The sequence below is a fragment of the Lygodium microphyllum genome, chromosome 10, assembly GCF_053477565.2.
Source record: "Lygodium microphyllum isolate KBCC chromosome 10, Lygodium_microphyllum_v1.1.10, whole genome shotgun sequence".
Classification (NCBI taxonomy): Eukaryota; Viridiplantae; Streptophyta; class Polypodiopsida; order Schizaeales; family Lygodiaceae; genus Lygodium; species Lygodium microphyllum.
The window spans coordinates 133,501,044-133,573,132 of record NC_141144.1 but is presented as its reverse complement, the minus strand read 5'-3'; positions in this window follow the sequence as shown (position 1 = coordinate 133,573,132).

Below are 72,089 nucleotides of genomic sequence, written 5' to 3'. Positions count from 1 at the left end.
GTGCACTACCTGGGGGTGTATCTACCTTAGCGTGTGGTGCATTGTGCTTGTGCTAGTGGAATTGGTAGATGGGTTGAAGCCTAGGTATTGTCCCACACTTGAGGACCCAGCTCATGGATAAGGGAGGTGTGGTGGGTGCAGGTTAGGGAGACAGGTCTAACCATAGGTGAGGGTGACCTCCCTAGATATGTCATGCCCTTGATGTGCCCTAAGTGTGAAGTGGAGAAGAAAAGGGCTAGGGGATTAGGGGCAAAGCTAGCCAACTGAGGCCACTAGGCACACCTTTCTTGAGGACCCCTAGGTGAAGTGATTATGGCCTATCTGTAGTGAGGTGATTCACTTGCTTTCTCTTATTATTTTCTTCTCTTATTCTCTTATGCTTTTCTTCTCTTTTTCTCATTTATTTTTTTCTTTGTATTTTCTTTTCTCTTATTTTTTTGGATTATAACAAAAAACTAATCTTTATCATCATGGTCGTGCAAGCGAGAAGTTGGAGCTTAATGGATTTGCTAAGAAAGTGTCTACTTTTGATGTATGCTTTTAGGCCTATTCGAGCGTTAAAAGGAGTGGTGGATAGGAAGGGGTGGTTACATTGAGTGAAGCGGCTGTCATTCATGTCCTCTAAGAGGGCCATGCAAAAGGATGGTAACAGAGCATCTCACACCATCAATCTAGACATGGTACAGCTATCTATGCCAGCTTTAAGATAAAAAAAGAGTGGCAGGAGGCGGTACTCTTGCAGGGTAGGATCTTGCTTTAGTAGTTTCCCAAGGAGTCTAAGATAATTACAAGTAGTGAGGAAGGCAAGGTTTGGGCAAGAAGAGAATTCACTAAGAAAATGATCAATAGAAGCATCTAAGTCATTCTTGCTAAAGGTCATGTTGTCCTTTGGCTTGGTGGCATTCACCTTGTATATCTTTGGAAAATCATATCTACCATGGATGTCTAGATTGTAGTCCACCTCGACCCTTCTAGGATATGGCATGTAGGTAGGGTTATTTCTTTCGAAGGGTAGGGTGTTGCAAAATGATATCCAAGAATCCATGTTGCCATCCCAGATCCTCCACCTCCATCGTGGTTAGCACTCATAGAATTTTACTATTCTAGGCACTTCCAAGACCTTGTTCTCCCTGTAGTCAGAAGCCTCTGTTCCCCATAGGGTAGGATTCTTTTCTCTTTTTCAGAGATCCATTTGACTCCCAACCTCCTTTCGACATCAATCACTTCTTCCACCACCTTGATTGATAACACTTTGCTCAATGTGGTGGGGAATCAAAAATAAAAGTCAAATGGTTCATGGCCATTCTCTTGCTACTCCCAAACTATGAGTTTTGCATTCTAGTTCATTGGGAAGCAGTCTTCTCTTGGTGAGATTAGAACTGTCGGAACCATTGTCGGTTGAGCTTGCAGCCTTTTTTGTGCTTATTCTAGCATTCTCATTCTCTTCTTTTTGAGCTTTGCTTTCCTCTCAATAGAAGTGTCCACCTCTTGTTGCACTACAGGTTGTGGAGAGGGGCAATGGAACTAGCTCATCATCTTGTTGTCCTATCTCATAGCTCAATCCCGCTCCTTCCTCTTCTTTATGCTCCTGCGGAGCTCCCTTAGTGAATCCTAGGGCATCCAATTCTTGTATAGTCATGCCTGCCCTTAGCAAATAGCTCCTTTGATCTTGTACGTGTAGGTTGACTCCTGATCTGCGTGTGGTGGCATATGCAGCCCTTATCTCAAAGCCCTCTAGGTGACTCCTAGCTTTCTTTTAATGACTCAATGGCATCCTCCTCCTCTGGTTCATGATAGGTGAGGAAGGTGATGTCAAGATTGTGGGAGAGAAGGAAGGAGTCTCACTTGTAGCTTTCTTGCTTGCACAATGGGGGAATACACACAAAGGTGGAGGTTGAAAACAGTTTTTCTCTTCTTAGTTATGTAAGCCAAAAGAACTCAAGTACATAGAAATAGAAGAACCCTATATATGGGTCTCAAACCAAACTCAACTAACTAAGGTGGCATATTAACTGAGCCACAAACTAGAGTGGATAAGGATAGCTGTCATCTAGCTATTATTCATGAGCGGTGTACCAACCGCATCTGCAACAACTGACAAGTCGGTGACATAAAGGCACAACGGTCACCCTGGCATATCACGAGTGGAGCTCGATATCTCAACACTCCCCCTCGAGCTCAATCCCAATTCCTGCACACCAAGTAGGTCTCTGAACTTGCGCAGCTTCTCTGCGCCCAATGTCTTCGTAAATATGTCAGCTACCTAATCCTCTATGTTAACATAAACAAGATCAATAAGACCTAGTAAAACCCTCTCCCACACATAGTGATAATGCACCTCAATGTGCTTTGTTCTAGCATGATACACTGGGTTATTTGCCAAGTGTATACTACTCATGTTGTCACAATAAATGACAACTGGCCCATCTGTAGGCTGATGCATATCATAAAGTAGCTTATGCAACCAAGCTACCTCACATGCAGCCATTGTTGCACCCCTATACTCAGCCTCTGTGCTCGACAAGGCAACTGTAGGCTGTTTCTTGCTGCTCCAAGTGACTACAGCACTCCCAAAAGAGAACACATATCCACTGGTAGATCATCTATCAGAAATACTACCAGCCCAATCAGCATCAGTGTATCCATGCAACTGTATCTGAACCCCAGTCTCATAAAGTAGACCATACTGCAATGTGGACTTCACATACCTGAGTATGCGTCTAGCCGCAGTGAGAAATCTGCCTTGGAAATCTGAAAGCCAATAGTGACAAGATACAGTCCTATCTTGTCAGACCATGCTCTAGGTGCTTGCTTCAAGCCATACAAGGCTTTCTTCAACCTGCAAACAAACTCAGGATGAACAACATGCACATAACCGAGTGACTGCTCCATATAGACCTCTTCTTGCAAATCACCATGCAAGAATGATGGAACCTAGAACGGGCCGGCACTGGCTCGTGCACTAGCCGGACCTCTATCTCATGCGCTCAACAACCCCATGGCCTCGCGGCCAGGAGCGTTGATGACACATACATTGCCTTCCTAAATGTCTTGCGTTTGTATTATGCCGTTTGTAGTCCACTCTTCTCTCACCCACTACTCCTCAGAGGGAGTCCCTTACACATTGCCTAATGGCACGAAGCACAGACATAGGGGGTCCTCCAACGGCTGAGTGCCGCCACCCCTCTGCGACTCTCCTACACCTTGGGGGTTGGCCCCTCGGTGCGTCGCTCAACATATAAACATTTTGCACAAAATCCGCTCAAGGTACCATTTAATCATATACAGAAATGTACCATTGTCCTTACTTCTCTTTTCCCCAGACCCCACGACTAGCCTATGGCTTAGGGTGTCCTGTCTCTCACTCAACGTGGGTCAAGGTCCTAATGAAAGCAATTGTTGTGCATCCAAGATTTCTGATACCTTTAAATATTTCCATGATTTATGCATATTGTGGATGCCAAGTGCTTAAGCAATTATGAAATCAACATTGTGCACATGTGGAAAACATCCTTTCAATGATTGTCAACTACCGTTCTTATGCGGTGTTGCACAAACCTAGCACAAAGGAACCCTCGTGCTACTAGGCTCTCATTCTATAATTATTTACCGCCCTATACGGCATGCAAACAAAAACCAGCAATCTTTTCATCATTTTACTCCACATTTAGACACATTTTAACCACTCTTCCCTCCCATCGATCAAATGTTGCATTGTTGTATAGATTTATAAGGCATTTTGCCATCATTTTATGTGTAAAAAGCAGAAAAAACGCACTAGAACAAGGAGGTGGGGTTAAAATGAGGCAAATCCTCATGCTTCGGTCCCCACAAGCATTCATGAACATTTTTCTTAATTTTCATTAATTTTCCACACCCAAAATGTATTTTTTCTCTATTTTTTGTGATTTTTCTCTATTTTCCTTGTATTTTCCTTATTTTTTGCATTATTTAATTACTACAAATTCAAGATAGGTTATGGGCTGTGGCCCTTAGTTCCTTTTGGCAACAAAAATAAAAATTTAGTTGGTGTTCCTATTTATTCTTCCATTTTTATGCCCAAAAACATCATTTTCCCTTGATTTTTTATATTTTACGTGTTTTAGTGCATTATTTTGAGTCACAAGATGCATGTTTTTCTAATTTTCTGATTATGATCAACAAGTACTCATGGAAAACAGCAACACAAATAATTTTTAGCCCACATGAACAACATTTTATCAATCAAAAGCCATGAAATCTCAAATTTCCTTTGAAAAAATTGAATTACCGCTTATTTGCGTGTTTCGGGTTTCATGTCCATGGCTGTAAATCTGAAAATCAGCAGCACTTCATGCTCATGATGATCACAAGTCACCATTTCCAGCCCGTGGAGCAATCCGATCGATGCTGGACAAGCCTCCATCATTCTTTTTTCTTCCCTTCTCTTCCCACATGAACTCCCCCTTAGAGGAGAGAGAGGGAGGAGAGAGAAAGACTGATTTTCTATCTCCCTCTACAGGCTGCCATTTCTCGCGTGGACCGGAGCGATACGGAGCGTAGGATGAATGTAATGGCCTGCAGTAGTTGGTTTCATGGCTTACTTTCAAGCCACCATGTCGATTTGTGGGGGGGGAGCCGTTTTTTTCATGGCGGCTCTGATCAGCCACCGCCCCCCTCCTAATACGTTTTTTTTGGAAGGGGGGGTGCCCCTTCACAAAGGCACCCCTTCCCTTCTCCTTTTTTGGGCACCTCCCAATTTTTGACTGGCCACTTGGCCCTTTTCCCGTCTCTCTCACATACGGTGTCCAAATCGCGATCTGAAAATTTCTGTGAGCTCGTCTCGGCGTCCCGCACTGACTGACAGCTCCAATGACCTGCGCAGGCGCATGGAAAAATTACTAAAAATCCATAAAAGTTACCCGGGCGTCCTTAGAGCACTTTGACGCTTAAAATTGTCCTAGGTCGAGCCGCCGCCTTTGACATTGGATATTTTTCCCTTGATATTCATAATTTTTAGCTATTTTTAAGCAATTCCTGGCACCAAAATTCCGCTCTCATTGGCGACCACGGGATAGGGCGAGTCAGCCAGTCGAAAGGGGGAACATATCTGCACATAAACAACCAAAGAAGCATCAAACTGATACAAAACAAATATATAATAAAACTCGGCACAATGCTCCCCCTACCCCTGGATAGAACCAAGGCATGACATCCACAAGGAGTAGGCCGAGCATCATCTAATAGAAGATCCGAAGCGAGTCACTGACCAACTGCTCCAACACAGCCAAACTAAAAAACCTATCAAAGAGGTTTCCCTAAGTGGTAGTCTGAACTACTTACCAACTAAAGACAACACAACTAGGAGCTCCTACAAGGCGAGGACTCCTATAGCCTGATTAAGGAGTATTTTCGTTCAGGACATTTCTTCTTTTAGGGTATTTATTTTATCAACATACTTGGGCATGTAAAAAGGAGGGAGTTGAGCGTAGTGACCCAAGGAGAACAGAGCATCGGCCTCAGGACCTGTCTTGGCACCCAAGAACCTACCAAGCCCTTGCAAGGCGACACTTAATCCTTTTCTATCGCTCACTTTTATTTTCGCTCCAACCTTCCTTGTTTTGTCATTTGTTTTTTCCAGCAAGAAGCCACCCCTAGGAAGACAAGGTATCGGCCCCGGGTCTGACTCGTCCCCAGGAACCTACCAGGCCTTCACAAGGCGATGATTAACTGCTTATACATTTCCATTTCTTTTCTTTTCTTTGATAGGGGTTAGAACCCCTTTTTACACACCTTCGTATTTATATTCATCTTGTCGGATGTACATGGTTTCTTGGCATCATCATTATTATCTTCTGGCAGGCTTCTCTAACTGCCTCACTACTAACAAGAACTCCTAGAACGGCTGCCTAGCAGGCTAGCAGAACAGGGCCACTAAGACTTCCTTCTAAAACAGGTCTTTCGATGCCTGAGAATGTCTTTATAGGAGGCAATGACTACTCCGACCTTCCTCAAACATACTTAGCCTAAACCTGGGACTTCATGCCTTGATTGCCGGTCCCCAACAAAAATATATCCCCTCGACAAGTACAGATAGACATATAACAAGAAAGAAAGGTACTCATAAAGGAGAGATATCACCCGGATTGGCCACAAGAAGCTTCCATCACAGCAAAGGCTCCTCCGGGCTCCACCAAATTCCACGAATCACAAAACCTGTCCAGCACAACACTTAAAACAAAAACTCGATTTAAACGCACCCGCACTAGACAAGGGAATGGCCCTCTTGGCCTAATGAAATCAAACATGACTTTGCCTAACATCCTCCTGGAAACAACTATGATGGACATCAAAGCATACCATTCCCAGGGGACCAGAGGCTCGTAGCCCTAAACTAGGTGCATTAAATTATGACCCATCCCTCCTGCGTATATCGCAAGAGGTGTTCGCATCACGTGTCGTCTAATCAGTCTGTGGGTCCAAGATAATAAAGGCAGATGAGTCTCGCCCACCCTCTGCATCACCCAGATCAGCCATCGTCTGCCAAAGAGGGCATGTTCAGAAAGCATACCCCACAAACGACCAGGTCCTGTCTCATCATCAATACATATATCAGGACAAGGACCACAATTAAAGAAGAGGTCTTCTTCATACGAAAAATTAGCCAATGAATCGGCAAACTGATTCCAATTTTGTAGAATCAGCTGAAAAGACACTCTATCAAATTCGTCTAGCAGGGCTATGGCAGTATGATGGTACATGCAAAGGATGGGGTTTTGTACCATGTATGTCCCATTGAGTTGATTTAAAACCAACTGAGAGTCCCCTTTCACCAACAATTGGCGGATACCACCCTTCTTTGCAATATTCAAACCCATAATCAGGGCTTTGTATTCTGCCATATTATTGGTAAAATTCACCCCAAGATAAGCAGCTAACTTCATGACAATGCGTCGTCGGGGGTCTCGGATGACGACTCCTACACTTCCTTTTTTGCATGCACCCCTGGACGCCCCATCAAAGTACAAGGTGTACGTCCATAAAGGGTTTACATATCCTGCCATCCTGAACTCTACTCGTAATTATGGTAATCGAAATTCAGCATACTCAACGGGTGGACTGTAGACTCCATCCCTCCATCCTCATTGAATTCAATAGGGATGCTTGTCAAAATTTGTAGGCAGTGATGGCAGAAGACCTTGATCTCCCATAATAGGGGTGAGTGGTCATTTCCTATTCTCTCGACTATCATGTCGTTGACAAATATCTCATCTTTTAACATACGCAAACGCATCCTAGAAGATGGCAGGCCACCAATAACCTGCTCTTAAAGCCTTTTGTGTTGTAAGCCATCCAGCAAAATGGCCGCCGCAAGCAAAATCATGGCACTCTTCCAAAATGAATGGCACCTCGTTAGGCATCACACATCGGCGATAGATGTCATCAACCCCTTGCCGATATAATGTACCTGCAACCAAGGCAAGCTTTAACGCTTGCTGCTTAATTTTCCTTCTCTCAGCTTTAGATAATTCGGATCCCGCCTCTCCCGTTGATAAATAATGCGTTATTGCAGCATACCAGGAGGGAATAGATGCCGTATCTATTTTAAATAACAACTCCATGTCACTACCTTCAGCCAGAGATTCTTTCGGCTCCCCAAAGTCCACAAGACATTCCACGATGCCTTGCAACCTTGGTTGCTTACTCCTGATTTCATAATCAAATTCCTACAAAGTGATCAACCACTTTGCTAGACGATCAGGCGGTTGTAGCTTATTCATCAATAATCGAAGTTCCTCCGCCTTCGTATAAAGCACGACTTTCTCATAGAGAATATAATGCCTGAATTTCTTGGTCCCGAAGACCATCGCTAGACACAACTTCTCCATGTAGGTATAATTGATTTTGGATGCCCCCAGCTTTCAGCTAGCAAAAGCAATCGGGTAGTACCACTTCTCTTCCCAAATTTGGGCTAAATAGCAGCTGATACTATACATGGTGGCTGCCAAAAATATATAGAACACCTCACCTCTTTTAGGTGCTTTTAAAATGGGCGCTCTTGCTAGCTCTTGTTTCACATCCTCGAATGCTACCTTACAAGGGTCACCCCATTCAAACAAACAGCTAAAGGACAATAAATTTGTAAGTGGCAACGTTCTTTCTGCCAAGGCGTTTATGAATCTACGATAATAACCAACCAAAGACAGAAAGCTATGAACTTCCTTCGGAGTGCGTGGTGGACCCATGGCAACTATAACTTTGACCTTCTTGGGGTCTGTCGCAATTCCTACCGAACTGACCACATGACCCAGCAATAGCCCATAAGGTACTCCAAAAACACACTTCCGTGGGTTTAGGGCGATGCAAAATTGTCTACAGCGCTCAAAGCATTTTCTTAAAATGATCAACTGCCTTCCTCTCACGGTGGTAGCCCCTAAGTCATCAATAAACACCTTTAACTCTTCAGGGGATATGTCACCGAATGTCTTATCTGCTGTTCGTTGCCACGAACCAGGCGCATTGTATAAACCAAAGGCCATCACATGGTACGCAAAAGTACCAAATACAGTAATAAAAGTTGTTTTCAACTTGTCCTCTTTTGTAATTGCCATCTGGTTATATCCTGCAAAGCAATCCATAAATGAATATATTTCCCTACCTGCTAATTGATCCAAAATCTGGTCAATAAATGGCAACAGGTAGTAGTCCTTAACTATCTGCTTATTCAGCTCTCTAAAGTCTACACATAATCGGATTTGATTACTCTTCTTCTTTCTGATCACAACTGGCGAACACCATTCTGTGTGTTGCACAGGAAAAATCAAACCTACTTTCCGAAGCTTCTATAACTCTTCAAACAGCCCGTCCCTCAGTTCAAAAGGCATACGCCTTACTTTCTGTCATACAGGACGACTGCCCTCTTTCAACGGAATTGTATGAATAGCAAGACTAGGAGGAATGCCTCTTAACTCATCATAACTCCAGGAAAAGATATCACGGAATTCCTGAATCAAGGCCACATAGTCCTCCCTTTCTGCTGTGCTGAGCATAGAACCTAATTTGATTGGCCGCGAATCATCAGGCATACCAAGGTCTAGCTCGATGACATCTGCATCTCTTATACGATCTTGGCCCTCTATCGGCTCGTTCAAAGTTATCTGATAGATGTCTTCCGTGGTGGATCCCTCTTTGGACTCATCACTCGATGATGTCTCACTGGCAGATAAATCTTCTAATGTCTCCAATTCTGTAGAAGATAGAGGAGCTCTCTCGCTCTGCGGGGACTCAGGATAAGCATCAACCACCACACGCTGGGCACCTCTGCCGAATATTAGTCACCCGGCGGGTATATCTACTTGGCAGTCCGCTTGCAAGATCCAAGGTCGTCCGAGTAATACTTGGTAACTTGGACGGCCTGCAAAACAAATCACCCTAAAGTTCAACAGGCATTCTACATTTGCAACAGTAACATGGACCTTAGTAATGCAGCCTTCCGGCTGTCTCAAACTATCATCTGCCATTCTGAGAATTGTGGAGGTATCTTTCTGGATCGCAAGACCTAACCTTTCCATCAGTTCAGAACTCATAATGTTAACAGATGATCCCATGTCGACAATGGCATAATCTACTAATATCCCGTCGACATAGGCTGCAACCCTTGGGCAATGCTTCTTAGCATGCTCGAACCAGTCATCACCAACTCGCGCAATACCCAAAGGTTCGACGATATACCCGGTACATAGGATCTTTCTAAATTCCTTGCGTACTCCTGGGGAAAGCTTAATAAGCTGTAAAAGATTCACATCCGGCTTGACTTCGCAAAGAGAGCTCGCCAAATCGAATTCATGATAGTTCGATAGAGTTCGCTTTTCACGCCAAACCATCCGTTCTTTAGGTCGTTGAACCGGATTTATTGCCTCTTTTTTAACTTTCACCTTCTTCTTTGGTGATTCCTTATCGGCTTTACTTTCCACAGGCTTCAAAGGTCCCCCTTCCATGGCAGGATCCAAAACTTGCATTCCTTTGCTGCCTTGTTTAGGGTTTCCGTCGACAGGCTTATCCTTGTCAGTTTCTCTACCCTTTTGACCTCTTGTAAGAACAGCTCGAAGATTAGAGGTTTCAGCATCATTGACACGTACAGCCTCAATCAAACTAACCCCACTACCACTAGGTAGCTCCTCCACTGTAGTCTTTGGTCGTTGAAGTATTTGTTTAGGCCCGTCTTCTCGCTGGGAATCATTTCCTTGGGCACGATGATTAATAGGCCCTAGTTGCCGACTACCTCGCTAGAGGGAACTGATCTTACTCCAGCAAGTAGCTGCTAAATGGCCGGATTTTCCACAGATGTTGCACTTAACATTTGGGCAATTTCTTGGATAGTGTTGCCCACCACACCATTTGCAGCTAAACCTCGAAGGTGCACCCTCATTTGGGTATCTACTTCCTATCAAATTTTGTTGTTTTTTAAGGAAGTTGACATCAATGGCTATTTGCCGATACTGCTCCATAATCATGTTGGTATAATGCTTCATCATGTCCTTAACCTCGCCAAGAACATTGGAAGCGCTCGACTCATAACCTTGGTCATTACTATGTCGTTCCATCGGCCTAACAATTCGATTAGGCACTGGTTGTTGAGCCACAGGCATGGTATTAGAATTGACCACTTGGCCTCCACCATTTGGAGCCATTTGACTGCCCATAGGCGGCGACATGCTAGGGGGAGCTGGTAATAAAGGGACATTCTACATCATGTTCCCTCTCCCATTAGGGTTAGCCATCGCTATCCCTTGGCCACTACTGCCATTGGCCATCGCCATATTGTTTCCCAATACTAAACCCATATTCGAATTGCCTCGAGAAGCATAGGCTGCTTGTAGCCGGGATTCCACCTCTTGTGCTCGTGTAATGGCAGTATCTATATCCCCCAAGGGGACACTACTCAACTGCAATTGGATGTGAAAGTTCAAACCATGTAGGAAATATTGCAATTGGGCAGCTGCGGGGATAGAAATAGAGGTGTTCAACTTACGGAAAACCTCTTTTATTTTCTTCGCATAAGCACGAATACCCTCGTGTGGTTCTTGGCGGGTCACGTTGAGTACACGCAACCAATATTGCCCACCCTTTCAGGGGGCAAACTCCCTTCGAAAAGCTCCATAAAATGAATCAATATTCAATATGGTTCCGGCTTCTAAACCATGATACCATATAGCGGCTCTTCCTTTGAGAGTCATATTGAAGAACATCATTAAATGTCCTTCTTCTTGAATGCGATAGTTAAACATCAGCTTTTGAAACTCCCTAATGTGGAGTTCCGCATCTTCCTCAACTAGCCCATTAAAAATGGGTAGTGGGTAACCTAGAGCCGGCAAATCCGTCATTCCTGTTGGGATTGCAATAGGCTACGCCATGACGAGGATTGGATTTGTACTAGGAATAGGGGACGGTGGGGTTACACCTCCCGCACTTGATATAGACTGGCTTATGGAAGAAAGGGGAGCACTAGAGCTTCCACCTTCTCCTAACTTACTGCTTGTGGCACCAAGACCACTAGATCCACTCCCTCGTAAGGGTTCAGCACCGCTATGCTTAGGGAAATATCTCCTAAAAATTTCAGCACGTCGCCTAGCTCTTTCATCTCTTTCTTGCTTTTGGATTTCTGCTAGACGATGCTTATAGATAAATAACGGATCAATCTAAGTATCCTTTGGCATAAACTGCTAACTGGTCCCTAGACAACCAGGATTCGAGGACCGCCACTTCTAAGCAGCTCCCGGCAGACGCACCACTGATGGAACCTAGAACGGTCTCGCACTGGCTCGTGCACTAGTCGGACCTCTATCTCACGCGCTCAATAACCCCACGGCCTCGCGGTCAGGAGCGTTGATGACACATACATTGCCTTCCTAAATGTCTTGCGTTTGTATTACGTCTTTTGTAGTCCACTCTTCTCTCACCCACTACTCCTCAGAGGGAGTCCCTTACACATTGCCTAATGGCACGAAGCACAAACATAGGGGGTCCTCCAACGGCTGAGTGCTGCCACCCCTCTACGACTCTCCTACACCTTGGGGATTGGCCCCTCGGTGCGTCACTCAACATATAAACATTTCACACAAAATCCACTCAAGGTACTATTTAATCATATACAGGAATGTACCATTGTCCTTACTTCTCTTTTCCCCAAACCCCACGACTAGCCTATGGCTTAGGGTGTCCTGTCTCTCACTCAACATGGGTCAAGGTCCTAATGAAAGCAATTGCTGTGCATCCAGGATTTCTGATACCTTTAAATATTTCCATGATTTATGCATATTGTGGATGCCAAGTGCTCAAGCAATTATGAAATCAACATTGTGCACATGTGGAAAACATCATTTCAATGATTTTCAACTACCGTTCTTATGCGGCATTGCACGAACCTAGCACCGAGGAACCCTCGTGCTACTAGGCTCTCATTCTATAATTATTCACCGCCCTATATGGCATGCAAACAAAAACCAGCAATCTTTTCATCATTTTACTCCACATTTAGACACATTTTAACCACTCTACCCTCCCATCGATCAAATGTTGCATTGTTGTATAGATTTATAAGGCATTTTGCCATCATTTTATATGTAAAAAGTGAAAAAAACACACTAGAACAAGGAGGTGGGGTTGAACTGAGGCAAATCCTCATGCTTCTGTCCCCACAAGCATTCACGAACATTGTTCTTAATTTTCATTAATTTTCCGCATCCAAAATGTATTTTTCCCCTATTTTTTGTGATTTTTCTCTATTTTCATGGTATTTTCCCTTATTTTCTGCATTATTTAATTACTGAAAATTCAAGATAGGTTATGGGTTGTGGCCCTTAGTTCCTTTTTGCAACAAAAATGAAAATTTAGTTGGTGTTCCTATTTATTCTTCCATTTTTATGCCCAAAAACATCATTTTCCCTTGATTTTCTATATTTTACGTGTTTTAGTGCATTATTTTGAGTCACAAGATGCATGTTTTTCTGATTTTCTAATTATGATCAACAAGTACTCATGGAAAACAGCAATACAAATAATTTTTAGCCCACATGAACAACATTTTATCAATCAAAAGCCATGAAATCTCAAATTTCCTTTGAAAAAATTGAATTACCGCTTATTTGCGTGTTTCGGGTTTCATGTCCATGGCTGCAAATTTGAAAATCAGCAGCACTTCATGCTCATGATGATCACAAGTCACCATTTCCAGCCCGTGGAGCAATCCGATCAATGCCGGACAAGCCTCCATCATTCTTTCTTCTTCCCTTCTCTTCCCACATGAACTCCCCCTTAGAGGAGAGAGAGGGAGGAGAAAGAAAGACTGATTTTCTATCTCCCTCTACAGGCTGCCATTTCTCGCGTGGACCGGAGCGATACGGAGCGTAGGATGAATGTAGTGGCCTGCAATAGTTGGTTTCATGGCTTACTTTCAAGCCACCATGTCGATTTGTTGGGGGGGGGGGGGGGGGGGGGGGGCGGGGGGGGCGTTTTTTTCGCGGCGGCTCTGATTAGCCGCCGCCCCCCTCCTAATACGTTTTTTTTGGAAGGGGGGGTGCCCCTTCACAAAGGCACCCCTTCCCTTCTCCTTTTTTGGGCACCTCCCAATTTTTGGCCACTTGGCCCTTTTCCCATCTCTCTCACATACGGTGTCCAAATCGCGATCTGAAATTTCTGTGAGCTCGTCTCGGCGTCCCGCACTGACTGACAGCTCCATTGACCTGCGCAAGCGCATGGAAAAATTACTAAAAATCCGCAAGTGTTGCCCGGGCATCCTTATAGCACTTTGACGCTTAAAATTGTCCTAGGTTGAGCCGCCGCCTTTGACATTGGATATTTTTCCCTTGATATTCATAATTTTGAGCTATTTTTAAGCAATTCTTGGCACCAAAATTCCGCTCTCAAAGAAGGCATTCTTTACATCCATCTGATGTAAAGACCATCCCTTTGATGCAGCCATAGCAATGATTGCTCTTACGGTTGCCATCCTTGCAACCGGACTGAATGTTTCTTCATAATAAATGCCATATGTTTGTGCATACCCCTTGACTACTAATCTTGCCTTGTATCTATTCACAGAACCATCTGCATTGTGTTTCACCTTATAAACCCACTTACAACCAATTGCATTCTTGTCTTTAGGCAAAGGTATCAATTCCCATGTAGCATTTGCTTCCAAGGCATCCATTTCTTCATCCATGGCTTTCTCCCATTTTTCTTTTCCCATGGCTTGCTCAAAAGAAGTGGGTTCTGGTTCTTGTATCACTTTGACCATATATGCATAGTGAATGGCTGTAAATCCATCATATTTCAGCCTATCCACAGGATACCTAGCTCTGGTAGACCTGCGCAAAGTAGGTTCACTCCCAGGTGCTCTCAAAACATCCCTGGTCTTCCTTATTCCAGGTGTAACAATATAAGGAATACCCAACTCATCATCAATGCTCTATTCTGAGCGTCTCGATTCACCATCCACATAAGAGTGACCTGCATTCACATCAAACATGAGCTGGTCTACCTTCTCTTTTCCTTTTCGTGATACCTGCATACCACTATCTGCATTGCTTTGAGAAGATTCTCCTTATCTCAATCTGCCTGTCCATGGCGAAGAATGTGAACCACTACTAAAGGACGCTCCAGGTCCACTAATATCTTGTGACTGCTGCTGTGAATTCTGTGCAGCATTACCATTTTGTACATCTACATTATCAATCACATTTACTGGTTTACACCAACTACTCATCTCATCAAAAACAACATCTCTACTCACAGTAAACTTATGAGTAGAAGGGTTATAGCATCTATACCCTTTTTGCTGTAGAGAATAACCAATAAAGATGCACTTCTCAGCTTTTGGATCCAACTTGGATCTCAACTCATATGGCACATGAACATAGGCAATGCAACCAAAAAATTTCAAATGAGAAATATCTGGTTTCCTACCAGTATACCGCTCCTCTGGAGTCATGCCATGTATTGCTGCAGTGGGAGTCCTGTTCATTATGTAGACTACTGTAGCAACTGCCTCAGCCCAGTAAAAATCTGGCGGGTCTTTTTTATTGAGCATGGCACGAGATACCTCTCCAATATGCCTGTTTTTTCTTTTTGCAAATCCATTTTGCTGTGGGGTATGACTACATGAATATTGCTGCTTTATGCCATGCTCCTGCAAGAACCTTGCAAACTCATTTGAGAGGTACTCTCCCCCTCCATCTGACCTTAGGCATTTTATTTACAGGCTTGTTTCTTTTTCAACCATAGCTTTAAGAGTTTTGAAATGCCCAAAAACTTCACTTTTTTTTTCATAAAATACACCCAAACTTTTTTGCTATAGTCATCAATAAAAGTGAAAAAATAATGACAGCCTCCAAGAGATGCAGCTTTAGTAGTCCACACATCAGAGTGGATTAATTCCAATGGCTTCTTACTCTCTTGAACATGTCTAGGAAATGGTTTCCTTGCCTGTTTTCCAAACTGAAAAGCTTCACATACCTTATGCATTTCTGCAACCTTAAATTTAGGCAATCCTGCAACAATATTTTGGGCTTGCATTGATTTAAGTCATTGTATATTAACATGACCAATGCGTTTATGCCAGATATCAATATCTGCAACTACACCGATCCCATGTGCAAACATTGCTGCACTCAATTCACGCATGTCTGCATCCAACGTAAACATTCTGCCCTTCTTCTTTCCTGTTGCTATCAAGCGACCTTTATTTTTCATATCCTCAACAAAGCATCCATGAGTATTAAATCTGACCTGCAACCCCTGCTCAACCATTTGACCAACAGAAACCAGGTTCTTGGTGATATTTGGGACATGAAATACATCTGACATGTATTTCTTTTTCCCATCCTGCATAGACAAAGGAATTTTTCCAATATGCACAATAGGATGTGCAGTATCATCACCAGTCTCCACAAATCCTGGTTTTTCCATTTTCCTTGCATCCTGCATCCATTCTGCATGACCTGTCATGTGATTTGATGCACTTGAGTCAACATACCACACATCGTTGCTTTCTTCTGCACTTGTCACAGAATTGGTCATGTGTTGTACCATAAACAAATGCTCATTTCTGTCATCACCCTGTCTAGTAGAAGATGCATAATTCCCTTGTTGCAATTTTCCATTCATGATGTCATTCTACTTTTTATAGCAGTCTTTAGCCATATGACCCATTTTACCATAGTAGTAGCATTCAACATTGCTGTTTGCATTTTGGCCTCTTTGCCATCCACCACGACCTCTTTGGCTCCCCTGCCTCTAGAGTTACCAGGTTCTCCTCCATAGGATTGGTTTTCTTGAGTTCGGTGCATATTCTGATTTCTACCACGGCCTCCAGATCGGCCTCCTCTACCTCTGCCTCTACCTCTTCCAGCATTTGAGTAGAAGACAGCTTCTTTTGAAGTTCCTCCTGAAGAAGATGCACCACCATTTCTCTGCTCCTCAGAAATTAGAAGAGCAATCAACTCCTCAAAATCAGGAAATCTTTCACGGACGGAAATCGATGTTCAAAACTGTGCATAATCCTTTCCTAGACTATTCAAGGTCACATAAACTAAATCATCATCTTCCACTGGTGACCCAATGGAAGCAAGTGCATCTGCAATCTTCTTCACCTTCATGTGGTAGTCATTGATGCTCATACTTTCTCTTTGCACATTGTGCAACTCTTACTTGAGCTGCATTTTCTTGGCTTGTGTATTTGTGATATACATTTTTGACAAAGTATCCCATGCCTCCTTTGGCGTACTTGCATTTTGAATATGCACAATCATAGAGTCTGAAATGCTGATAGACAGCCAGTACATAACTTTCCTGCCTCTCTCATGCCATGCTTTAAATGCTTGCATTTGTTGTTGATTGGGAACATCAGGAAGAACTGGTTCTTCTTCATTTCCTGCAACGAATTCCCAATATCCTTTTCCCATAAGGAAATTCGTCATTCTAAACTTCCATACTTGGAAGTTGTTCTTGTCAAGCTTTTCAGCAACAATCTGTGAAAGAGAATCAGACGCCATTATAGAACACTGCAAAAAATTCTGTCACTGCAAAGAACACAGCTTCAGCCTCACAAGGGCAAATCTGCAAACCAGACAAAAGTGGTATTTGACCACGCAGTCACTTCCTAGTGACGATTTTGCATCAACAGGCAACAAGGATGATTCTGTAACTCCCAATGTCTCTACGCACAGGCATACGATGCAATTTCTATAGTAACTTTTCACCGACCTATAGAACAGTGATCACACAGCATAAAACAAGGCCTTTTCGTGAGTGCGTGCAGAAAACTTCCGCCTCCAAAACAGGCCCCGAAATGGCCTCAAATAAAAAAAACAGAGCAACCAAGGGCTAAAGCCCTTAACCGCAGCATATACTGCCCTGTTGCTACACCCTGAAGGGCGTCTCAATCTGAGACAATGCACTCTTGCACTTTCTGGTTGTGCTACCTGTAGAGACTTGCTCCCAAAATAGAAAAATGAAAGCAACACTAGTTCTCATACCAGAACACCGCGAACTTGGTTTGCTTTCTTGAGCTCCTTACTACGAACAAGGCTCTAATACCATGTCAAGATTATGGGAGAGAAGGAAGGAGTCTCACTTGTAGCTTTCTTGCTTGCACAATGGGGGAATACACACAAAGGTGGAGGCTAAAAACATTTTTCCTCTTCTTAGTTGTGTAAGCCAAAAGAACTCAAGTATATAGAAATAGAAGAACCCTATATATGGGTCTCAAACCAAACTCAACTAACTAAGGTGTCATACTAACTGAGCCACGAACTAGAGTAGATAAGGATAGATGTCATCTAGCTATTATTCATGAGCGGTGTACCAACCGCATCTGCAACTGACAAGTCGGTGACATAAATGCACAACGGTCACCGTGGCATATCAGGAGTGGAGCTCGATATCTCAACAGGTGAGTTGTTGGGCTTGTAAGCTTACTTGTGTGGTTTTTGCTCTGCTCTCTGCTAGTACATTGTCATCTTTACAGGAGCTAGACTGCACAAAAGGTCTTTGACTCTTCATTTGCTTCTACTCACCTATTCATTTGCTCTCTTGTTCATCTCTTCCAAGCCTTCACCCTGCCTTTGAGCTAAGATCATTAGCCTCAGTATTGTTCCTCGATTTCTCTTTCTAATCTTTTGTGCTTTTCTAGCTCTAAGGCTACCCTCTTCTCCAAATTTTCTATGTGCTTTTGGTGCCTTTGGCCCCTCTCTTCTTCTGTTGTTGCCAACTACTCTACAACATATTGGACTTTTTCCCTCTCTCCTTGCAAGACTTTATAGCAATACTAGCTCATCATAATGACGTTGTAGGCTCATGAGGTTTTGTGTCTCTTTAGCAAGCCTTGCTTTCCATTTGTCTTCTTCTCCTTCCTTGGCCTTGTCACGTGCTTGCCTAACAATTCCCTGGCAGCATGTTTTAGTGTTCCATCAGGGAACTATCCTAGATGGCTTCGCCCGAGATTTGTGAGAATGCACGGGGTCTATCATCTAGTTTCCCTAGAGCCCACCACCTTGTAATGAAAGGTATCAACCATCCCCACGAGAATTAACCTGCAAGCTGGTCTCGATACATCAACTAGCTCCATCGAAGGTGTCCCACAAGGGCTTCTCGTCCGACTAGAGCAATCATAGTTGCCCTTGGTTCATAGAGTGCAACACTTTTTTCAATAACCGGTTAGGATTCAAGGAACCTTAATGGAGCTTTGGCATAGTCATCGCACCTTTTCCATAAGATAATTTCTAATCAAGGTTTTTAGACCTAACACTAGGTAAGTCAATGCTTAGTTCTACCTAATATTTTCTAATTATTATTTTGTTCAATCTCTTGAGAGAAGCTCCTTGTAACGTGTCTGCCTATCGGCTGTCCAAGCACATTTTTAGCGATCCGTTGAGAGACGAGTCTAAGCGATGCTGCCCGACACTCTCATGGAATGTCACGGGGTTTGTTGCCTAGGGTTTCTTGAGTTCGCCTCGCAATGGAATGTTTGCAGCCAACCCACTAGGATCGACCTAAACTTGAGTCCCTAATGGTCAAGGTCTCCTGACTACGTTCTAGCATCGATTTTGGACATCCTACTTTGCGCAGAGATAGCCAAGCCGAAGAATTGGCCATTGAAGATTGCAGGAGTGCAATTCCAAGTAGACTTCATTATCATGAAAGGTGTGGACTACGATATCCTGTTAGACCACGACCCTGGATGAGGAATGCACGAGTCATAGAAGACTGGGGTAATGGTCTAATCTTCTTAGGCAATCAAGCGAAAGATGTGAGGGTGGAGATGAACACTTGGAAGACTATACCAGTTGACTTACAGGCCATCTATACTCTATTGAAAGGCAATACTCCACTTAGGGAATTGTACAGACCATTGAAAAAGTACATCCCATGTCTTGAGAATGAGCGAGATTGGATGCACATGCTTGCCATATTGATCCACCATTCTCAGATGATGAGGAATACAAGCACACTACCAAGCTCTCTGCCCATAGGGTATAGTCCCATTCCGGTCCCCTAAAATAGCATGAGTCAGGGTTCTAGCCTAATGATTTCTAAGCATCAGCTGTTAATAAAACCTTGTGAGAAGCCTCTCAGTTCTCTGGGACCACTCTGCCGTAGGACGGTCCCATTGAGGGTTCCGCCCTCCTGCTTCCCTCACTTGGCATACTTTAGTTGTCTAATTAGCCCTATTACTTTTAAGTGTGACATGTAAAAATAGTTTCCTTAATTAACCTTTTTAGAGGACAGGTTCTGTTCACGTAATCTTATGGCATTGATATGAAAACAAATTCGAATAGGTTCCCTGGAAGTACTTAATATTAGCAAATTATCAAAGTTACAAATCTTGTTCAAAAGGGACAATATTCGCAATCCGTAAGGATGCACTTTATTCCCACCAAGTTTTCGCCTTGCACTAGTAAGAAGGGCTCTCGAAAATCTATTCTGAGTCACGCTAATCATTTGAGTAGGACTCGGAGGCAAGGAATTTACAGCCAGAGTCCCCCCTGGCATCCAAGCGTTCTCCTACGTTCAAACAAATCCGCAGAGAGACCTCTCATGGAGGGTTTGGTCATGTTCCCGTCACGGCTATTTAGAACCCCCTTGGCTAGGGTTGGCGGCCAGTTGGGGGTGGTTTGGTGCGCCCACCACCAAAAGTTCAACCTGATTTATTATACTCATTTATGAGTTTGGGGTTACACAATCTCTTTTTTTGTTTTTTATTTTTGTTATTCAATTTAGAAGCAACGTTCCTAAATTTACAAGCACAAACAAAGGTGCAGGTGAGTGCTCGAGACATATGCTAGGGTGGGGTCCCTCTCTTGACCCTAGCGTTTGTCCTTCTTGCCTTAGCGGTAATTTCCAATATCCTCCAAAGGGTAGGGAATTTCTTCATTCCGTCCCCCTATAAAGTAACCATAGATTGGCTTAGTTTCTTCAAAACCCTAAATAAGTTGAGTTGAGCCCTATCCCTGTGTGTATATGGTTCATTTTTATTGAACGGCTCTTGAACAATTTTTTGTATTTCGTAAGTGCGGTTTATAGTTATCTTCAAGATGAATCCCTAGCAGCGCAACTAAAACTGATCATGATGCCACGTAATTTTGAGGCATATCTTTCCTAGACAATACAATGCTGCAATGCAAGCCTTTGCTTTTGGGAATTCATTTCGACGTGCTTATGCAAAACACAAATAGAGATTTTTATGTGTGTGTGTGTGTGTGTTCTTTTGGGTGGAGGACGTGAAGTTATCAATCCTAAGGCAAAAGCGAACACTCCCCTCTGAAGGTTTATAAGGGTCTAATACCTGTTTTAGTCTTGCAGTGGCCTAAATATACTCAAACGTCATCATAGCAATTCAGGAATTTCATGTACTTGATTCAAACCGTCACTTCTACCTTTCCAATTTCACAAGTTTTGTGATGCAAAGAAAGAAAAAAGTGTGATTTCTGCTTAATCGATGAAAATGCATAAGTGTTTTAACAATCCATTTTTAAGCATGCTAATGTTAGTGTATAATCTAAAGTATTATGAGCATAATCAATAAGGTCATGGCTTCTTCTTTTTGCGTGCATGAATTCAAAATATCCCTTGCAATTTACTTGTTCAAAAACATACCAGATTGCAAGTAAGCACAATTTCCAATATGATAAAATGATGTAAAAATGCAATTTACTCGTTTGGATTGCAAGTAAGCACAATTTCCAATATGATAAAATGATATAAACTAAATGGTGGTTAGCTATAATAGACTTTCGTCGAATAGTTTTCCCTTCCCAAGGAAGTCGGCATATGTCCTTAAGACCTCCCATCAGGGTAGGATGTATGGAAAACACTTGATTACCAAGTGACGCGGTTCCTTGCCCCACGGCTCGATTGGTTGAGGCGGGATTTGTGTTCGGTTGGACCTTGCTTTGTTTGGGAGTCATCATATGATTTGGCTTTTGCTTCATGGCTATGCACCTAGATTGCGAGAGAGACGGCTCCTCGCGGAAGGGACTAGTCCGCGAGGATCTTCTTCAGAGGGGGGAAAAGAAAGAGAGACGATGAGCTTTGAGTTCTTCAATGAAGAAAAAAAACAATTTCCCTCTCTCTCTCTCTCTCTCTCTCTCTCTCTCTCTCTCTCTCTCTTTCTTCTCTTACTCTCCCTTTCCTCTCTTTTCTCTCTCTTTCTCTCTCTCTCTCTCTCTCTCTCTCTCTCTCCTCTTACTCTTACTCTCCCTCTTTCCTCTTACCCTCCCTTCCACTTTCTCCTTCTTCAACTCTTTCCCAGCGTCCCCGGGATCCCCATCTCCCCATGCTTAAGTTTTTTTATAGGGTCTTGGGGGAGGGGGGGGGGGAGGGGGGAGAAATTAGTAATGGAAGCCCCCCCCTCTGCCACCTCCAAGCAAACGGCAAGCAGCCCCCCCTTCCACCTCCCATCACATGGCAGCAGCCCCCCTTGCCACCTTCATGGCCGTGGCAGCCTCCTGCGTGGATGTCACGATAGTCCCCCCTCCCTGATCCCAACAACATGATAGCCCCCCTCCCCTCACGTTGTCCACCAGTTGGTGGCGTAACCAAGGGGTTAATTCTTTTTTTTTCAATTAAAAAAAATCATTTAGGGGGGTCATATGGCAGGAAGGATGGGGGAAGGAAAATGTTACACTCCCAGCTTGCCGAGACCACCCATTCATAGGACACATCCATCACGGATCTCACCCATCCACATAATGGCTTTCTTTAGTTTTGTAAATACCTATCACATTAAGTTATAGCACATAAAAGAAGCTTTGTTAATTAACCCGTTATCACAAGTTCCTTCACATTATTTTACAGCACAACACAAAGACATACAAAATAGTATTTTATCAAAACATATTTATTTATTATTTCAAAATTTTATTTATGATGATTTTTCCCTTCTACATATGTAGAAGATAAACCTCTGTTCACTAAAAAATCCCTTCTATCTGCACAGAAGAAAAGAAACCCTCCAAGATTTCCATCCCTTCACTAATATCAAGGACTCCAAGTTCCCATCTTGATTCGTGTGAGGGTCATGCAGTTCCTAGGAGTGATCGAGAGATTTATGGCCAGAGCCCCCTGGCACTCATGCCTCCTCTTGTTGGAAGAGAGGGAGAGAGACAGAGTGGAGCAGAAGATGAGCCTTAGCTCATTGTTGTTCTTCTTCCATTATTCTTCCATCATACTAATTGAAACAAACTTACACACATAGGTATGACTAACCAAGACTAACTGTGGTTAAGTCACTGACTACACCGACTTATTGAATGTCACACATGTGTACAACTATATCTAGCTAATGTTAGTCACACACATAAAGATATATTGACTGAAGAGTAACGGGAGCTTGATATTCTAACACTCCCCCTCAAGCTCAAACCATCTGATAAACTCCAAGAAGTTGTTTGAAGTATATGAAATTTTCTTTACCAAGTGACTTGGTAAATATGTCTACTACCTGGTCTTCAGTCCTCACATGAATCACGTCAATGTGCCTTGTAAGAACCATTTCTTTGATGAAATGGTAGTGAACCTCAATATGTTTGGGCCTAGCATGGTAGACAAGATTTCTAGCCAACATAACACTGCTGAGGTTATCACAATGCAATCTCACTCTGCTTTCCATTTGTATTCCCAAGTATTTTAGCAGTTTCATCAACCAAACTGCTTCGCAAGCCGCTAAGGCAGCTCCTCTATACTCAAATTCTGTACTAGACAAGGCAACAATAGGCTATTTCTTACTTTGCCAACTAATCATATTGCTGCCCAATCCAAATGCATAACCATTGGTTGACCTCCTATCATAGGCACAACCAACCCAATCAACATCAATAAACCTTGTCAAGTCAAGAGATTTTCTATATGCATAAAACAACCCATAATCTGTAGTACCCTTTACATATCTCATGATCCTCCTGACTGCATCTAAATGTGGTTTGCGAGGCTTTTGCATGAACTGACTAATCAACCCCACTGCATAACATTAGTCAGGATGGCAAGTATATCAAGCTGCCCACCATCTGTCAATACATGGTCACATTCTCTATGTCATTCCCAACATCAATTTGCAGCTTGACATTCTAATCAAGAGGTGTCTCCATAGACTTGCATTCAGCCATACCATACTTTCATAACATGTCATGAGCATACTGCTTCTGTAGGAGCCATATACCTTGAGGCATAGAGACTACCTCAATCCCAAGAAAATACTTTAGTTCACCAAGGTCTTTGACTCTGAATTTAGCTTGTAAACATGATTTAATTTCAGAAATGCCCTCTTCATCATCTCTAGTGATGATAAGATCATCTACATAAACCACTAGAAACACATATCCATGATCTGTCTTCTTCGTGAATAGACTATGATCTGCATCACCCAATCTAAATACATGTTGCTTAAAATAATTGTTGATTCAAGTAGTCCATGCTCTAGGTTCCTATTTCAATCCATATAAAGCCTTTTTTAGCTTACATACATGTGTAGGAAAGTCCGGGTGAACATAGCCTTCAGGCTACTCCATATATACTTCCTAAACCAAATCACCGTTCAAGAAAGCATTCTTAACTTCCATTTGCCATACTTTCCAACCTTTTCATGCTGCCAAAGCAATGACAGTTCTGACTATTTCCATTTTAGCCACCGGACTGAAAGTTTCCTCATAGTCAAGGCCATATTGTTGTGCATACCCTTTTGCAACTAGCTTGGCCTTATAGCATTCTAAAGAACCATCTGAATTGCACTTAACCTTGTACACCCATTTGTAGCCAATGGGTTTTTTACATTTAGGCAACACAACCATTTCTCATGTCCCATTTTCAGCCAGGGTTGCATACTCCTCATCCATGGCAGCATACCAGTTATCATCTGTAACTGCATCATCAAACTTTGTAGGTTCTTTGTAACCTATCACACTAGCCATATATGCATAATGGCGGGCTGAATAACTAGTGTATGTAAACATGTCAACTAGTTTTCTGACTCTCTCATATCTCTATAATTGTGGCTCACTCTGAGCTTGCCTGTCGTGAGGTGGTACATAACGACTCTACCTTGCTCCAGGCATCATAATAGACGGAATGCCCAACTCAATATCCAAACTATCACTGTTAGATGACTCATAACCTACTATAAGTAGACCTGTCACATCCTCAAGCATATTTTCTTTTCCCTTATCTAATCTCCCCCTTAGTGACATATCCGTGTCAGTGGACATAGGAGTATGACTCCGCAAGCGTCTTGACCAAGGACTTACTGTAGGTGACCCATCACTTGTAGGACTACTCATAGATGTACTCACTGTAGGTGTGTTTTCAGCGTTACTAGTGCTATCTAATCCATTAGTAGCCATTGCAACAAGATTACCATACCACGATGCCATCTCATCAAAAACAACATCTCTACTATCAATGTCTCATGTCTAAATGGTACATAATACTTGTAAGCTTTCAGATCTTGTGCATAACCAAGGAACACACTCTTGACAACTTTAAGATCCAATTTATTCCTCTTTCCATTAGGCAATGCTGCCAAATACCTTCAAGTGTGAAATGTCAGGCTTATGACCATAAAACCTCTCATATGGAGTTACATCATGAATCCCTACTGTAGGGGTTTTATTCAGCACATAGGCAACAGTCACTACTGTTTCAACCCAATAATCATTTGGCAAACTCTTCTCATTTAGCATAGCTCTTGTTGATTCCATCAGTACCCTATTTTTCCTTTCTGCTATACCATTTTGCTGCAGTGTATAGTTGTAAGTTAACTGACTTCTGACCCCATGTTTATTAAGGTACCTGTCAAAGTAATTAGAGACATATTCTCCACCTCCATCTGATCTAAGGCATGAAATTTTACAGCTCAACTCATTTTCAGCATGCTTCTTGAAATCCTTGAATGCATCAAACACATCATCCTTATGTTTCAGTATGTAAATCCAAGTATGCTGCTGAAATCATCAATGAAGGATACATAGTAATGAGCACCACCAAACAAAGCATTATGAGACGGACCCCATACATTTGAATGTACCAACTGCGAGGATCATGAGCTATTCCATACATGTCTCATAAATGGAAATTGTACTTGCTTTCCAAACTTAGGTAGTTCAAGCACAATCTCCTTTTGATGTATAGATTTCAACATTTGTACATTCACATGGCCAATCCGCTTATGCCATATCTCAACATCCCGTATAGCACCATCATCATGTGCAAACATGGCTGCTCTCAATTCTGTAATTGATGCATCAAGAGTAAACATTCTGCCATCTCTTTGACCTCTAGCAATCGATTTTTAGCCATTACCATATTCTTCAACAAAGCATCCATCTCTATTAAATCTCACCTGCACATTTTGTTCTGCCATCTATCCAACTGACAAAAGATTCTTGGTTATTGTAGGTATATGTAGTGCATCATGCATGCTCTTTTTCTTACTATTAGGCGCTTCGACAACAAAGCAATTCTTGTGTGCTAAATGTCATGTTGGGTGTCATCCCCAGTACACACATAACCATGTGAACCTCCAACCATCTCATCAAACCATTCTCCATGGGGTGTCATATGATTCGAAGCCCCTGAATCAATGTACCATCTCTCATCTCTATTCTGCCTAGATGCATTCTTAGACACATGCTGCATGGCAAACAATCTGTCAACTTGCTCATCATGAGCACCGCTAGAAGATGCATAGTGCCCATGCTGTTTGCCCTTTGCCTTCATATCTCCTTGCTTCTTGTAACAATCATTTGCAATGTGTCCATATCTACCGCAGTAATGACAGTCCTGATCTTTGTTTGACTGATCATTTGACTGCAATGAACCAAATCCACTACTTCTACCATGGAGTGATCTGCCCCTACCTCTAAAGCCGCTAGATCTATGCTACCCCCGTGTATTTGTGCCATGCCAAGCATTTTGCTAATGCTGTCCATAAGTGTTTTGAGTGTCTCCTCGACCTTGAAAAGAGCTACAGCCTCTACCACCTCTACCATGCGCTGGCTAGACTAAAGAACTATTTCTCTGCTTTGAGACGTACTAGAACTTGTATTTAGTCCAAGCTTAACTTCCTCATGCAGCAACAAAGAAATTAGCTCATCCCAATCAAGGGATTCAACTCTCATAGAAATAGACGTATCAAATACTTAATACTCTTTGCCAAGTCCATTCAATGTCACTGCAATCATATCATCCTTAGACACTGAAGATCCAATGGTGGCAAGCTGATCTGCTATGTTCTTGATCTCTATAGTGTAGTCTTGAATGCTTCTACCATTCCTAGACATGTTATTGAATTGTTGCTTTAGCTGAATCTTTCTTGCATGTGTTACATTTCCATAATTCTTCATGAGTATGTCACATGCATCCTTTGGAGAACTGCATCTAGCGATTTGTATAACCATAGCATATGATATACATAAGAAAAACCAATATAACACCTTGCATGCTCTCTCAATCCATAGCTTATAAGCCCTTTTTTGATCATTTGCCAGATTCCTTTCATGCATTTCAGGTTCACCCTCATCACCTGTACATAAGTCCCAATAACCTCTACCAACCAAAAAATTCTTCATACGGAACTTCCATAAAGCAAAATTTTTGTTGTTTAGCTTTTCTCCCACAATTTGAGTGATAATATCATTGCCTTGAGCATTTTCCATAGTTGCAGCTTAGGTATTCGGTGATGTATACAACTTGTATGTATCTGACTCCTTTTCTTACAGTTTAGGACCAGTTTTTTGCTATTCAGGACAGTTTCTTGTAATTCAAGTTAGCTTTCCTAACAACTTGCTTGCTGTAAACTATATTCCAACAATGAAAAAGCACAATCAACTGCGCATAAACCAAGCTCAAATCAGTTCAAAACATTCGATGGTAGTGGCAAAACATCCTAGCAACAAACTATGTCCATACAAGTACCGATGTTTATACTGTATGCAAGTAGCAGTACCAAATATAGCCAGCCCACTTCTATAGCTAGCAATATTTTCTTTGTTAAAACAAGAGTATTCAGACCTCAAAACAGTCCCAAAACATCTCATTTAGTTGCCACTCTATGCAAGAGTTGATACATGTCCAACCGATCAGAATATATTGCATGTATGTCAAGTGAAGATGATAGGTATCCTTCGTGCAGACGATAACCAGTCAATACCCTAGTATAACAGCAACAAATCAGTCCAAAATTTGAACTTTTAGCACTCACAATATCCCAAAAATCATCTACCACTCAAGTGGTATGATCCAAGCATTTGTCACAACTAACAAATAATCATCACAGATACCTCAACCCCGTAGGTATATTGTTTTCAAATTCAGGACAATAACTAGTTCATTGTTTCCAACCTGGAAATAAGCTCCAAAACTGAGCATTTAACACTCCAATATCATGCTCAAATGCATGATAATAAGGACATATACATTGTTAGGATGAAAGCCACCAATGCTCTGGAATCGCATGTTGTTTACTACTACAGTAAACAACCAGTCTGCACAGGTCTATGCTGAATATCTCAAAATCTATGTGGCATTTGAATTTTTTTTTTTCTATAAAGTTGTAGACCACATCAAAAGGGTCAGGAATTGTGAGCCATTTCTCCAAAAACCATTTTGGTAGCAAGATATAGCTTTTGCAAAAAAACGGACTGCAGACACATTCTCCTTTGATCACGTTTTCTTCATATCTAATGTCTTGATGTCAAATGGCCACTGCCAAGCCTTCAGGCTTTAGGCGATCAAGCTCTGATATCATGTTGGAAGAGAGGGAGAGAGAGAGAGAGTGGAGCAAAAGATGAGCCTCAGCTCATTGTTGTTCTTCTTTCATTACCTCCATCATACTAACTAAAAGAGACTTACACACATAGGTATGACTAACCAAGACTAACTATAGTTAAGTCACTGACTACACTGACTTATTGAATGTCACACACATGCACAGCTATATCCAGTTAATGTCAGTTACACACATAAAGATAGACTAACTGAAGAGTAATAGGAGCTTGATATTCTAACACCTCTTGCTAATGGATTTCTCACCAAGCAACCTCTCACCATCGGGGCTGGTCCAAAGCTCCTCACAGCGGTACAAAACAATCCCCCTTGCAGCAGGGTTTTGCATGTATCCGTGGGAGAGGCATAGCGTGATCTTTCCTCTTATTATCTTGATTATATATTTATAATAAGATCTAACTGCTACAAGCACAATCAGTCTTTCTTGTGCAACCATCAATGCATGCACAAATCAAAAGGAAACAGCACTAAGTGTTTTTAGCATAGGAAGCAGCCCCACCCAAATCTAGGGTTTCTATTTTAAGGTTCCACCTTATTCTTAGGGTTTCACTTCCTACTTGCAACTCTTTTTTGGGATTGGCAAGTTATTTCGCAAATTTGAAGTCTGTTTTATCCCTATTAAAAATTTAGCATTTCGACCCTAAAAGATAACATGGGCATTTATGCCTATGGCAAGCAATTCATGCACCACCCTGCCCTAACCCATGCTCTTGGGGAAGTTACTATATGTATAATCTCTACATCACGTGTGTTCAAGGCCTATTTATAATTGTCTTTATCTGTGAATTTTTCTTGAATAAAATATAACCATTTTCTATTCAATCTGTAAATAACCCCTTTATATTACACCCTTCTATATGATATATATATATATATATATATATATATATATATATATATATATATATATATATATATATATGGTATTTTAAAAGTGCCTTATTTTGAACCCACATGATGCACACATATATCCATGAGTAACTTATCCGAGCCCATGCTTAGCAAGATTTTAAATGTTTTTTTAAGTCTGTTTAGACTTTAGAATTTGTATCGACAAATTCTTATCAATGTCCAAAAAGTCCTGCAAACGTTTGATATTTATTTAATTTCTAGATACTGATAGATTCAGAGTTGTTGAGTATTTCATAATTGTTTTTGCTTCATCATTCTCAATATTTTAGGTTAGGTTATCTCGTTGATTCATACGTGGGTCAAATCATGATATTGATGCTCTTGCTAATATAATCATTAATATTAACATTGCGTGTGTTTTCAATAAGAAAAAAAAATATTCTACTCATATTCCATGGTTTAATTGACAATGTCTGACCGTTTGCTGAACTTTCAATGTTATCTAAAAAGATCAATTTTCATTTAGCTATGTCTTAAAGTGCAATGTTGATTGTTTTTCTGAAAACTTTATTCCATGCAATGCAAAAATCATAAGTGTAATTTTCCTTTCATCTTTTAGACATCGAATTGTATTATTATGCACCTAATTTATGTGTGTTTAGTATATATATTTTTATTTAATTTTCTATTGATTTAGTGTATTGATTATTTTATGATATTATCTAAATGTTTTTTATAAATTATTATAAAATTCATATGCATCTTTTATCATTAGCAAAATAAAATAGAGATAGTCACTTTTAGGGGAAAATTATAAAATATTCTCTTCCGTAACAATGTTTACATTTTTTTGTTATTATGATCACATACGTCATTAATCAAATAACAATAAATATATTAAAATAAACCATAATTAAGATATTTTCTTAATGATAGGCATATAATCATTTTCAAGTGAAAGAGATTTTTCATTGAATAGCTAATTATTATATTACTTAGGTTGTTTTTCTAAGTGACATCTCATATGTATTTTCTTTAGAATACGTTTATAATCGTTTAAAGCCAAATAAAGCGATAACATTAATTTTTTTCCAAACCAACAAGATGTTACCTCTCTCAAGTTTGTTGTAACGGGGGTCTCGCCAATTCCTATTGCATTATTTTCTCCATCGGCCACATTTCTTGCTTCCCTTGCTTCAAATGGGCTTTTTGAACTTCTCCGACCTCGCGAAGCCATCGGATGTCAAGTGAAATTGATGTGGTAGTTCATGGAGAGTTGATGATCCTCCAGAAAAATGTCACCAATTGTTTTCTTGGTGGTATGGGCGTATGGGATGAAGGTGTAATAGGGGGGATAGAGAAAATGAAAATGAGATAGAAGTTTAGTAAGAGGGGATCAAAATGGTCTCTGCCCCTGATGTTTGAGAAGGCCTATCTCTCTCCCACACTCTCTTACTCTCCAATTTCCACAATATGATGGCCTATGGATCATATGTATATTTGGGAGTCACCTTTACAGCAGCTTCAGGGATTTTCTCGATGACATAGGCAGCTCGTGACCGCCTCACTAGAGGATACTCAGCATTGGCTCTTATGGAGCAATAGTGTCATCAGGCACATTTCCAGGAGCCCCACACCAAGGGATGTCTCTTTGATACTCTAGTCACTCCAGCACTGATGTATGGAGCGCTATATGGGGGCCAGGCCTTGCCGATTATGTATGGACATTGATGGAGAGACCTGAGGTGATCATGATATCTAGATTGATTCGCAGCAAGGCCTCAGTCCCACATGACATTGTGCGAGTAGAGCTTGCCACACCGCCCATGCTAGTCAAGGCATTATTTCAGATAGTCTGCTTCCTACACAGATTTCAGGATATGGACAGAGATCGCATTGCATACAGAGCATATATGGCATCTCAAGAGATGGCTCGAGCGGGGGATACCACATCATGGTATGCACAGACTAGAGCTTGATTTGACAGACATGGGCTGGACATTGATAGACTCCCACCTCTTTTATATAATACTCAGGCTCCCACTTACACCCTCTCTCTCTCTGAGAGGAACAGAGTCATCAGACAGGAGATATGGCATATTTATATACAGAGGACATGGGTCAGCCCTACACAGCCACTGCCATCGAAGATGGCACATTATTATACACAGTTCTTGAGCATATCAGAGCAGGGATTCATAGAGATTCCGAGATATATGCAGATCTATATGCCACATCGATTGAGAGTTCTTATTGGACAGCTCAGGGTATCATCACATCAGCTCATGATTGAGAGTGGTGGAGCCAGTGGCATCCCACGGGAGGAGAGGATATGCCCCCTTTGCAGATCAGAGGTGGAGAGTGAGGAGCATTTTGTTCTCAGATGCCCGGCATACTTAGAGTTGAGATCTAGATACACATTGAGCAGCTCACTTCAGGGATGTATGACTGATATGGATCAGAGATCATTTGGTCGTTTTCTGGGAGAGGCATGGCACATCAGAGAGCAGAGCACACAGCGGGTCCCAGTCAGAGAGGGGCCCACCCAGACGACTATTACACAGTTCTTTTAGACAGACAGAGTGAGAGCTACTGTACTAGCCTCCAGCCAGACTTTCGGGCTCACACTACAGCAGGCTGAGGACCAGCGTACCCGATGCCGCACAAGGATCCGTGGGTTTCGGACCCCACAGCCACACTGACAGGAGATCCGGAGAATTCTTGATCTACATCGAGAGCAGACTGAGATCCGACGACACTCGACACATTGGACCTCAAACCTCCAGTTTGCTCTTTCTCCACCGCCGATGTACCACATCCTGCATCCAGGAGGGATCACCAGCTATTAGTGACTTTGACGATTGCTACTACATCCCAGGATAGTATATCTCCCTGCATCTGTTACATATACACATCGCACCACTTTATCACAGCCGACAGTTGTTCCCCTATCACAGCCGACATTTGTTCCCCTTTTGTAGCCATTATCTGGAGTACCAGAGCTACATACGCACATACACATACACGACACTTATCACACTCACAGCACCGTATTTTCAGTTTCCAGTTTTTAGCTTTTCATTCAGCATTTTTATTTTGGATAGCTGGACCTCATCAGTTGTATCACAATTTGTCTCATAGGCCAGTTTTGGTCATTAGAAGACGTTAATATAACTTTCTTTCTTTCTTTCTTTCTCTCTCTCTCTCTCTCTCAAGTGACATGAAGGGGGGGTATTTTTCTCTTTCAAGCTTCAAAGCTTCAATGGATAAGAGAAGTAGAGAATTTTTTCCAACAAACAGGAGGTCTTCATTCTTGCCTTTTTTTGTGAAGGAGAGGGGATATATTTATAGGCATGAGGGGGAGCATGCAATCGACTCATTCTTTTGGCTACTTGTCAAGAGCCAATTGAGCTCTATTAAAAATGCATTTTGATTGCCTACCTATTGGATGGTGGCATGGGGATGATTATTTATGCTTTCTCTCCCTCCAGGCATAAGAAATGTCATAAATTTTAGCCTATTTTTTCAAAAACGTATTTTTCTCTTTAAAACAACTTCATCTGGTGGTTTTTGGCCAAGTTACCTCATGACTTGTCTAGTTTATAGTCATGTCATACTCTTTGACACTTAACTTACTCAATATCATGCTCGTTCTTGCGCATTCTTCATCTACCGATTGAGGCTTTTGGGATTTGTCTTGTGGTTTTGAAATCAATGCGATCTTTGATGTATTAAATGGAATCGGGAATGCTAAATCAAATATAATGTGGAAAATATCATGATCAAGCTGTCGTAATATTATTTATGAGGTGACTTTGCTTGTTGTTGGCTGGGAACATTAAGGCGTCTTCTCATGTCGAATTGTGGAATTGATTTAATGTAAGGCTCGATATCAAGAAAATTATATGTGGTCACTTATGTGATAGCTCAACGAGTAATTTTTAAAACGTCTCAAGCTCGAATTCGTTTCTTGATATAAAGCACCGTGGCAAGAATATTACATCCTATCCTTCTAGAGGAATCAGATGTCCTCATCTTGAAAAAGAACTGGGGAAACTATTTTTCTAGAGCTATCTCTTCTATCCAAGTGGGATCCTCCTCATGATAGTCTTTCCAATGGATAAGATACTCTCTAATGGTTCTGTTTCTCAAAGGTTTCTCTTTTTCATCTAGAATCTTATCAGGATGGAGGTCAATGGCTCCTTGACTAGGCATTACAATTTGTCGGTCCATCAAGAATATGATATTGATTTGCCACATAAGCTTTCAAAAGACTAACATGAAATACATTGTGAACTTTCACATGATTAGGAAGTTGCATTTTGTAGGCATTAGCTCCTAGGTATTTGAGAACCTTGTATGGTCCACAATACCTTGGACTCAACTTTTGCACTTTCCTAATGATAGAGAACTCTTCTTTGGGTGTACACAGATGAAAACCATGTCTCCCCCTTGGAAGGTATGCTCCTGTCATCCTAGATTAGCATAAGGTTTATGGTGGTCTTTGGCAACTTGGATGTCTTGTTTGATAGTTTTGACCATGTCTTCTAGCATCTTCTTAGAAGCCTCAACCTTTAGGGTTGGATTAGAGAAATTCAATGGTATCAAACAATCTTGCCCATACATTTCTTGAAATGGAGTCATTTGAATACTCTGGTGATATGACACATTGTAGGAAAATTAACTAAGGGTAAATATTGTATCCACCTTGTCGGTTCTCTGGAACAATAAGCTTTCAGTATATCTTCAATGACTTGATTAACCTACTTTATTTGACCATCGTTTGGGGATAATAACCTATGCTAAAGAAAAGTTGGGTTCCAATTATTTCAAATGGGCTTCTCCAAAAATGGGATGTAAATAGAGAGTTGCGATCACTAACGATCTGTTTAGGCAATCCATGAAACCTAAAGATTTCTTTCACAAACAATCGTACAATATCTGAAACTTTGTAGTTGGTCTGGGATAAGATGAGTGACCTTTGTCAGCATATCCGCAATCACCATGATTGAATTATACCCTCCTTGAACAGAAGGTAAGCCAACTATGAAATCCATACTGATGAACTTCCATTTCACTTGTGGAATATCAAGAGGCTGGAGCTTGCCTAGCATTTTGATACACTCAGCTTTCACCCGTTGGCAACTTAGGCATTCACTAACATATTTGGGTACATCATGCTTCATTCTTTCCCAGTAGTAACTTTTCGTGACTGCATTAAGAGTCTTTGCATAGCCAGGATGTCCTAAGAATGGGGAGTCATGGGCTTCCCATAATATCTTCTTTTTTAGCGCTTGACTGAGGAGAATGCAGAGCCTTGTCCTAAAATAGACAAGTCCATCATCCATAGTGAAATTTAGGTATTTGACTCTGAGCTTAGGATCAGTGTCCTTAATTAGGATTTCTCTAAGCATTAACTGATACTTAGGATCCTTGTCTACCTCTTCTTTGGCTAGCTCAATGACTAGATTGCAAGGCATCGATATCACGATAGCTAAAGTCTCTCCTTTAGATGGATCTTCCATGATAAGTGCATTTAGAAAAGCTTTACGACTTAATGCATTAGCAATCACATTCTCTTTTCTAGGTCTGAACTTGATTTCAAAATTAAATTCTTGCAAGACTTCAATCCACCGATGCTGCCTCATGTTGAGGTCTCATTGAGTAAAGATCCATTTGAGACTTTTGTGGTCAGCGACCAAAGTAAATTTGCTTCCAAGAAGATAGTGTCGCCACAATTTGAGAACATGGATCATAGCTAGCAGCTTGAGACCACGGGTGGCATAATCCATCTCATGGATTTTCAGTTTCCTTGAGGAATAGTAGGCTATTGAATGGCCTTGCTACATATGCACACAACCTAGTGAAAGAGAAATTGCATCTGTTACGACCTCAAACTCTTGACTTAGGTCAGGTAGCTTTAAAATGGGTGATGTTACCAAAATTTTCTTGAGCTGCTCAAAACTAGCTTGCTCAATGGGCATTCACACAATAGCATTTTTCTTTTTCAGCAAATTAGTGAGAGGTGCAGCTATTAGGGCTTAATTTTTTATGAAAAATCTATACCATCTAGTTAGCCCTAAAAACTTATCACTTCCTTAATTGTCATTGGAGGTTGCCACTCTTGAACATCTTTAACTTTAGTTGGGTCTACAGAGATTCTTCAACAGATACTATGAATTTGATATTCCAAATATATTTTTTGAAAAAGGCACACTTCTTTTTCTTCGCATAGAGCTCGTGCATCCTCATTGTGTCTAGCACAATGCCCAATTGTAGCCCATGGTCTTCATCTCTCTTGGAGTATGTTAAGATGTCATCAAAGAAGACTAGGAAAAAATCATCAAGATAAGGTAAAAAATGTCCTACATTAATCAGTTAAATGTAGCAGGGGTATTAGTTAGATCAAAATACATTACAAGAAATTAAAAATGACCATATCTGGTATTGAAGGCAGTTTTGGGGATATCTTCTTCCTTGATCCTTATTTTGTAATGACCAGATCGGAGATCAAACTTGGAAAAAATTTTAGCCTCTTGCAGTCTATCAAGCAACTCGCCTATTCTTGGGATCGGATACTTATTCTTGATTGTTACCTGGTTTAGACCTTGGTAATCAATGCAAAGGCAGAGAGTTCTGTCCTTTTTCTTTTGAAACAATATTGAAACTCTCCATGGTGAATTACTGGGTCTGATGTATCATTGATCCAATAACAGCTTCAGTTGCTCTTTCAACTCAATTGCTTCTTCAAGGATAGATATTTTATACAAACTCTTAGTAATTGGAATAGCTCCTAGTTCAAGTTTGATTCTCTTCGAGAAGGTAATTCAGTTAGCTCTTCTAGGAAGATGTCATCATATTCCTTAAGCCAATATGGCTCTCTCTTGTCTTGATTATTATGCTCAACCTTATTTAATTTTATGAGATACACATGTAATCCTTTTCTTAACCATTTTATTATGTGCCAAGATGATTTGGCTAGTTGAACCTTGGGTTTTCATGCCTCACCTTGGGTCATCAAAATTTTTTCCTTTAGGTTTTGAAAAGTCACATGGCCTTTTCTACATTGAATATGTGAGTCATTGGGGATTAGCCAATCCATACCCAATAGACATTTGTAGGCCCCTAAATTCATGATCCTAAATCCCATTTCAAAGAGATTGCTTCCTAGGCTAAATGTCACTTGGAAGTAGATAAGATTTCTTTTCCATTAGCAAGTTCCACAAGCAACCTAGATGTAGATATTGTGTCTATACCTAATTTCTTGGCATACTTTGGTGACATGAACGAGTGTGTGCTTCGACAATCAATCAGAATTTTAAAGGACTTACCTTGATATTTTATTAGTGTTTGAATTACCAAAAACTAGCAATTTGGGCCTTTCTTATGGAGGGTGACATGAATTGATGACCTCTCCATATGAGCTTCCATAGTTGGGTTTCCCTATTCTTCAAGCTCTTTAAGAATTACAGCAGATGTTTTTCCTTTTGCAATTGAAGCTTGGTTCTAACCTTTGTATTGTCCTTGGCAAGGAATTTGGCCAAGCTTTGGACATTGTCTTTTAAAGTGGCCTCACTCATTACAATGGAAGCACCTAGGTACTCCTGATTTACTTTTTGTAGGTATGAAGTTTTCGACTGCATTTTTTTTGGCCCTCTTTCCTTGACCAGGCGGACACTGACCTTGGGCTTGCTTAACATAGCCCCGTGAAGTCCCTTTGTTTTGATTCCAGAGCATGTTATTCCTTGGCTTTGACTGAATCTCCTAAAGAAGAGGTGTTGCACAGATCAAAGAATCTTGCAAATCAATTGGGTGCATAGATTCAAGGTGTGTGATCAGAGGAGCATTCAATCCGTGACAAAACTTAGACACCTAATGAGCAATAGTCATGGAAGGCGCATATTTAAGCAGTGAGATAAACTTTGAGTAATATGCTTCCCAGGCTCATTCCCAGCTATCTTAAGTTAAAGAACTCATTCATTTTTAGTGTGCGATAAGATGGTGGCAAATATCGACCATGCACAACTTCTTTCAGATTTTCAAAGGTAATATATATCTTAGCAAGTCCTTGGACTTTACACCACTATTTACACTGGAGGCGTGCCTCACCGATCAATTTCAACTTGGCGATCATAGCTTGATTAGCAGGGGTAGTTCTCACGAAAGTAAAGTACTCCTCCATGGTCTCAATCTAAATATTTGCCTCGACTTCAACATCTTTGCCCTTGCCATCGAATTCTAGTGGCTTAACCTACTTAAGGAGATACTTCTTCTTCTAAATTTTAGTTGGACTAGTGATAGTTGTATTACCTTGGGTTATGATTTCACAATTAGTTTAGCGCTTAAACTTTTTGGCTTTGTTTCCACATTAACATATCTTACTAGTTTTGTAAAACAATGATAGGCCATAGAGCACAATATTTTTACAAAATCTAGTCGTTGTTATCTTTTATTATCAGTAGCCATAAGCTATGATTTTTACAAGTAAGGGATATTTTCAAATGGAAGATGTCTACAAGTAGAGATACATAAACATTGATAGGTTAGGTTAGATGCTATGTACATTTTCCAAAGCAAGATATCATTATATCTTTCTTTTTTAGTGATGGATACCAGCTACATTCATGTAGAAGAAAGTAGGCCAATTGCTGTCTATGTCCAAAAACCTATACCGTGGAAATGGTAGTTATGGAAAACCATGGATATGGTAATCTCAATACTTGCAACGTCCTTGGATTATAATCTCATTGCCTGGGATTACCTTCAGTACCTTATCATAGACATAACGTTCTAGACGTATCCACCGACCATTGGTAATCATAAGTGGATTCCTTCTGGACAAACAAAAGATAAAGGCCTCAACTACTTTTAAATTTTCCATCCATTCAAGGTATTTCATATTAGTCTGCATGTTGAAGAATCTATCGACCTCAATGTAACAATAACGCTCATTCTAGAACCATCTTCTTTCGCAATTCGCATGGGATGGATCATATAGGCGATCGAGTATCCTCATCATTTCTCTTCTCCACTCATCATCCGTGGAGTTCAACGCTGATGCATACATTTCTCGAAAAATAAGAAACTAGTTATGGGCTTCATTATCTGCAAAAGTTTATCCCTTAACAATTAGCAAGATGATTATTACTTAGAACACTTGGTCTTAAAAACCATAGATATTTTTAATTTCAATTATGTTGTGATACCATGTGTCACGTGCCTGCCTAACAATTTCATGGCATCATGTTTTAGTGTTCCATCGGGGAGCTATCCTAGATGGCTTCTCCCAACACTTGTAAGAATGCATGGGGTCTATCGTCTAGTTTTCGCAAAGCCCAACCCCATAACTGAAGTTATCGATAATCCCCATGAGGATCAACATGCAAGCTCGGGGTCCTAATTTGACAATTGAGGTCCGATACATTAGCTAGCTCCATCGGAGGTGTCCCACAAGGGCTTCTCGTCCAACTGGAGTGATCGTAGTTACCCTTGGTTCATGGAGTGCAACAATTTTTTCCAGTAATTGGTTAGGATTCACGGAACCTTAACGGAGTTCTAGCACAGCCACCGCACCTTTCCCCTAAGATATTTCTAATCAAGGTTTTAAGACCTAACCCTAGGTAAGTCAACGCTCGGCTCTACCTAATATTTCCTAATTAATGTTTCATTCAATCTCTTGAGAGAAGCTCCCAACTTATTGGGACCACCCATCCGTAGGACAGATCCGTCAGGGATCTTTTCTACCCGCTTTCCACAAATGGTTTTCTTTAGTTTTCTAATTACCTATCACATTAAGTTATGGAATATAAAAGTAGCTTCATTAATTAACCTGTTATCACAAGTTCCTTTGTGTCATTTTACGGCACAACACAAAGACAAAGAAAATAGTCTTTTGGCAAAACATATTTATTCATTAATTCACAAAGTTATTTACAATGATTTTTTCCTTCTACCTATGTAGAAGATAAACCTCCATTCACCATTGAAAAATCCCATCTGTCTCCGCAGAAGAAAAGAAATCCTCCAAGATTTTTATCACTTCACTAGTATCGGGGACTCGAGGATCCCATCCTAATTCGTATGATGGTCTGCAATTCTTAGGAGCAATCGAGAGATTTACGGCTAGAGCTCCACTGGCACTCCCACCTCCTCCTACCTAACAGATTCCTCACCGAGTGACCTCTCACTGTCGAGGCTGGTCTAAAGCTCCTCGTGGCGATACAAAAGAATCCCCCTTGGAACACGGTTCTGCATCTAACCGTGGGGGAGGCATAGCACGATCTTTTCTCTTATTATTTTGATTATATATTTACAACTAGATCTATCTGTTGCAAGCACAATCAATATTTCATATGAAACCATCAATGCATGCACAAATAAAAAAGAAACAATAGCAAGTGTTTTTAGCATAGGAAGCAGTTCCACCCAAATCTAGGATTTCTCTTTCAAGGTCCCACCTTATTCTTAGGCTTTCACTTCCTGCTTGTATTTTCAAGATCGGCAAGTTATTTCATGAATCTGAAGTCTATTTTATCCTTATGAAAAAATTCATATTTCCGCCCTAAAAGATAGCATGGGCATTTATGCCTATGGTGCAAGCAAATCATGTGTTGCCCTACCGCCCTAACCTGTGCTTAGCAGGATTTCAAATGCTTTTCCAAGTCTATTTAAACTTTAGAATTTGTATCAATAAATTCTTATCAATGTCCAAAAAGTCATGTAGACATCTAATATTTATTTAATTTCCTAATACTGATAGATTTAGGGTTGTTAAGTATTTCATAGTTGTTTTCGCTTCAATATTCTCAATATTTTATGTTAGGTTATCTCACTGATTCATACATGGGTCAATTCATGATATTGATGCTCTTATTAATATAATTATTAATATTAACATTGTGTGTGTTTTCAGTAAGAAAATAATTTTAATTTTATTCTATTGATATTCCATGGTTTAATTAACAATGTTCGACCATTTACCAAACTTTCAATGTTATCTAGAAAGATCAATTTTCATTTAGCTATGTCCTAAGTGCAATGTTGATTATTTTTCTAAAACCTTTATTCCAAGCAATGAAAAAATTATAAGTGCAAAAAAATTTTAATCTTTCAAACATCGAATTATATTACTACGTACCTAATTTATGTACATCTAGTATATATTTTTTAATACAATTTTTTGTTGATTTAATGCATTGATTATTTCATGATATTATCTTTTTTTTAAATTATTATAAAATTCACATGTATCTGTTTTTCATGAGCAAAATGAAATAGAGATAGTCAATTTCAAGAAAAAAATATAAAATATTTTGTTCCTTAACAATGTCTACATTTTTAATGTTAATATTATGATCACGTGTATCATTAAAGAAATAACAATAAATATCGCAAAAATAAACCATAATTAATATATTTTCTTAATGATAGGCATATAATCATTTTCTAAGTGAAAGAGTCTTTTTACTCGATAACTAATTATTATATTACTTAGGTTATCTTCCTAAGCAATAGTTCATGTGGATTTTATTTAGAATGTGTTTATACTTGTTTAAAGCCATATAAAGTAATTATCTTATAAAATATTAAACTTTTCCAAATCAATGAGATGTTACGTCTCTCAGGTTTGCTGTAATGGGGATTTTTGCTAATTTCTACCGCATCCATATTAGTCACTAGTGCTAGTGTTTGTGGTATGGATGGTTCAAAAATACTAGATTTTTGGACAAGTTTAGCCTATTTTGGATATTATTTCTTGTAAATATCCTAAAAATCTATGGAAACTTCTATAATAGGGTGACATGCAAAAAGAAAGTTGTTTTTTCAACCAGTTTTAGAGATCTCATTTAAAAAGAAGGATTGACAAAATCATGCATGTTGGGATTATAGTTTACAAGCAACAAACAACACTTCGAACTAGGAGAAGATGAAGGAGTGATCTGGGAGAATTCTAGATAGGTGTCTTGGGGTTTTATCCCCCTTTTGGAGCCAACGAAACCATGAGATTTGTGGTCTAAGCAATAGAGAAGAAGCTACTATTTGATGCATGTATTTGGTCTACAAGGGAGCTCCAGGAGATCTAATGCTTGGAGATCGCTTCTAAGTAGTGTCAAACAAGGAATCTCAGGTTCTATCAATACATAATGCTTTGATTCATTGAGCTTTGTATTTATCTTGTGTACCTTTTGTCTATTCTTTTTGGTCTCTTCTATCTCCTAGTCTCTACTTCCTTCTATCTCTAACCCCGGTGGATATGATCTTTTGACTAAAACCCCTCTGACAGTGCACAAGATCATTCTTATTAAAAAGGAGTTAGTGAAGGACGTTTTTGGTACATGCCTACACATAATGATACTACATGCCATGGGGATTGGCAAAGACATAGGAGCCAAGGCCACCATGCAAGAGAGGGTCAAGGTAGGGTTACTACTAGAGGCTAAGAAGAGACATAAGCATGCCTAGGAGAAAATCAAGTGCTTGAAGATGGCCTAAAACTTGTATTGAGCTTTAAGATTCTAAGCATAGTCCTTTAAGGAAAAGCCTCTTTGTACTTTGCACTATAATAAAAATATATTTTTCTTGCAATCTATCTCTCGAGAATATTATCTATTTTTTAGTGTTCAATTGTGATAATATTGAAGGATTTTGCAAAACAACATTATGTGATACTACCAATGTGCATATTTTAAGAGTATGATAGATGTGCAAAATACAATTCACACACTATACTGTCCAAGGCTTCCTAGACTGCCCAAATTACATGCCAAAGCTCAAAAAGTATATTGCATTATAGTATGTTACAAAAACTATAGACCCTTTGGCAACTTTAAACTCTCTCCCTCTTATCTATCTAGCTAACTTCATGCCTCTCTACATGATGGTCACCTACTTGGCATGAATTGCATAGAGATATAGATTTTCAAAAAGAGCCACAAGGTATGCTTCTGCAAATTTTTGGATAGCTTCCATTGCAATTCCTTGTATGCAAAATTGATATCCATAAGAATGAAGGATTTCCTTTACTAAGTATGCAAAGGACACTTTCCTAATTAGTAGGTATGTGGTCTTTTGGTACTTTCGGATCTTCCTAAGAGCTACTAGCTGGTAGTTCTTCCTCCTCTTTAGCATTTGCCCTAGGATTTGTCTCATTAGCCTTTTCGTGGTTGCCTTCATTGTGCTTCTTGGGCTTATGGTTGGGGCTAGGGTGTAGGTCACTTAGCATATGCTAGTTTTGGAGTGGGGAGGAGGGGTATTAGAGGAGGAAAAAGTTGTTTGGCTCACTTTACTTTTAGCTTGGGGCATCACATGGGGCCCTTATCACCCAATGAGTACCCCTCGATTGCATCTCCACTAGTCTCCGGCCATTCTATCCTATCCTTAGGCCTATTGATATTGTCATCAATATTATCCTCATCATCATTGTTTCTACCTTCCTCATCTATAGAAGTGTCACCCTTATTGTTCTTTGGCTTGGTTATCAATTTCTGCATCCTCACTTGCTTTTTCCTCCTTCTAAGAGTCTTCTTTCTTGTATGCTCTTTTCAAAATCTCCAAGGCCAATTGAGGGAGGGTCTTTGAGCCTTTGCATGGATAGGGGTTGGGGAAGGACATGGAGATGATGAGTTTGTGCTGCTATTGGAGTCATCCCATCAACTAAAATTAGGGATCTCTTTGCCTTTCCATGGTGGAGAAGTGAAAATTTATCCTTGGTAGTGGATGTTGTCGAGCAATTTGCTTAGTGTAGGCCATGAGGTGGATTAGAAGAGAAGAAGAGAAAACAACAATAGAAGTATGAAATAGAAAATGAACTAAAAAATCTCTATTTATATGAAACCTAGTATTAGGGTTCAAGGGGGTTTCACATGTGGTTTTACATACATGCCCATTTTGACAATTTCCTTTGCTTTGTAATGTGCCATACTACATGTGTATTCACGACAGTTGTATTTCACCACTTTTCCTTACTATGCACATGGATTTGTGAGATTTAGCCAATGTGGTAGCCTTAGCATTCTTTAATGTGATGGAGTGACTAAAGGTGCATCTATAAAATCAATTGAACATTTCTACAAGGTACCTTTTCTTAACATGACCACCTCCATAACAAGTATTCTTGAAATATGCATCATGAGCTTGATAATGAGACTTTTCCATATCTTAGGTGCTCCACATTTCCAAAGATCCATATTTCTCCAAAAAATATGATCCATGAGTATATAATATGTGCTGCAAACGTATGGAGCATTGACATTAGATTAGTGTCAATGTATCCAAATATTAAAGAATATAAAAGTAGTAGAGCTGAAGGTGTACCATATAGTGGGTGTGTTGGTTTCTCTCCATGCATCGACAACTAGCTTTATAAAATCATTGATCACTATATGAAATTCAACTCGAGTGGAACGATATGTTGATGGTTTTTGCATTATAGATACTACCTTATCAAAATAATTTAATTTATATTTTATCAATGCACATTTTTTTTCAAAGCCCTATGACTTTACTATGAACGTGGTGTTTATAGAACCAATTACATGGAGAATTTGCTCTTGATCACAAGGAAATTTAGCATATAGCGTTCGACAATAACATCATAAGATTTTGTTATGCTTTTCCAAACATTATTTGTCAGTTTATTTCCAAGATCATTGATTTTTTCTAAGCTTGAGGCTTAATAATTGTAATTTTTCATCTTTTTCACCTTGGATTTGATACCCTAGATAGTGTATTACCCGTTTTAGCTATAGAAAATTCTTAGTACCAAAGGTTCAAACCCTCTAAGTCGTGGTTCAACTCCATCCCCATAGATAGTAAAATCGATTACTCTTTCTTTGAGATGGGGTAACATGACCTCATATATATTTTATAGGTGAGGGAAAAAATAGCAGCAAGGTAAAAAACATGACCTGCATAGATTGCACCAGTTTGCTAGTCATCTTCTCTTGCTCCAACTCAGACATTGACAACCATAAACACACTACTATTGATAAACAACTTGTCAAGGATTGAAGAAAGCTTCATAGCATTGGTATCTTGGTTCTCAGCTCATTTGTGGGATGTTTGAATCAAACATTGACTAGAAAATAGAGCAGGTTTGCTATTAGTTATACAGGGACATCATCAATCTACTTGGTTGTAGCTCATTAGGAGCTATATCAACCTCTATTGATATCTATTGATGCTTGGCAATGTATGTTCCTTTAGTCTCATGTATTTTGGCATGACTTTTAAGAGTTCAACACTCAGATTTAAATGGTAAAAGCAATTTGAAATCTATCTAGAATGTAGGTTGAAATCTGTCCTAGAATTTCTAGCACTAAAATAGGGCATTGTTTGATCAAGAAATACTTGAGAATGATGCACACAATGATCATGGATGCTTGACAAGTTTTGTGGCAACACTTATGTATACATTGCATGATATTGGAGTGTTAAATACTCAATTTTGGAACTTATTTATAGGTTGAAAATAGTGAAAAAGTTGCTACCCTAAATTTGGAAGCAATATATCTAAAGGGTTGAAGTATCTATGATGCTTATTTGCTACTGATAAATGCTTGGATCATACCACTTTAGTGGTAGATTCTTTCTGGGATATTGTGAGTGCTAGAAACCCAAATTTTGGACTGATATTTTGTTGATTATACCAAGGTATTGATTGGTTATTGTCTATAGGAAGGATACCTATCATCTTCACTTGGCATACATGCAATCTATTTTGAGACCGGTTGGACATGTATCAACTCCTGCATAGAGTAGCAACTATATGAGATGCTCTAGGTTGTTTTGAGGTTGAAATACTCTTGTTTATCAAAGAAAACACTATTGGTTATACACAGATGACTGTTACAAACTATTGTCTGTCATTGATTGTCATGAACACCTACATGTCTACTATGTACATAGATTCTATGTATTTGGAATTCCACTGCATCTAGATGTTTTGCCACATGACTAGGGATGCATTTGACATAAATATGAGCTAAAATACATTGTTTATGACTGGTTTTTATTGTGACAACTTATTGAATTGTAACTGTCATAAAACACCTGAGGAGTGTACACAGAGTTAGGCATTCAATGGAACACTAAATTTGCAACTATGGCAAATGCTTAAGGCACTGATAACATCACTCAAATTGTTGGTGAGAGGCTCATCAACAAAAACTTTGCTCTATGGAAGTTTAGGATGCATAACTTTTTGATTGGTAGAGGTTATTGGGATTTGTGTATGGGGGCTGAAGCTGGAACTTGAATTACCTGAACAGAATCTGACACAAGAACAGTGGAGAGCTCACCGACAATGGTCAAAAAGAGCTAGAAAAGTACTGCATTGGTTTTCTTTGTGCATTTCTGATGTGATGGATATGGAGATTACCAATTGCCATTCCCCAAATGATGCTTGGGATGCACTCATGAAGAATTATGGTAATGTCACACATGCAAGGAAGATACAGCTGAAGCAGCAGTTCAACAACATGTCTAGGAATGGCAAGAGCATTCAAGCATACACGACGAAAATAAAAACCATAGCTAACCAACTCGCTACTATTGGATCTTTTGTTTCAGAGGATGATATGATTGCATTGACATTGAATGGGTTAGGTAAGGAGTATAATGCATTTGATATGTCCATTTTTGTGAGAGCAAAACCCCCTGATTGGGATGAGCTACTTACAATGGTGATACATGAAGAAGTAAATCTTGGCTTGAATACAGGTTCAAGCACATCTCAGGCTAGAGACACTATCTTTTACTGTAGTCAGCAAGTTAGAGGTGGTAGAGCTCTAGTCAATGAGCTATATAGCATGTATCAAAGACTATGCCTAAGCAAGGCAAAGATGAGAAATGGTACATAGGCTCAAGAGCATCCAATCATATGACTCCTCATGGTGAATGGTTTGATGAGTTAGTAGCAGGGTCTCATGGATTTTTATGTACTGGTGATGATACACAACATGATATTCAACATATAGGTGTGGTTGCGTTACTCATGCCTAATGGTAGAAAGAAGAGCTTACATGATGTACTACATGTACCTTCTATTACCAAGAATTTACTGTCAGTTGGACAGATGGCAGAACTAAATCTACAAGTCAGATTCAAGAGGGATGGTTGTTTTATTGAAGAATATGGCAATGACTGTAAATTGATTGCCAAAGGCAAGAGAGATGGAAAAATGTTTACCTTGGATGCATCTATCCCAAAATTGAAGGCAGCCATGTTTTCCCATGATAATGGAGCAATTCGATATGGCACAAATGCATCGGTCATGTTAATGTATAGAAGCTAAAAAATATGCTGCAAAAAGAGGTTGTACTTGGCTTGCCAAAGTTCAAGTACACTGATCTTGGACATGTATGCTCTACTTGTTAGTTTGGGAAGAAAGTGAGATTCACGTTCATGAGACATGTCAGAAATAGTTCTCGGTCTTTGCAATTGATAAATTTGAATGTATGGGGTCTTGCCATAATGCGTATTTTGGTGGTTCCAGGTATTATGTATCCTTCATTAATGATTTTAGCCTGTTGATACACATGGCTATACATTTTGAAGCACAAAGATGAGGTGTTTGATGTCTTTAAGGACTTTAAAAAGCATGTTGAAAATGAACTTGGATGTTATATCTCATTTCAGAGATTTGATGGAGGTGGAGAATATGTATCCAAAAAGTTTGACACGTACTTTGCTAAATATGGCATAAAAAGACAGCTCACATGCAGTTACACACCTAAGCAAAACAGTGTGGCAGAGAGAAACAATTAGGTGCTTATGGAAGCTATCAATGCAATGCTTAATTAAAAGAATTTGCAAAATTCTTATTGGGCTAAAGCAATGGTTACTACAGTTTATGTGATGAACTAAACACCTACAGCTGGGGTTCATGATTTGACTCTGTATGAGAAACTGTATGGGCACAAGCCTGACATTAGTCACCTAAAAGCATTTGGCTGCATTGCCTACGTACATGTGCTTGATGAAAAGAGGAAGAAGTTAGATGTGAAAGCTATCAAAAGTGTTTTTCTTAGCTATGCATAGAAATGCTATGATCTGTCCTCTCAAGAAACCTTTTAGAGCGCTTTACGACTTTGGCACACCTCGATGAGATTAAATTGTAGAGCTTGCTACATTAGAAGATGACCAAGCGTCAGATGAAGTAGCTCCATGATCTAAAAGCAAAGAAATACACTTTTAAGAAGGGGCAGCTAGTGTTGTACTATGATGCACATAGAGAATTATTTCCAGGAAAGCTGGAGCCCAAATGGGATGGTCCTTATAGGATTGTTAGGATCGGGAAGAATAAATCCACAGAATTATTGGCAGATCTTGAGGGTGTGGAGTCTAAGAATATGGTTAATCTTAATAAGATGAAACCTTATTGTTTCTGACTGCGCTAATGACATAAGTGCCTTGCAGATCTATGTGCGATTTATCCGACATCTGCAAGGAAACAACAATAGAGATTGATGGGTCGACTGATCCCTTATTTGGAGCACCCATACTTAGAGCAGCAATATCATTAGGGAAAGCTCATCTGGTGGAGTAAAGGCTATAAAGTGACTGAGCAAGACGACGGGACATTCGCTTGGGAGATTAAGGTCTTCTATCATCACTGTTTGTAGATTTTGATGAGTGTCCCTATAGTTTTTAATGATGAAGATGGGATGGAGCCATCAGTTCATCCTCTCAATATGTTGAATTTTGATTATCATAATTACGAATAGGGGAGGTATCGATGGCTGGATATGTAAAGCCATTGTGGACGTACACATTATATTTTGATCGAGCATCCAGGGGCCCTAATTAAAAAGGGAGTGTTGGAGTAGTTATCCGAGATCCCTGACGTAGAGTTACAATGAAATTAGCTGTTTATCTTGGGGTAGGATTCACTAACAACATGGTGGAGTATAAAGCCTTAATTATGGGACTGAATATTGCCAAGAAAGGTGGCATTCAAAAGTTGTTAGTAAAAGGGGATTCCTAGTTGATCTTAAATCAACTCAATGAGACATATACAGTCCAGAATCCTATCCTTCGTATGTATCATTGAGCTGCTATAACCCTACTTGTTGAATTTGAGAGTGTATCTCTTCAGCTGATTCCACGTTTTTTGGAATTTCCTAGACAAATTTGCTTATGCAGAGGACCTCTTCTTCAATTGTGGTTCTAGTCCGGATGTTACTCTTGATAATGAGACAGAACCTTGTTGTTTGTGGGGAATGTTATCAGACCACGCGTTATATGGCAAGCGATGGTTGATATGGGTAATGCAAAGAGTAGCCGAGACCCATCTACCACTATTATCATGGACCATAGGTTGGTCAAATGACATGTTATGCGTATGCCTCTTGCTATATATGCACGAGGTATGGGTCACAACTTGATGCATTTAGTTTAGGGCTGAGAGCCCAAATTTTCCCCTTGGAATAGAGCATATTTTCGTATCTCTGACTTCTTCCAAGGAGAGATCTATATGAGCTGGTTTGTTTGATTTCTTTAGGCCAAGAGGTCCAGCTGTTTTAAGGTTTTAATGTTTGATTTCTTTAGGCCAAGAGGGCCAGTTAATTTGCAGTACAAATGTGCTATTTCTTTAGGCCAAGAGGGCCCTATGTCTATTTGGTGCAGGTACATTTAATGGTTTGTTATTTTAGTGATTACATCATACAGGTTGATGAAGTCACTGGAAGGAGCCTTTGCTACAGAGGAGCTTCTTGTGGCCATTCCAGGTGGTTTCATCCCCTTTCCGAGTTTTTTTTTCCCTTAAGCAAATAATGATACATGTGTAAGGGGGTACTTTCTTTTTGTTTGTTGGGGACCGGCAATCAAGGCATGACATCCCATGTTTAGGTTTGCTATGTCTGTGGGAGGTCTGAGTAGTCCTTTCCTTCTGCAAAGGCATTGTCTGGCACTGAAATACCTGTTTTTGAAGGAAGTTCTAGTGACCTTGTTCTGCTAATCTACTAGGTGGCCGATCTAGGAGGTTATGTTAGTGTGAGGCAGTTAGAAAAGCCTACTAAAATGATGATATAAAGAAGCAAAACCCTAAATATCTGAGAGAAAATCTATGAATATACAGAGGTGTGTAAAAAGGGGTTCTAACCCCTATAAAAATAAATATAGAAAAGGAAAGAAAGAAAAATCATTGAGCAGTTGTTTATCGCCTTGTGAAGACCTCGTAGGTTCCTGGGGGACGAGTCAGACCCGGGGCCAATACCTTGTCTTCCTAGGGGTGGCAACTAGCTGAAAAGCAAAGCAAACAAAAGAAGGTTGGAGCGAAAATAAAAGTGAGCGTTAGAAAATTATTAAGTGTCGCCTCGTGAGGGCTTGGTAGGTTCTTAGGTACTAAGACAGGACCTGAAGCTTATGCCTTGTTCTCCTTGGGTCACTACGCTCAGCTCCCTCCTTTTTACATGCCCAAGAATGGAAAATAAGAGGCTAAAGGACGAATGTGCTAAAAGATAATATTTGTTGATCAGGCTATACGAGTCCTTGCCTAGTGGGAGCTCCTAGTTGAGTTGTCCTTAGGTAGGTAGTTCAGACCACCACTTAGGATGACCTCTTTGATAGTTCTTTTTGGCTTGGCTGTGTTGGGGCAGCAGGTTAGTGACTAGCTTTAGGCTCTTATCAGATTATGCTAGGCCTACTTCTTGTGGCTTTCATGCCTTGGTTTTGTCAGGGGGGTAGGGTGAGAGCTCTGATGTGTTTTGATGCATATCTATTTTGTATCAACTTGATGTTTCCTTTGGTTTTTTTTGTGTAGATCTGTTCGTGGGATTCGACAGGCTGAGTCGCCTTATCCCATGGCCCCCAATGATAGATGATTTTTGACACAAATACATGCTTAAAAATAGCAAAAAATTTTGAATTTCAAGGGAAAAATAGACTTCGTCAAAGGCGACAACTACAATTAGTATGATTTTAAGTGGCAATGGCCCAAAAGTGCTTTAAAGACCCATCGAGCGGTAGTTGGGAAATTTTCATAATTTTTCTGACTATTAGATGGGACTCCGAGAGATGCCCAATAGTGGGGGACTCTGAGATGGATGCCCAAAATTTTTTAGTGGCCAAATCGGAGGTCGGACAATCGAATGGGGGTGCCCAGGGTCCCAAGCCAAAAGGGACTTAGTAAAAATAGACTTAATGGATTAGGGGGGGTGACCTTTGGGGTCTCCACCCCCCAAATTGATTTTGTGAGGGGGGGCATTTTTTTCTGGTGTAGGCAGAAAATGAACGCCATGGATGAGGCGACGATTTGTGGGAGGTGGGCTGTAGAGCTTCAAAGCACCCCCCAACAGATTGCATACATGATCTCCCTCTTCTCTACGCTTCCAATCGCTGGTCTTTGCGCATGTGATGACTGCCTGAAGATGAAGAACAAAAACCCGTATTTCTCTCTCCTCCCTCTCTCTCTTCCAAGAGGCAATTCATGTGGGAAGAATTAAGAAGAGAATCGGGTGGTGAACGCTTGTCCGGCATAGTACAGGATCACTCCCGAATCGATGGAGGGCTAGAGTTGGTTGTCCAAAGGTGGGCTGAGCCTTGAATGAGGGATGATCTACAATCAGGCATCAGATTTTAAAACTCACAAAGAAGGAAAAAAAATGGCAACTCTATTTTACAAAGGAAAATTGTTTTTTTAAATATTTGATTGAGCCAATGTTATTCTTATGGAGTGAAAATTAGTAGACATGATGTTTACTATTTTTTCTATGCTTGCATAGTGAAAAAATCAAAAAACATAATGTCAAAATGCTGGAAATAATTTTTAGAAACCCATAAAACATGGATTTTATGAGAAAAATGGGAGTTTTGGTGTTTTCGGGTGGGATAAACCAATACACATGGGATAAAATGCCAATAAAATCTATATTTCTACTGTTCTAAGAATCAAGAGCCACAAATTTGAAAATATATCAATATTTTTATTCAAAAAATAGAGAAAAAGGGGGAGAATAAGAGAAAAATAGGAATATACCTTAGAAAAATACAAAAAAATATAATAAGTGGTTGTGAACATATGGTAGTGGAAAAGCATGAGGTTTGGCCTTAGTTTGCCCTATCTTTTTGTCACAGTGTATGATTTATTGCTTTTTATACATTAAACCATGACAAAATAACCTCTATACACCTATGCAACGAAGTAAAAATTAAATGGTGAGGGGGAGGAGGATTTTGTGCAATAGTTTGAGGGCTGAAATAATACAAATTCTAATTGGTTTTCTATGCACAGCATTTAGGAAACGGCCTATTTGGAAATGAGGGATCTAGTAGCACAAGGTTTGCCTTGGTGCTAGATTCTTGCAACGAAGCATATACGTATTAGTTGGAATTGATGAAAAGACTGTTTGCGTACTAGCACATATATTGATTTTGAAACATAACTGTTTGTGCATGATGAGACATCCACTATTGCATTGATCATACATATGGTATAAACTCTTGGAAATGCATAGCAATTGTTTGAATTATAGTTGACCCATGCTTGAGAGGGTGAGATTCCCCTTGCCGTAGGTTAGTCGTTCATTTCTTAGGGGAAATTATTGGTGAGGCAACATGGTATCTCTTGGATCTCATTGAAAGAAAAGAGGAGTCTTGTGCAAATGTGTTTATATGTGAAAGTAGTGCATCTAGGGGCCAATCGCCAAGATGTAGAAGAGCTGTAGTGGGGTCACGGTAATCAGCCGATGGGGTTCATCCTATGTCTGTGATACGTGGCACTTATTGCCAATATGTGTGGGATACCCCCCTTGAGGGGTTTTAGGGAAAGTGTCGTTGGACTCTTATCCAGCTGCAAATGCAATACTAGATGTATCTAGTGTGCATTTAGTTATTACAGATGCTCCTGGCCCACGAGGCTGTGTGGTGGTGGAGTTGTTTGTTGTGTGTATGAGGTTCGACTAGTGCCATAGCTAGTGCTGACCCATTTTTGGTCCCATCAGTTGTGATGTGCATGACCTATATGAAAACCAAGCTACTACAAATAAGTGCCTATGCAAGCATTCCATGCTCTCAATTCCTGTTTTAGTCTATACAAGGCCTTTTTTAAGCTCACACACATATTGGATAGTTAGGGTGCACATAATACAAGCAAAGTCACCATTCAATACTGCATTTTTGACATCCATCTGCCATAATATCCAGCCCTTAGAAGCCGCTAATGCAATGACTCTCACCATTTTTGTCTTGGCAACCATGCTAAAATTATCCTCATAATCTACGCCATACTGCTATGCATATCCCTTTGCAAACTGTAACGTGTCCACTTGTTCACTCGTAGGACATGTCTTAGCAGTCCATCGGGAAGAGAGTCCAGAAAGCGCCGCCCGGCACTCCCGCGGAATGACACGGGGTTTGCAATCTAAGTCTTCCCGAGTCTGCCATGAAGCAGAAGCATTCTGGCCATTCCCACCTAGGACCACCTGAATTAAGGTTTTCATAGCGGTCAAGTTCCTAGGACGGTAGCTAGCGTTGAACCCCAGACAAACTACTTTATGCAGAAATGTCAAGGTCGAAGCGGATTCATGCTACACTTGGTTCAAGGAGAATGGGAAACGAGAGGGATACGAAGCTCGACCTCTTTGCCCATAAAGCATAGTTCGATTCCGTTCCCCTAAAACAACATAAATCGGGACACTAGTATCCTAGATTCTAGGTCATCATTCCTTGCTTTCAATTTCCTTCAAGAAAAGTTCTCGGCCAACCGGGACCACCCTTCCGTAGGACAAACCCATGGTTGCATCCACCGCACTTTCCTTAGGGTTGCTTTAGTTATCTAATTACCTATCACATTTAGTTTGACACGCAAAAATAGCTTTCTTAATTAACCAATTAATCACCGGTTCCTTCACGTAATCTTAGCACTAACATAGAAATACAATGTCAAACAAGTTCCTTTTCAACATTTGATATTATTTATCAGTCTTTGGAATACATCATATAATCCAGCCTGTAGGCTAATCCATAATCCGACCGAAGGCAATTAATAATCCGCCCGAAGGCAATTCAACAATCCTCAAGGATTACTAATCCAAGTTTCTGCCCATAGACTAGTATGCGGGCCTCGAGATCCAATCCCGAGTCACATCGGCCTCTTGTGCAGGACCCAGAGGCAAGGGATTTACGGCCAAAGCCCCCCTGGCACCCAAGCATCCTCCTGCTCCAAGTAGCACTCATGGAGAGATCTCTCTCGTGGCGGGTTTGGTCCATGTATCCGGCGCAGCTAACAACCCCCTTGGTTAGGCTTAGGCAGACAGTCAGGGGTAACTGATGCTGCCTCTCCCTCCAGGCCTTCAACCTGAAGTATTAATTATTTTTCCATCTTTAGTTCCTTGAGCAAAGCAATACAAACAGTGCTCTTAACTGTACAAACACAATCAATCCAGTGGTCGTTTGTTTGGCCAACTGCTAAAGTGTGAATCCTTCTCTCGGAATGCATCCAGCATCCGATCCGGGATCGATTGCGACTTGGCAAGATCCCCAAGGGTTTTGTTGTTTGTTTACTCTTTTATCCTTGGGTTAGGGTTTATACCCTGTTAACCCAAATTAGCAAACACCTTAGGTTCCTTAAGTTAAGAGAGTAAATCCTGGCAACCTCATTGCTCTAACTTAATTTGTCAATTACTTGCTAGGCAATTCATAGTTACCCTAACTTGGCAACTCAGCGTCACAGAAGGTGATGTAGTAGGATGACTACTCATCCTCTTGCAAATTAACTTGTACTTAGATCCTACCAACCCTTGTTCTAAAGAGTGGCAAATTTATCTTGTGACTTTAAACACAAAGCCATGCAACGTTGCAACTTGTTGCATAGGAGTCGCATCTAGCTTGTGGGATCAATCTCCCATCAATGGCGTTCCTTGGTCAAGAAATACGTTTGGTCAAGTTGTAGGGTTTGGGAGGTCCTCTTAACCCAACCCAACCCTAACCTTACTAGGCCGATAACGTTTGGCCCTAGGGTTTCTAATCTCAATCGAAAGTCTAGTATTATTTCATTCGATCCCTTAGGGTGAAATCGTAGATCATTGTTGCATGGGCATTTAGCTAACCCTAACGTTCCGTGAACATCAGTAGGACCTTTGGGCCCGAAAGTCTTGACTTGGGATTCCAAGTGCGATACTAGGCAGAATTTTTAAAGTGACTAAACCCTAGCTAGCACTTTGAGGTGTTTGTTGTACTAACTATTTATGCTCTTAAGAATCCCATGTGGGTTATGTCATTACAAGTGATTTAGCTAAATCAGTCTACTTGTCTTGCGACAAGAAATGATCTTTTCTTAGAGACGCTAATATTTGTCCTAAAAGGTGTAAATAGTTGCAAGACATCACATTACGTGGAAATATGCAATTCGTTGACTTTTTCCTTCTATGCAACTATAAAATGTAAAATGACCATCTCTTTTCCTTGCCTAATCTATAATGATAGACAATTCATGGCTAACTCATATAAAAGCCTACGTTGAATTTCAACAAGAATTATATCTATAACCCTTTGTCCGATGCATTGAATTCATGATTTAATATGAAATGCATATTTTTCTAAAACAACATTGATAAATAAGTTCATGAATATCACGAGACTATTAATGATCTTAATTTGTCCTTCGACACTTAACGAACCTAGGATGCAATTAACATCGCATGCAATATGCATGGTACATAAATCTCTTCCATGTAATGCAATTACTTGGACAACATTTTTATGGATGTCGACGATTATTTCCTACAAATCACATCTAGGGAATCATTGCCTAAATGTATTAAGTGCTTGTTATTTCTTGCGAGGAAGACAAGGATGCATTTAAACAATTTCATCTTTTTAATCTATGCAATATGCGTTTAGGATTGCAGCTTTGGAAATGCAAGCAAAGTGCAACATGAAACTAAAACTTGTAAGGCAAATGAATAATTGCATTCATAACTTCCTCATGAAATTTAAACGTGCCTAATGCATTCCTTTTATGCGGAATTAAACTTCTAAGAGCCTGGGCATGAGGACTCGCAGCAATGTCCACGTGTAAACTTGGGTTGGAGGCTCTCGCGTGAGCGCCTTGTGTCTTTTGTTTTGGAGCCATCGATGATGTAGTGGATTTGGACTCCGCGAATTTTTCCTAGCCCTTATTCTCGTTCTCCGAAGCTGCCTATTAGGTTGATACCTCTTTCATTGCGCAAAAATTGGAGCTTACGAGCCCAGTTTTTGAAACCGTAAGGGCACGTGAAAACAAGGCTTAAGGAAGCCCCTTAGTGGAAGCTTCCAAGGAAGCTTCTATGCTTCTGAATCAGAAGCTTACGTGGAAAGAGAAGGTGGATGAAGACGTCGATGACAAAGATGGTGATGATAGTAATGATGGTGATGGGATGCGTAGGTGGCAACAGGCCAGCGTGGTGGCCAGGCGTCGATGGTGGCAGCTCCCTGGCGTGGCGGTGATCTTCACGACAGCCTCTACTCTCTCTCTTCTCTCTCCTCCCTCAAGCCTGGGGAGGGAGTGGTTATATAGGCTAGGGGGGGGGATAGCCACCCCTCTGGCATGATTGCATGCCTTCTCCTCCACATGCTTCTCCACTTAACTCACTCCCTCTCACACTCCTCTCCCCTGCCATGCATCGGCTGAGGGGGAGGGGTAATTAAATTTTTTTTCCATAACTTTAATCATTTATCCATTTTCCCCTTTTTTCGAGAAGGATGTTCTCGTGCGGCTTGCAGGTTTTAGCCTCGGCCTTATTTGCACAACGCGGTTGGGGTTTATTATTGCGCGCGCGGGGTAAGGACTTTGCCACTAACATTATTCCGTTGCGGGAGGGCATCCCCATCACCCAAAGAATGATTAATCACGAATCTTATCATTGGCAACTCAATCTCTAGAGGTAGAACACACTCCTCTCCATATACTAACTTGAATGGGGTGTGATCAATAGCTTGTTTGAACGTCGTATTGTATGCCCACACTGCCACGTACAACTTTTTGTCCCAATCTCGTTTCCTTTGTGATACTACCTTAGACAGAATGCCCACAAGCTGCTTGTTGGTTCTCTTGACCTGCCCATTGGCATGTGGGTTATAGGGGGTTGTTTTATTGTGCTTGATGTGCCAAGCCTGAGTTAGGCTTTTTATCACTTTTTTTAGAAAATGTGTGCCCCGGTTTGATATTATTTCTTTTGGCGGACCAAATCAACATACTATTTGCTCTAATAGAAAATTGGTGGTTTTCTTTGCATTGTCTTTCCATGTTGCACGTGCTTCTGGCCACTTAGTAAAATAATCAGTCGCTATGATAATATATCTTTTCTGTGTAGTCGACAATGGAGTAATAGGGCCCACAAAGTCAATCCCCCACTTCTCAAATGGAAGGATCACCATAATAGGAGTGAGTGGTCGCTTCCTATTCTCTCAGCTATCATGTCATTGGCAGATGTCACATCTTTTAACATACTTGAATGCATCTTGGAAGATGGTCAGCCCCCAATATCCTGCCCTCAAGGCTTTTTGCACAATTAGCCGCCCAACAAAATGACCTCCACAAGCAGAGTCATGGCACTCTTCTAAGATGAAAGGGACCTCGTCAGGCATTACGCATCAGTGATAGATATCGTCTACCCCTTGTTGATACAATGTGCCTACGATTACTATGAATTTTAAAGCATGCTACTTGATCTTTCGCTTTTTTGACTTCAATAGACCAGCTTTAGTCTCTCCAGTCTATTTAGCCAGAGCTTCCTTTGGCTCCCCAAAGTCCACAAGGCACTCTACGATACCCCTGCAACCTGGGTGCCTTGCTCTTAACCTCATAGTCAAGCTCTTGCAAATTGATTAATCACTTTGCCAAACAGTCAAGCGGTTGTAGCTTATTCATCAACACTCTTAGCCCTTCCACTTTCGTACAAAGGACAACCTTCTCATAAAGGATGTAGTGCCTGAACTTTTTAGTCGCAAAGACCATCACAAGGCACAAATTTTCCATATAATTAATTTCAGATACACTCAGCTTCCGACTGGCAAAAGTAATCGGGTGATACCACTTCTCTTCCCACATCTGCGTTAAATAGCAACTAATGCTATGCATGGTAGCTACTGAAAAGATATAAAAAATTTCGCCCCTCTTTCATGCTTTCAACATCGGTGCTCTTGTGAGTTCCTACTTTACATCCTCAAAAGCCACCTTACAAGGGTCACTCCACATAAACAAACATTTGAAGGATAACAAATTTGTTAATGGCAATATTCTTTTTACCAAACTATTTATGAACCGTCGATAATATCCAACTAATGAGAGAAAGCAGTGGAATTCTTTGTGGGTGCGTGGCAAACTCATGGCGATTATAGCTTTGATCTTTTTAGGATCTGTCGCAATTTGTATCGAGCTAACTACATGGCCCAGAAGGAGCCCATATAAGGTACGCCAAAAATGCACTTCCTCGAATTGAGAGCTATGCAAAATTGTCTACATCGCTCAAAATATTTTTGTAAAATAATCAACTGCCTTTCTCTTACTGTGGCTTCCCCTAAATCGTCAATAAATACCTTCACCTCCTCAGGGGAAATGTCACCAAAGGTCTTATTAGCAGTTCATTGCCAAGAACCAGGTGCACTACATAGAACAAATGCCATCACATGATATGTAAAGGTCTCGAAGACTGTTATGAATGTCATTTTGAGCTTATCCTCTTCTGCAATCGCCATTTGATTATAGCTTTCCCTACCTACCAATTGATCCAGAATCTGGTCGATAAAGGGTAGTGGGTAGTAATCCTTAACTGTTTTCTTGTTCAACTCTCGAAAGTCCACACATAGTCATTTGATTATTTTTCTTCTTCTTGATCACAACTGGTGAATACCATTCAGTGTGCTACACAAGGAAGATCAAACCCACTTAACTCCTCAAATAGTCCATCCCACAACCCAAACGGCATACGCCTGACTTTCTGTCGCACAGGACGGCTTCTTTCCTTCAACAAAATTATATGGACATTGAGGCTGGGAAGAATGCCCCTAAGTTCATTGTAACTCCAAGTGAAAACATCGTAGAACTCTTGGATCATAGTGACATAATCCTCTCATTCCTTCACACTAAGCATGGACCCTAACTTTATTGGCCGCTCATTGTCTGGCATACCAAGGTCTAGATTGATAACATCTGCGTCCCTTATTCTATCTTGAGCTTCTAATGGCTCGTTCAACGTTACTTGATAGATGTCTTCTGTGGTCGATCCCTCTTTGGATTCTTCAGTCAACAACGTCTCACTTGCAGACACATCTTCCATTGTCTCTAACTGTGTAGAAGACAGGGGAGCTCGCTCACTTTGAGGTGATTCAAGATATGCATCGACTACCACACATCTAGCACCTCATCCAAATATCAATCTACTAGTGGGTATATCTACTTGGCAGTCTGCTTGCAAAATCCAAGGTCAACCAAGCAAAACTTGGTAACTTGAACCCCCTACAAATTGGATTACCCTAAAGTCCAACATGCATTCTACATTGGCAATTCTCACATGGACTTTAGTAATGTAGCCCTCTGGCTGTCTCAGACAATCGTGAGGTATTCTAAGGATTGTGGAGGTATCTTTCTGAATCACAAGACCCAACCTCTCCATCAATTCAAAACTCATAATATTAATCAAGGATCCTGTGTCGACGATAGCATTATCCAAAAGAATCCCATCAACATAGGTTGCAACCCTTGGGTAGTGCTTTTCAGCATGTTCAAACCAATCACCCCCTACCCGCGCTATTCCCAAGGGTTCTATGATATAACCCATACACAATATCTTTTTAAATTATTTGCGTACTCTTGGCGACATCTTGATTAGCTGCAAGAGATTCACATCTAGTTTAACATCGCAAAGGGAGCTAGTTAAACCAAAATCGTGATAATTTGCTAAAGCTCGCTTCTCGCACCAAACCATCCACTCTTTAGGATGCTACACCGGCTTTATTGCCTCTTTTTAAACTCTCACCTTCTTTCTTGACACCTCTTTATCTCTCTTGGTGTCAGCCTTACTCTCTACGGGCTTCAAAGGTCCCCCTTCCTTGTCAGGATTTAGAACTTGCGTTCCTTTATCATCGTGCCTAGGGTTTTCGTCGACAGGTTTTACATTATCTTTGTCGCCTTCTCTATTTTTTTGGCCTCTTGTTACTACACGTAGGCTAGAAGCTTCAGTGCCATTAACCTACTCAGCCTTGATGAGGCTCACCCCACTGCTGCCTGGCAATTCTTTCATAGTAGCCTTACCCCTTTGGAGTATTTGTTTCGGCCCATCATTCTGTTGAAAATTGTTTCCTTGCGCACAATGATTAACAAGTCCTAGTTGCCAACTGCCTTGCTAGAGGGAATTGATCTTGCTCCAATAGGTGGCTACTAAATGGTCGGACTTCCCGCAAATGTTCGACTTGGCATTTGGACAATTACATGGATAATGTTACCCACCACACCATTTGCAACTGAATCTAGAGGGTGCACCCTCTTCGGGGCATCGACTCCCTACCAAATTCTATTGTTTCTTTAAGAAATTAACATCAACGGATATTTGCCGATATTGTTCAAAGATCATATTTGTGTAGTGCTTCATCATGTCCTTGACTTCGCTAAGGGCATTTGACGAAATTGACTCATAGCTCTGATCGTCTACCCATTGGTCCCTTGGCCGCACAATTTGATTAGGCATTGGTTGCATTGGTTGCTGACCCATAGGAACGACGTTAGGGTTTGGTGCTTGGTCTCCCACATTTGGAGGCATCTGACTAGCCATACGCATAGTCACACTAGTCGGAGCTGGCAATAAAGGCACATTCAGTACCGTGTTCCCTCTCCCATTAGGGTTAGCCATCCCTATCCCTTGGCTTCCATTGCCATTGATCAATTGCGAATTATTTCCCAACGCTAGACCCATATTGGGATTTGTTTGAGAAGCATAGGCCACTTGTAGTCAGGATTCTATTTCTTATGCTCGTCTAATGGCAGTGTCTATATCCGCCAAGGTGACACTACTCAGCTGCACCTGGATGTTAAAATCAAGACCATGCAAGAAGTATTGTAACTGGGCAGTTGGTGGGATAGGGATAGAGGCATCCAATTTACCAAAAGCCTCTTTAATCTTCTTTGCATACACTCGTATATCTTCATGCGGTTCTTGGCGTATCAAATTCAACATGTGCGACCAATATTGTCCACCCCTCTCAGGGGAAAACTCCCTTCGGAAGGCTTCATAAAATAAGTCCACGGTAGTTATGGTTCCAACCTCAAGGCCATGATACCATATAGCTGCCCTTCCCTTCAGGGTCATGTTGAAGAACAGCATTAGATGCCCTTCCTCTTGGATGAGGCAGTTAAACATTAGCTTTTGGAACTCCCTTATATGAAGCTCTACATCCTCTTCCACTAACCCATTAAAAATGGGTAGGGGGAAACCTAAGGCTGGCAAATCCGCCATTCCTATAGGGATTGTGATAGGTTGTGCCATGGCAATGATTGGGTTTGCTAATGGAATCGGGACATGCAACGCTGTCACACTCAAGCTAAGGTTACTAAGACCCCGCCCTTGAATAGGTTCAAGACTACTCCTTCTAGGAGTATAATGCCTATTGATTTCATCCCTCTGTCTAGCCCTCTCGGCTCTCTCGTGTTTTCGAAGTTCGGTTTGATGGATCTCTTCAAAGAACATCAACTAACAAGTAGGTCCCAAGAGACCCTAGATCTGAAAACCACCACTTTGAGGCGGCTCCCAACAGATGCACCACTGATGGGACCAAAAATGGACTAGCACTAGCCATGGCACTAGCCGGACCTCATGCACACAACAGACAACTCCACCACCACATGGCCTCGCGGGCCAGGAGCGTTTGTAATAACTAAATGTACACTAGATACATCTAATATTGTGTTTGTAGTTGGATAAGATTCCAACGGTACCTTCCCCAAAACCCCTCAAGGGGGGTATCCCACACATATTGGCAATAAGTGCCACATATCACAGACATAGGAGGCACCCCATTGGCCGATTGCCATGACCCCACTGCAGCTCTCCTATATCTTAGGGAATGGCCCCTAGATGCGCTGCTTTCACATATAAACACATTCGCACAAGACTCCTCTTTTTTTTCAGCAAGATCCAAGAGATACCATGTTGCCTCACCAATAATTTCCCCCAAGAAATGAATGACTAACCTACGGCAAGGGGAATCTCACCTCTCAAGCGTGGGTCAACTATAATTCAAACAATTGCTATGCATTTCCAAGAGTTGATATCATATGTATTATCAATGCAATAGTGGATGTCTCATCGTGCACAAACATTTATGTTTCGAAATCAGCCTATGTGCTAGTACGCAAATAGTCTTTTCATGAATTCCAACTAATACATATATGCTTCATTGTAAGAATCTAGCATCAAGGCAAACCTTGTGCTACTAGATCCCTCATTTCCAAATAGGCCATTTCCTAAATGCTATAAATAGAAAACCAATTAGAATTTGTATTATTTCAACCCTCAAATTGTTGCACAAAATCCTCCTCCCCCTCACCATTTAAGTTTTGCTTCGTTGCATAGGTGTATAGAGGTTGTTTTGTCATGGTTTAATGTATAAAAATCAATAAATCACACACTATGACAAAAAGATAGGGCAAACTAAGGCCAAACCTCATGCTTTGCCACTACCATACATTCACAACCACTTATTATATTTTTTTGTATTTTTCTAAGGCATATTCCTATTTTTCTCTTATTTTCCCCCCTTTTTCTCTATTTTTCTAATAAAAATATTGATATATTTTTAGAGTTGTGGCTCTTGATTCTTAGAATAGCAGAAATATAGATTTTATTGGCATTTTATCCCATGTGTGTTGGTTTATCCCACCCGAAAACACCAAAAACTCCATTTTTCTCCTAAAAACCGTGCTTTACGGGTTTCTAAAAATTATTTCAAGCATTTTGACTTTATGTTTTTTTATTTTTTCACTATGCAAGCATAGAACAAACAGTAAACAGTATGTCTACTAATTTTCACTCCATAAGAACAACAATGGCTCAATCAAATTAAAAAATAATAAATTTCCTTTGTAAAATAGAGCTACCATTTTTTTTCCTTCTTTGTGGGTTTTAAAATCTAATGCGTGACTGTAGATCATCCCTCATTCAAGCCTCAGCCCACCTTCAGACAACCAACTCTATCCCTCCATTGATTCGGGAGTGATCTGGTGCCATGCCAAACAAGCGTTCATCACCCAATTCTCTTCTTGATTCTTCCCAGATGAATTGCCTCTTGGAAGAGAGAGAGGGAGGAGAGAGAAATACTGGTTTTTGTTCTTCATCTTCAGGCAGTCATCACATGCACGAAAACCGGCAATTGGAAGCATAGAGAAGAGGGAGATCATGTATGCAATCTATTGGGGGGGTGCTTTGAAGCTCTACAACCCACCTCCCACGAATCGTCGCCTCATCCATGGCGTTCATTTTCTGCCTACACTAGAAAAAAACACCCCCTCACAAAATCAATTTGGGGGGTGGAGACCCCAAAGGTCACCCCCACTAATCCATTAAGTCTATTTTACTAAGTCTCTTTTGACTTGGGACCCTGGGCACCCCCATTCGATCGTCCGGCCTCCGATTTGGCCACTGAAAAATTTTGGGCATCCATCTCAAAGTCCCCCACTATTGGGCATCTCCCAAAGTCCCGTTTAATAGTCAAAAAATTTATGAAAATTACTCAACTGCCGCTCGGTGGGTCTTTAAAGCACTTTTGGGCCATTGCTGCTTAAAATCATACTAATTGTAGTTGCCACCTTTGACGAAGTCTATTTTCCCCTTGAAATTTGGAATTTTTGGCTATTTTTAAGCACTTCTTAGTGTCAAAAATCATGTGTCAACAACCTATTTACAAAGAAGACAAAGCATGGTTATGTTTTTCTAGTAGTTTATGTTGATGTTTTGATCATCATTGGAGATGACGATCATGGGATTGCTAAAATTAAAGCAGTGTTACAAGTTGAATTCAAAGTCAAGGATCTTGGGAAGCTGAAGTACATTCTTGGGATTGAGGTTGTGTCTACACCTCAAGGTATATTGCTATTGCAAAAACAATATGCTCATGATATGTTGCTGAAATATGGCATGATGGAGTGTAAAGCCATTGAAACACCATTGGATCAGAATGTCAAACTTGCAATTGATGTTGGGACCGAGATCGAGAATGTATAGACAGATGATGGTGGGCAGCTTGATTTACCTTACTATTACTCATCCTGACTTGAGTTATGTAGTGGGGCCAATTAGCTAGTTCATGCAGAAACCTCATAAGCCACACTTAGATGGAGTCAAGAGGATTAGGCAGTACATGAAAGGTATTATTGATTATGGGTTTTTTTATGAGCATTGGAAATCATTTGACTTGACAAGTTATATACATGATGATTGGGCTGGTTATGTCTATGACAAGAGGTCAATGAGTGATTAGGCTTTCATTTTGGGAAGCAGTATGATCAGCTAGAGTAGTAAGAAGCATCCCATTGTTGTTTTATCTAGTACAGAGGTAGAATACAGGGGTGCAGCCTTAGCAACATGCGACGAAGTTTGGCTTGTGAAACTACTACATGATTTGGGCTAGACAGCAAAGTCACATTGCATTGTGACAATCTCAATAGTGTGATGCGGACTAGCAACCCCTTCTATCATGCTAGATCCAAACACATATAAGTTCATTACCATTTTATCAAGGATATGGTACTTTTTGGAAAGATTGATCTACTCCATGTGAAGACAGAAGACTAGGTAGAAGATGGCTAGCAACCCCTTCTATCATGCTAGATCCAAACACATAGAAGTTCATTACCATTTTATCAAGGATATGGTACTTGCTGGAAAGATTGATCTACTCCATGTGAAGATAGAAGACTAGGTAGTAGATATCTTTACCAAATCACTTAGTAAAGATAAGTTTGTGTATCTCAGGGAGCTACTTGAAGTACAGCAATTAGCTTGAGCTTGAGGGTGAGTGTTGAGAATCAAGCTCGTGATCAGTATCACCAACATGACTGTAGACAGCTATCCTCTTAGCTGTCACTCTCCATGTGTGTTGTTGTAATAACTAAGTCAATTAGACTCAACCATGATTAGTGGTACAGTCAATTAGTGACCTAGTGTGTTTTCAATTATATGTGTTTTCAATTATGATTAGTGGTACAGTCAGTAAGCATTATGGAATAATGAGAAGTAGAGAAGAATGAGATTTGTCTTTGTCTCTCTCTCCCTCTGAATCTTGAAGAGCTAGAATAGATGCTATAACAAAGATTGAAAAAGTCTTATCTACAATTAGTCTACATGGTGGTAATGTTGTTATTGAACCAGATCTTCAAAAGTCTAAGGATGGCAATTGTATCCCCAAAAAGCCATCTATTGGTGGAGTGAAGGCTAGAAGGTTCCTAGGCTTTCATGGGAGACTTGGTAAGATAAACTCTAGGAATGGTGGAAAAACTATTAGATACAATCAGTGGAAGTCCCTACATAATGCAATTAAGGATCATGCTAATATTGGACAAACTCAAAATAGAAAAGCCAATGTTTGGGAGACACTAGAAAAAGTATTATTTTATCTTGATAAAATTGAATGAAATGATGATGATCTCAAGGACTTCAAAAACCAATTGAGCCTTTTTAAAAAGAAAATGATACAAGCTTGGGGTAATTAACACTTCACTCATTGTATGATAAGAAGTTTGCATATATATGTCTCTTTATTGTTTGACTCATATTTTTTATTGACTTTCTTTACTTGTTAACTATGTAGCATATTTTATACAATGATGCTCTATATTTTATCAAAAAATATAGATCGCTATCTATCTACTCAACCCAAAGTATGAAAAAATTACATTATCAAGCAAGAACAAAATACTTTAGATACACAAGACATGCAGGCGGAAGATACAAAGAAAATAATTTATTAGAGGTCTTCCAATGGTTCTACAGATAAATTTGACACAAGTTCAAGCTCAAAGACACAATTGCATCATGTAATATATAATCTTTGGCAAGGACTATATAAATTATCACCCAAAGAAGAAAAGAAGGATATTTAAACTCTTGTGCAAAACAAAGATTTTTGGAATAGTTACAAACTAGAAAAAGAGATGGAAAAAGATGGGTTTTAACAAACCCTTGACATCTTTTAGTCTAACTTTGCTGTAAAAGAGTCTCTAGTTTCAAGCAATTCACTAGGTCCTCTAGTGAAATCTTTTAGTTCATCCCACTCAATGAGACCTCTACATTTCAAGAACTCTTGTTTCCTATAGCTTGGAAGGAGCTTCAAATTCTTGGCATCTCCTACATGGGAGAGCAAATAAGAGCCAATAACTCCAAAGTATCCTACCCTATACCCACTATATCCAGGCATGAAGCCAAAAACTCTTACAACTTCCTCCTTCTCCACCAAAATTATCTTATCTGATCCTCTATTGAAAACTTGGGATCTTATCACCTTGGAGATAACTTTCAAAGCCATCACTAGCAAGGTTGGAGAGCTTGATAACCTGCTATGATGAATTGCAAGTGTTTGATTATTTAAGCTTCCCATATAATGACCAAGGCCTTGACTTTTGCCAAGCGTCAATGGCCTTGAGCCCTTGCTCTTCCAAGAAAGCTGTCTACATCTTCAGTTTCTATCTGCACAATAAACCACAATAGTGTAAGATGTCAATAGATAAATATCCAATAATATTTGTCTATAATGCATAACATACTCTAAATTAAACCATAATGGATATCTTAAAATTCTTCCATACCTTAAGGTTTTCATCTTCTTCAAGAAGGCTATCATCATAAAGATTTATTGAGCTTTTTGGTTTCTCCACTAATTGAGATTTCAATTTCTATTCATATCCCATGTTATCAATACCAAGTCTCTTTTGAATTTGTAAGAACTCTTCCTATGTAGGTAGTCCCCCTTTTTATATTCCATAATATGATTAATACATGAATGCAAGGCTACAGAGGTGTTTTAAAATTCTCTCCCTCAACATCAAGACTTTCTAGCAAGTCATCTTTATAACCTATAGAATTCTTATCATTTTGATCCCATGTTGTAAGGATTGCCAAGCAGTAATATTCTTTGATATAAAAAATGTGTTGAATATCATTTAGCGATACATATCCCTTTTTGTTGATGAGGTAACTGGAAGATTTTGGGACACATTCAAGAGGACCTATTTCAATCTCTGCACTTAGCTATATCTCATCTTCTTCCACTTTTGTAATGTTCTCACTTTTAAACAAAGCAACATCAAATCCCTACACTAATTGGTTCTCAACATCCTCCTAAAACATTTTTCCCTTCTCTTCAACCCATTTATCTTTGCTTGCAATATCCTTTGTCTTCTTCTCTTGTGTTTTATATAAAGAACAACTATCCGTATATTGAAGATATACAAGAAATCCAACATCCTTGTGTACAAGAAGACATTGATGCTGATTCCAATGAAAAGGATAATCTACTTCTCACATCTTGAATTCGTCATCGATAAGGCTAAACCTTATTTACATAGTTGTTCTAAAAGCATTGGTAGCTTCCACTACATCACTGTAATGGACAAATACCTCAATATTTAGCCCCTCAACATGTTTATCATAAAACTCCCTATAATCCTTCCATTTGTCTCTTAAGATCCTTTAAGAGCTCTTGCAAATCAAAGGGAACATTGAGCATATCTCTGATGTAAAAAATTTTGAATGAATTTTCCATTGCATGGTGAAAATCAAAGAGCTTCTCATCATAGGTATCCTCCAGATCCTCTTCCTCCATTCCCTCTAGAGAAATCTTCCTTTTAGTCATCTTAATTACTCATAGAACTAAATAGTGAAAACAACAATAAAAGTTTGGGGATACAATATACCAATCCACATTTTCTCACATCCAAAAAAATTGTCTAAGCTAATGTACATAGAATATCAAAACCACAGATTTTTAAATATGTACAAGATCGAGGCAAGATTGCTAGAAAATTTCCATCAAACCCTTCATGCCATTTTTGGCTTTTTGATATTTTGTGAGGAACTCTCTTGGCTTTGAAGTTTACCCTTCTAATGTATGACATGCTCATTAAGGGAACTTGAGCAAGATTTCAATGTTCTCTTCCTCCTCTTAGACCAACAAACATAGAACAATGGGCCATAATGACACTTTACTTCATTCATCTTGCTTGTCTAAATTAATATATCATACTTCACATTTGCAAATGCTTGCATAACATATCATACATGTTAAATTGGATGAAATAAAATAGTAGTGCCTTATGAAATGCGAATTGACTCTTTGGGTAGCAAAGCAGGCATGAAATTTTGGGTTTCATTGGGTAGACATTATTCTAGTTGGAGGATTTGTGAAACACAACAACATGGGTCAAAGACCCTTTGCAAGTTGATAATATCATGTTTCATAAGGTAATCAATTGCTTCAAAGAAAAAATAATAGATTTAATAATTTGTAATGCCTTGAAATAGCTCATTAAACTATTTTTTAAAAATTGCAAAAAAAAGTGACAAATAAAAGTTTGTTACTTGAGAATTGTATTGCTTCTCGAGAATAAATGGGCTTTGTAAGGAATATGCATACTTTTGGCTTACGATACACAATGGATATGGTTATGAAAGAGAAAAAAAATGAGTGGAAGAAAAAATTTCATAAACATGAGCTTGATTTATTGTATATATATGTTAATGGTCACCATGCGTTTGTTCAGAAAAGTACCACACACTCATTTAGAAGAGTTGTATTAAAAGTGAAAAAAAAGAGGCAAAAAAATCTATTTTTCACCTAAAAAGTGGTGCCATAAAAGTGCCATCATGTCGAAAAATTTCAGTGACATGTGGCACAAGTTTCAAGGCAACAATGGTCTACTTGTCGCACGTGTCAAGTTAATGCACATTATAACATCCACATGTGTGAACAAGGGTCCTTTTAAAACCAATTTTTGAACCCAAAAAGTGTTTTTTTGAAGATCAAGCTCTTTCCCTAATAATCTAAAACACTAGCACAATGCAACTTTATCACAACTCAAAATTCTTTAGCATCCACCACACAGGGTGAGATTTCATCACCCAACATACAACATACTAAAGTCTTAGAAATGAACATTAAAAAATATATATTAGTTAGCTCAATAGTAATGTTATTTACAAAAATTACTATCAATTTTTTCTTTGAAATCTTCTCTCAATTTGTCCAAATTTTCTCCAAAAAAGTTTGACTAATGGAATGTGATAAGGCATAGCTCTCCCCCATGTAAAGTAGCCAGCTCGTGTTTCATACGTCAGGAAGGGTTGCACTGTTAAGTCTACCCCGCTAAGTGATTGAAAATGGCATTGTATCAAAGATTTGGAGATCTTTGGCCCAATCCTAGACTACTTTGTAATGAAGGAAACCTAGGAGAGAGAATGAGAGAAGGGAGAGACTGTAGAGAGAAGAGAGATAAAGAGAAACAAGATGAGAGAAGAAGAGAGAGAAATACTAGCAAAAAAGAGAGAAAGACATGAAAAGACAAAGAAAGAGAAGGGAAGCTATGAAAGCTAGAAGAAAGGGTAAAAGAGAGACTTAATTATTGATAATGGATGCCCTAATTGGGTCTCTCAACACCTTAAATACCTCATTAATATAACTGGGTATTCCGATGCTAACATGCTATTGAAGTGTTTGGGGTCGAAAGTCTACCACAGGGGTAAGAGACAGTAGGGTGAAGGGAGATTCATGGAGAGCAATTGATGAGAAAGAGAAGCGGTTTGAAGAAATAAAAGATGTAGAAGAATACTCATAGAGGTGAAGCCTATCAATTTATTTCTACATCTTGAGAAGATAAATCCCTTGTAGACAAAAAATGTGCATCAAATAATAACTTCTTATCTATTGCCTAGACCATCAATCTAATGCTTTCATTGGCTCCAAAAAGGGAGTAAAATACAAGGACACCTCGTCAGAATTCTCCTAGATCACTCCTTCTCCCAGTTCAAAGTGCTATTTGTTGCCTGTAAACTGCGATTGCGTGTTGTGTGATTTCGGCAATCCTTCTTTTTGCATAGAATCCCCCAAAAATGGATGAAAGCCACCTGATTTTTTTTACATGTCATCTTATTCTAGAAATTGTCTACAAATTTTGGATATTTGCAAAAAATAATATTCAATATATAAAAAATAGGCTAAACTTGTCCAAAAATCTGGTATTTTTGAACCATTCACACTAAGGACACTGATACTAATGACTAATATGACTCTCTAGATCAATAAGAAAACCAAATGATGATGCACTCTAGAGTTTTTCACACTATGTCCGCATAGCGGAATGACATCCACCCCCTCTTAACCTACATATCCTTCGGCATGTTCCAAAGTCTTATGGATCTGCAATGTCAGAATAAGTATCCTCTGCCATGTCAATGTCTTCATCTTCTATCTCTTCTTTTTCCATATTCTCATGTTCATGCTTAATATCCAAGTCCTTCAACTCATATGGTGAAGACTCCCTATGTTTAAAGAGCTTGATATGTTTTCCAGCCACTAGAATCCTTAGAGTTATCCCATCCATCTCATTTAATGCATAGATAGCATTTTCAAAAAAAACATTTCCACATATGGACCAAACCACCGCTTTGCCATCTTTTGACTGGCACTATGCTGATTTTCCAAGCTGTTATCATAAACGAACACCCACTCCCCTTCTTGTATAGCTCGTGGTGGTTGAAGTCTGTGTTTCTTGTCAAACCTCTTCTTGTTCTTGTTCCTTGTAGTCTTTAGCTTTTTCATGGCTGACTCAATGTCTTTAGGCCTTCTTTCTAACTCTCTAATGCATAGGACTAGCAACTCTTCTCTATTCAAAACCCTCTTCCCATGGTAGAGCACTCCAAATAGCAATAGTCTCCTCAATAGCCATGATTGGCTTTTGTCCATACATTAATTTAGCAGGCATATACTCTATAATTGCACTATGAGTGGTCCTATTAGCCCATAAAGCAAAGGGTAACACTCTTGGCCACTCTTTCATGCTGCCCTTGCATGACTTTGCTCTTCATCTTCAAACCTTGCTCGTGAAAGCATGCTAATCATAGGGTTTTCTTGACTTGCAATATGCTGAAAAGCAGGGTTAAGTGACTTTATATATGCAATCCACCATAACATGGCAATATCTGGAGTTGAGAAATTTACTATCATGCCCAATAGAGGTAGACGATTAGTCTCTCTACCACTATATGAGCTCCCATAAAATACTCCCTATCACACTTAAGGGCTGTCACTACACCCCAAAGCTCTCTTTTGACTTATAAAAACCATCGTTGTCGTTCATTGAGGACCTTTGCTCCAAACCGAATGGCATATCTATTCCCATCAACATCATCTTGACCTGCTGCCCAAACAATGGCAATTGGGCTTATATCCACGATGAGAATAATAGGTTGTCCTCTCTCATAATTTTCTCTCTTTAGTGTTGGGGCTGAAATCAATAAGCTCTTTAACTTTTAAACTGCCTTCGTATGATGTTTGCCCCACCAAAACTTTTTCCCTTTCTTAAGAGCTGATATAAACTCTCAGCCACATGAGAAAAATGTGAAATCCATATCAAGTAAAAGACACATGCACCCAAAAATCTTCTCACCTTGGATACACTCAAACATGTCTCCTGCATCCTTCTTATGGCATCAATATTTAATAGTGAGGGATTTCTCCCATATGGCGCTCAAAACTTTATGCATAATATTCATCATATGTGTTGAGATATTGAGCTCCACTCGTGATATGCCAGGGTGACCGTTGTGCATTTATGTCACCGACTTGTTAGCTGCAGATGCAGTTGGTACACCGCCCATGAATAATAGCTAGATGACAGCTATCCTTATCTACTCTAGTTCGTGGCTCAGTTAGTATGCCACCTTAGTTAGTTGAGTTTGGTTTGAGACCCATATATAGGGTTCTTCTATTTCTTTGTACTAGAGTTCTTTTTGGCTTACACAACTAAGAAGAGGAAAACTGTTTTCAGCCTCTACCTGTGTGTGTATTCCCCCATTGTGCAAGCAAGAAAGCTACAAGTGAGACTCCTTCCTTCTCTCCCACAATCTTGACATGGTATCAGAGCCTGGTTCGTGGTAAGGATCTCAAGAAAACAAACCAAGTTCGCGGTGTTCTGGTAAGAGGACCAGTGTTGCTTTCATTTTTTGAGTTTGGGAGCAAGTCTTTGCACAGGTAGCACAGCTGAAAAGTGCAAGAGTGCATTGTCTCAGATTGAGAGACCCTTTGGGGTGTAGCAAGAGGGCAGTATATGCTGGGGGCAAGGGCTTTAGCCCTTGGTTGCCCTGTTTTTTTGATTCGAGGCCATTTCAGTGCCTGTTTTGGAGGCAGAAGTTTTTTGCATGCACTCAGGAAAAGGCCATGTTTTTTGTTGTGCGACCACTATTCTACAGGTTGGTGAAAAGTTACTGTAGAAATTGCATCGTATGCCTGTGCGCAGAGACATTGGGAGTTACAGAATCATCCTTGTTGCCTGTTGATGCAAAATCATCACTAGGAAGTGACTGTGTGGTCAAATACCACTTTCGTCAGTTTTGCAAATTTGCCCTTGTGAGGCTGAATCTGTGCTTTTTGTAGTGACAGAAGTTTTTGTAGTGTTCTGTAATGGCGTCTGATTCTCTTTCACATATTGTCACTGAAAAGCTTGACAAGAACAACTTCCAAGCATGGAAGTTTAGAATGACGAATTTCCTTATGGGAAAATGATATTGGGAATTCGTTGCAGGAAATGAAGAAGAACCAGTTCGTCCTGATGTTCCCAATCAACAGCAAATGCAGGCATTTAAAGGATGGCATGAGAGAGCCAGGAAAGTTATGTACTGGCTGTCTATCAGCATTTCAGACTCTATGATTGTGCATATTCAGGATGCAAGTACGCCAAAGGAGGCATGGGA